A 68026-nucleotide genomic window follows, 5' to 3' on the forward strand; every position below is an offset into this window, starting at 1 on the left:
TCTGTATGCACAAATAAATAAATCTTTAAAAAAAAAAAAAAAAAGAAATGGCCCTAATAATATAGCTCTGAAAAATGGTATGAATATGAGCACTGAACCTAAGCCAATTTGAGATACTTATGGCGTCCATGTCTCTAGTCCAAAGCCTTCTTGGGTAGAGATGCCAGGGAATCCCTTGGCCTGGCTTCCAGCCAGCACTGTCATTCAGTCTCACAAGCTGATTTTGCCAACCTCTTCCCCTTTGCTTTCAGTTGAAGTATATGCTTATATCGCTGTAATGTGTATTCCCACAATGTATGTGTGTGTGTGTGTGTGTGTGTATATAATCATACCATGATTACATCTATTTGGCTTGAATTTGAGGCAGAATATTCCCATTCTGCTGGAAGTTTAGTTTAGCACTTTATATATCTAAATCTGAAATAACAAGTGTATATTATAATCAATGTTCTGTGAGAATTTACTTAGCATTACTATTATCTTATGGATTATTAATAGCTCATTTTCCAACCAGTGGAATCTCAGATTGAATATAGTGTGACATTTAGATAGAGCTTCTCTTGATGTGTCTTGTTTTTAAAACTTAATTTTTCATAGATTTTCTCCCTAGAGTACTCATGTTCACCTTTTTTTTTCTTTTTCTCCAGACTTTTCTATGTCTTTGAAACTTTGTCCATATTGATTTTGTATGTTCATAAATTCAAAGTTTTCTGTTCTTTTGGTAGTGATCTACTCTTAGATTGTATAGCATCGGTTTCTTCTGAGTTCTTTTATTTATTTATTTTGTATTTCTATCTATTTTGATTTTTTTTTCCATTGGAGAACTTTACCTTGGCTATAAATTTATATTTATGTTGACTGGAATTTCTATGAAAGGAAGTTTCTCCTGTAGGATATGGTGGTGGTGAGTTCCTTTAGGACATCCTTTCCCTTAACAGTGAGCTGCCTTTATATCTTTCCCCTTTCATTATTTTCCCCAGATAATTATACCTCCTTTCCTCCCCACTGTGGTTTAAAAGCAGAGAAGCTGACAACTGAATTAGCAATGTAAACATCTATTCTATTTCACTAATCACATGTATTACTAAAATTCCTGTTTATGGCAAAATCTCTCATTTTTACCATCAGCTGTATTCAGTATTCCTATGTGCAATGGTGTTATCTTTCTAGCTTTTCAATTAATAAGCCCACAGTTACTGTGAGAGTTAGTGTGAAGGCATGCATCTGTGGGGTACCAAAGGCTTCTGAGTCAGCAAATGTTTTGTTTTCAGGATTTTTAATACCATAAATTGAATTAAAAACAAACATGATACTTTAACTTGTTAAGAATTTCTGGTAAATTTCAGCAGGATTGCTTTTTTACAAGGGGCCTTCCTTCTTGAAATCAAATTTCATTGCTCTAGCTTCAGAGCAGTCAGTTTACCATTTACTTACTCACTTTCTACCACAATCATGAGTGTTTACTTATGTGCTGGACTTAATATCTCAGTATTTCAGACTTCACTTCATATGAGCCTTTAAATTATTCTTAAAATGATTATTTTTGTTTGCAGAAAAAAATCTGAATGCAATGTGAAATGCGTTATTATGAAAGAATAAATTGAAGTAGATACAAATTACTTCTTATACATAGAAAGAAGGCCAGCTTCATTGCCACTCCATCAAGCACACCATTATTTGCCTCAATAGCAAACAAGTTTGTAAATTATCCCTTGGGAAAATGCTGAGCTTCTCAAACTAGTGTGTATGTGTGTATGTGTGTGTGTACATATGCCTATGAGGTTCAAGAAAATACTAGTATTAAGTTTAATGTTTATTTGTTTTGATTTATTTATTTATGCATACAGAACTGGGGTATAGGCCAGAGGTGCAGGGGTGGTGAGAGGATTCACCAGAGACAGAGTGGGGATCAGAACAGGCAGATTACGAAGCACACTGCTGAGGGGAGCAGTGGGTGGATAAGGAGAGGTCTGCCGCCATGTGATCACCTCCCGGGGCAGGGACCGATCTCATGCTGACGTCGCTTTAGTTTCTTAGTGCTGTGCTTTAGCCCACTGCGCCAGCAGGGAGGGCCGTAGTATTAAATTTAAAAGTATTTTGGAAACACTAACAAAATTGTTTATGTTCCATTTAAAGTGTTTATTTTCAAAAAAATACTTTGAAAACATAGGTAATATTTTATTTATTTATTTATTTTATTTTTTGGGAAAGTTCACTCAGTCTAAGGAGTCTAGGATGAAAACTGTTTAAGAGCACTGACAATCAAAATCCGTACCATTAGTCCTCTGTAATATGAATGCTGCGGTAATGGTTTAGAAAAGACTAAAATATACCGATGTAAAAAAGAAAATGTTAATAACAGGGAACATAATTTCAGAGCTCTATTGGTATGACTTGCAAATTATTCTCTGCAAAGAAATACCAGGTCGGGAGCAATTTAACAAAGTGTTTGAAAAGAAAATTAATAGTAACAGTGGAAAGTGTAGGGGGAAAAAAAAAGACATATCCTAAGAATGTTAATTATTAATAGAAATACAACTAACTTTTAGTTTTAATTTCCATTTTTTTGGATGGAGAAGTATTTGTTCAAAAGATATAGTATGTTTCTCCATAGTCTGTGGAGAGAAGTAGAAACATCATATTTGAGTATTAAGTGGAAATAAGAACACTCCTTTTAATTATAGACAGATGTGGGTATGGCTGCATCTTTTGTAGATATATATGAAATACATGTTAAACTTTATTAACTACCAAAAGGCTACTCCATAAGTGAGTTTTATCTTTGAATAATATCTTTTATATATATATATATGTATTATATACATATACGTATACGTGTATACTTTTATATATATATATATATATAAAAGTATACACGTATACGTATATGTATATAATACATATATATTTAAAGAATGCACATATAAATATATTTTATTAATATATATATAAATGTGTGCATTCACATTAATGATATATCACACATGCACATATATATAAACACATTATTCAATCTCCTTAACATTTCAACAAATATACTATGCCATCCCATTTTAATAACATCTCATTCAATTTGTGTGTGTGTGTGTGTAGAGTGGTTATACATGTGTGCAGATATATGTATACACATGCATATACATACACCCATGCATGCATAAATGTGTATCCAAGGAGAGAGAGAGAGTAGTAACACAGTAACATGCATCTTAATTGTTTTTAATCTTGCCTTTTGTTTATGATCATTGTTCATATTGTTTTTAAGTGTATTGGATTTGCAGGAAGATTCTCTGTGTTTGAATTCTTGGCTTATTAACTAAGATTTTGAGTAATTTGATTAAATTCTTTGTGGTTCAGCATTTATTTATAAAACAATAGAGTAAAGTAGGCCTACCTACCTCATGGTTTATGTGGGAAATAAGAAGATGAATAAGAGAAGCATTTACAATAAGACCTACCACAACATGTACTCCATAAATCATCCAACAAATCCTAAAATCTTGTCAGCTGAGTATAATGTGCACAACACAATGGAATATACTTTCAAAAACTTTACATTTCTATTTTTGACATTCTAATATTTTTTACATTTAATTGCCTCGCCATTTCACCTACCTTTCCTTCCTAGTAAGAGTATTACAATGTAAAAACTACCAAAACTAAAAGCTTCACATCCTACACATTTTAAAGGCTATAGAAAAGCTAAATTTTATGAGGTTTCTGTGAGATAATGAGAAAGTAATGGCATTATTAAGGATGAAGAGTGACAAGAACTTGTATTCACCACTACTAGAAAGAGAACTATAAAGCCTTTTAGAAAATTTCATTATTCTCTTTAAAGTTGAACATATGCAAATCCTCTGACCCAGTAATTTTATTTCTAGGTATGTTCCCTATGGAAATGCATTCATTTGTTTACTGAAAGTTACAGAGTAAAATACAGCAGTACTACATGAGGAGACTCAAAGGAAATAAGTGACCAATATTATAAGAGACAAATAAACTAGTTACACCACAGCCAATCACATGTGACGCAGTGAGGCCCACCAGCATGCAAAAGATAAGCATGTAAGTACATAAGCAGGTCACACACATTTATGTCATTAAATGACAGGCTTGAAGGTGTGGATGTCGAAGAGGCACAAAAAGAGAGCAGATGCTTTTTTTTTTTTTTTTTTTTTTTTTTTTGTGATGTGGGTGTTGTTTTATCGGCCTGACTATAACTTGTCTAAAGTTAGTGTTTTCTTTCATAGTGCCTCTGTCAATAATTTCATTTTTCTAAATAGTGTATCAGTGGAAATGAAGTGCCTCTTTATAAAATTTTAGGGGGTGATTTAGTCTCATTAATTCTCACAACAGGGAGTTAATAGAAAATGCTATTTAATAATGAAGCCACTGAGATTTAGTGAAATCCCCATAACATGACTTGGTAGCATGAATAGCAAAGAATCATCTAGCTTCTGAGTACCGGTCTATGCATCAGTAAAATGCTGCTTATTACCAGTGTTTCCAGCCATTACAGACACCAGTTACCCTCACTGTCAATTTAATCTCAATATAATATCAACTTATATTTGTGAACTCAATTCCTTCCAAATATAGAATTTCACAAGAAGAACAATCTATTGTGATTGGAATAAGATTGAAACTACCTATTATATGAAAGCTATTACAGGAAACATCTTTGACTCTCACCAATCAAAATTATTCCTGACAGTTCCCTTGGTTTGATATGTTGAGAGTATAAACTGATTGCTGTGATATGTTTCTCATATCTTTTGAGGCAAAATATGTAGGTGACAAAGTCAATTCCTTTTCAAAATTATTTTTTTTTATTTTCAATATTAAGTAAGTCTGACAAGTAAAATATTTAATATTATAAAACTTAGCAAAAAATAAGAAGATCTGAATATTAAAATAAATATAACTAAAATTAAAGTAGATTCTGAAAATAAATTGAATTCATGCCAGTCCTTATTAAAGCAGATTTAAGGGAAAGTGCACATAATATTGATATCAGATTACCCCTGATGGGCATTTCTACAGGAAGGTACAAGACAGTTGAAGATGCTCTTAGAATCATAGTGACTTGTCGGGGTGCCTGGGACCCCAGCCCCATGATTCAGTAGCCAAAATGGTCCCTGGCCTTTAGCCAGTGAAAAACAAAATACGCCAACACCCGCCTGTATAAGGAAGTTAAATCTTATTGGATATGCTTCCGTGTGATCAATGTATGCTCGTTGTGTGTCCTGCCCAAATATGGTTGTTGTACACGTGAGCCGTGCTCTAATTGGCCAATGTACACGTGAGCAGTGCTCTGATTGGTCAATACATGCTATTTAAGCAATGCGCTTCCCTAGAGGGGAAGCAAGGAAGACCGAGAGGAGAGCCAGAGCAAGTGAGGAGGAGCACGCGCTCGCACGCGCATGCGAAGGAGAAGCAATAAAGGATCCAGAAGAAGATATATCCTGGCGTCTTTCTGCTGGCAGAGAGTGTGTCACAGTGATTATTTCTGAATGATTTAAACATTACTTTCACAAATATCTAAGTAATGTGCACAAAAAGACACAACTGAAATATGCTATAATCATAAACTCTAACATTCCTTGGCTTTTGTACTGTATGGGATCCTTTTTTCAAGCAGTTTTTGCAATGGGAGTGGTTTAGACCACAAGCAAGAGAAAGATGATTTAGGGATAGAGGAAATATTAATTATCTTATAGATTACAGATTTATTATCCAGCCAAGAGTCCTGTTACCTTAGCAGCATGAAAGAGTGTTCATGGACAGGGTTGGGTATCACGAGGCCAAAGAACTCTAAATACTAAAAAGTCAAAAGAACAACTGCCAATTGATGAACTGCCAATATTAACACAAATATTTGTGTGAAATCATGTAATTCTGAGTGATTATTGCAGAGTGAAGCATGACAACTTCTCTTACAACAAATCAAGATGGAACTGGAAAATACTTCCAACCCTAGCATTTTATAAATTCTAAACTTTACTCAGTGAAAAACAACACATAATAACAGTTTGTATAAAGAAACAAACACAGGCTAAAAGAAAAGAATTCCCATCAGCTTTTTAATCTGAGAAAAGGGACCTATTGCCTTAGCACATCACACAGAACTGCATTTCCAGAGGGAAAAGTAAAGTGTTCTATTTACTTGAGTGTTTGAAGGTAACATTGTCAAAAGGAAACAAATGTAGACTTGACAATTTTGTGATTTCCCTATGAGACTAGAAAATCCATTTAGATGGATTGTTAGCATCTGGTAAATCGAAGACATTCTCTAGAAGATTGTAGCCACGAATATGATTACCACATCTAGTAACTGGAAGCCAGTGATTATTTTTAAGTCCTGTGGACATACAAGTTAGGCACCGTTAATGTAAAAAAAAAAAAAAAAAAAAAGGATATTCAATTTCTGGTTCTGGTATCATTTAATCAAACCAGTCATAATAAAGCAAAAAGGTTAAAACTCAAAACAAGCAAACAATTCATAAATTTGCTATCATCACACCTATATCTGAAAACAAGAAATGTATTATAGGACATCTATTCAATATGTTCCATAAAGCAGTATGTATCAGGGGAGAAAAGCTAGTGCTATTCAAGGTAAAAATACTAAGAATAATATTTATAATGTGAATATATTTATAAGGTGAATAATATTTATAATATGGATATATTCCTTTATTTTTCTTTGCTGCATTATCACATAGTAATTCCCTTCTCCATTAATATTTTTCAAGTAATGCTAAGAATAAGATTATGCATATAGTTCATGATTCTGTCTTTGTAAAAAGTGATTGTTAATATTTCTTAAATCAATGCAGTTATCAATAAATATTAAATATTACTGAGTAAGCAATATTCATAAAATACAATTTCATACATGGGATTAACATTCAGGTTGATTTGTTTACCCTAAAAGAACTTTTGGTTATGATGGTGACCTCGGCATAAGAACTTGTAGATTTTCTGCTCTAATCAACACTTTCATGGTTATATCACCAAAAAAGGTAAGACAGACAACACTGAGGGTGGACGTGGTGTGTGACAGGGATCTAAGGAAGTGACTGCTGCTTCCTAAATCATACACAGTGCTGTCAACCACTGCTAGCTCAATAAAAGATAGGTTTAATAAAAATTTTTAAGAAATGGACTACTGGTGGAAATGTGGAAAATCTAAGGAATTTGAAACCATGCATTTGAGGGAGGAGAGGTCACATAGAGAAATTTGTTTAATGAAGTGAGGGAGAACTCAGTTGGAAGAAAATTATGTTCTCACTGGGAAAGTTGGGAAAGATCACTGGTTCTACCACTTCAAGAAATGGCTGCCCACCCCCAACACCCCTGCCTGAGAGGCAGCTTCCCTGATCTCTTTCTGTGACCACAAACACCTCCTGATAAAGCAGACTCACAAAAATATACCCTGGAATAAGATTACATTTTGCAGCCATTTTGACAGGTAGGAGAGGATTGGCTCCATCCCTGCCTATCCTTTGTGACACTAAGACCAAGTTAGTGGTTGTCAGAGGGATGGAGAGGTGAGGGGGTATAAATCAGGTGAAAGGGGTGAATTGTATGGTATAGACTTAGGGCTTCCCTAGACATGTATGGGGTTAAGTCTGAGCTCTATCACTGCAATGGCCAGACCTTAATCCTGCCCATGGAGATGACCAAATTACATTCCCAGCAATAGTAGGTAAGAATTCCTTTTTGTCCAGACCCTGACCAACATTTGTTTCCAGGGTTTTTAATATGGATGAGTCTCAAAGGAATGAGGTGATATCTCCTTTGGTTTTGATTTGATTTCCCATACTATTAGTGATATTCAATACATTTTCATGTGCCTTTTAAGGTCTTTAAGAAACAGATTTATGTATGTACACAAAAAGTGGGGTATAGGCCAGAGGTGTGGGAAAGGATTCACCAGAGGCAGAGTGGGGAGCAGAATGGGCAGATTTACTAAACTACACTGCTGAAGGGAGCAGCACAGGTCTGGAGAGGTCTGCTGTGCGATGTGGGTCACCTCCCTGGCCAGGGATCAAAATCAGATCGCAGTGGCTGCTTGTAGCTTGATAGCACTGTGTATTTTAACCCCTGCACCACCAGGAAGGCATGTGTGACTTCTTTATATATTTTGGAAATTAGCCCCAAACAAAACAAATAAAAGAGATTTGTAATTAAACATACTGAGAATCCCCCAAAACAAAAACTTTTCTTGAATAAACATAATAACTACAATGAATTTAGAATTACCTGTGAGTATAAGATGGTTATAAAAAATGAAATAAAATCAACTGCTTAAACAAAAGACAAAAACACAAAGCAGTAAGACTATAGCAATAAAAATAAGAGTAAGGGAAGACAGGTATATTTTGAATATAAAAGTAAATCTAGAGTGTTTTTTTAATGAAAGTTATTTTTAGTGAAATGGTAATTAACAAGTCATTAAATGGTTTAATTTTTTTTAAAGATTTATTTATTTGTTCATACAGAACTGGGGTACAGGTCAGAGGCTCAGGGGCGGTGAGAGGCTTCACCAGAGACAGAGTGGGGAGCAGAACAGGCAGATGGACTGAAATACACTGCTGAGGGGAGCAGCGCCGGGTCAGGAGAGGTCTGCCCACACCATGTGGTCACTCCCTGGCAGGCGGGAATCGAACTCATGCGGAAGTGGCTTTAGCTTCTCAGTGCTGTGCTTTAACCCGCTGCGCCACCAGGGAGGGCCAAAACTTTAAATTTTAACTAACCTTCTAGTCTAAGTGTCACCTAGAAAGGGTTAACTTATTCCATCCAGGTATTCATGTTCTTTTACAAGGACATTGAAGAAGCTCACTATATATTATCGACTTTCCAAATTTGATTGGACTAGCTTTCTTATTTACTTTGACCAATAAGATATAGGCAAACACGATAAAAAGAGGACTTTTTGTTAATTATAATTTGTAATGAAGCACCACCTATTGTTATTATTTTAATATCACAGGGACGCATTCTCACCCTCTTTCTTCTCTCCCCTCCACCAGATACCTAAGATCTATGGTCACTTTCAATAATCATATATATACTCTATACTCTTGTCTCTTAGCTGCAAGTTAAACATAAATTCACAGAATTCACTGCTCTTTGTCTTGCTTACTCTCACTTTATGGAGCTATGATGCAATGTTGCTGAGTTTGTTTCTTTGTGTGTGTGTATGTGTGTGTGTGTTTCTTAGTATGAGCCTAAGTTGCTTTAACTTATTAACAACAAAGAAAGCAGACTTTCAGCAGACATCAAATCAGCTCCCACTTTAATCTTGAGTTGCACACTCTCTAATACAATGATTAAGGAATGTTTGTTGTTTAAGCCAGTCTATGAAACTTGTGTTGTAGCAGCCCAGAAGACCTAAGACACTAGTTTCAGAGAACATCTCTGGGGAACATAGTGTTGGTACTTGATAAGCTCCCCAAATTCTCACATGTGTATAGATTTTGCCTCTGAAAATTCCTTCCTCTGTGACAACACAAAACTGAATATTAATATTCTCCTGAAAATGTTCATGGTTTCTTACTAACATATTATCATTAATATAGAACTCAATTTTATCATATAACCTACTAGCTAATTAGTGTTTAATAGAAATGATTTCTTCCATTTCCTTTGCTTTGTTATATACTATGTACATCAGGCATTAAGTTAGATTATTAGCATATTTAGTTCATTTAGGAATTGCATCTTGGTGATCAATCATTGTACAAATACATCAGGCAAGTCTGATGAAAGATTCAGCTGTCCCAAACTCTCAGAGCACTGACTTACAATGATATTTGAAAAGCCAACATTGTAATCAATCATTTCATTTCATAACTTTTATGTGGCATTCCTTCTAAATTTTAGAGAAGAACAATAAACAGGGAGAAATTGAAGACATACATTAATTTGCTTAACTATTTTGCCTAGAGCTGGACCTACATATAACAGTGTATATTTTTCATTAAATAGAATAACATAAAATCAAATGCAATTAACTGAACTAATATGAGGGGACAAGATAAATGCTATATCCTAATAGAATTCCAATGCTAACAACTTCAAGCCATAGCTGTCTTATTTGTGGACTAGAGCAAATAACATTAAGCTAAAGAACCAACTAATGGATGATTAATGTTCCTTATTAAATTAGATGAAGGAAAATAACAATGTTAGTTGTTAGCAAGTCACCAGAGTAGAGGGAAAAAAAGACACTTTGACAAGGATAATTTTTCTGAAGTTTTATTTTATAAAGATGGTGAATATAATTACCCAGAGAAATGGAATTTTGTTCTATTATTGACTGTAAATTTTCTTTGTTATTTTAAATGAAAATATAGTTTATGATTTATGGTTACTTTGCAAGTGGTTAGAAGACGGTACCTAGGTTATAAACTTGTGTGTACAAAATGCACATTACCTTTAAGATATCTTTTTCATGATCTCATAAAAAAGTCTTCCTAGGTAACTGATTAAAAGAAGATTTGTGGAACAGGCTTATCTAAAGAAATGTTCCCCCTTTATTTAATATTATTTTTATATCATTTTTATATAACTCTCTTTCCAAAATTGGAAAATCAAATCTCCCTTAAGATTGCATCAGAGAATTTACTTGTTGCATATATGATCAAGCTAGAGAATTAAGAGAGTAGACCAGAAAGAGGTGAAAATATCCTGGTTTTGGAACAGCCTATAGTGTTACAACAGCCCTTATAATCTACATATTTTAAAAAATGAAAGTAAGCACTTACTGTCAGTAGACTCTTCAACGTAGTTCTTTCCCACCAACCCTATAAATCATTTGATGGTTGTACCATGTTACATGGAAAAGGAAATTACCTCTTTTTATGTACCATGTTTACTAACTATAACTCTTATATCACATATGTATATGTTAATGTTCAATAGATCCAATGCTTAAACATGGTTATGTTTAAAAACACTTTAAAGATATGTGCTTATCTTTAGCTAGATATATTAATGCATGGGTAGAGGTGTGTTACATACTTATTACACACACACTTATGAACAGACATAGACATATAACTTCCAAAACTTCACTTATTCCATTTGTTCTCCCTACAGATCCAAGTTTCTGATGTCATAAAAGCCTTTTTCCTGCATAACTAAAATATCATTTTGGAGAGGTCTGCTGGTAATGAATTCCCATAAGATTTGCTTGCCTAAAAAGAGCTTTATTTCTTTACCATTCAAAGATATTTTACCTGGATATAAATATCTAGGTTGAGATAACTTTTTGGCTTGTGCATTATACTGATTTGTCTTTGAGACTTCTGACAAGAAGTTTGGAATAAATCTCATTTGTATTCATTTGTAGGTAAGGATCCCTAGCCACATCCCAGTTACCTGGAAATTTTCTTTTGTTTTAGTTTCTGCAGTTTTAGTGTAACATGACTAAATGTGATTTGTTGCTGCTGTTGATATTGTATTGTGATATTTAATTCTGTGTGGTGTTATGTGACAGTCTTGGGTCTACGATTTGGTGTCTATCGTTAATTTTGCATAATCTTCAGTCATTTTTTGTTAATATTTATGCTCCCATTGTCTTTTTTATTTTCCTGGGATTCCAACTGCATACATATTATAACATTTTATACTGTCCCATAGTTTTTAAATTATTTTTTTCTTAGTTTTACTAATTTGTCCCATTGATATAACATTTCATTTATTAACATTATAATATGAATATGTATTAACTTCTCTTCAAGTTGACTAAAACTTTTTTTTTTACCTTTTTCAAATATATTTACATTTCTTATATTATGTTCCTATAACCACCATTTCCATTTATTCTTTCTTATAGTTTCCATTTCTTTGGTGAAATAATTTAGTTGATCTCACATCATTCCTACCTTTTATAATTAGCATCTTTCCCATATTAAAAATAGTATTTCCAACTCCCAATATTTTAATTCCAACATTTCTATAATAACTGAGCCTGGAAATAATTGTTTTATCTTTTTTATACTTTATTTCTTGTCTTTTAGCATGCCTTACAACTTGTTGAAAGCAAGACTTCTTGCATAAGACAATGTGTAGTGAGATAAAGAATGTTTCAGTCTGAGATAAAGGATAAAATGAGAAAACAAAGAACACAGTGATATGTATAAAAATCCTATGGCAATTGACAGTTAACAAGTACAAATATGGGCCCTCCCTGGTGGCAGAACATGCTAAAACTTAACACCAAGAAGCTAGCTTCTTATGCTTCTGCACAGGTTTGATCCCCAGCCAGGAGGGGTGAACCACATGGCGTGGCAGACCTCTTCTGTTTCACCCGCTGCTCCCCTCAGCACTATACTTAGTCAAATGCCTGTTCTGCTCCCAACTCTGTCTCTGATGAGCCCTCTAACCCCGCCCCCCCTGCACCTCTGACCTGCACCCCATGTCTTGTATGCATAAGTAAATCTTAAAAAAAAAAAATTACCTACTAAATTACTCTTATAGACACAAAAGTAGTGTTCCAAGAAGTTGATATTTTGAGAAGGACATGAAAGGCTATGGATTAACTTTAATCAGATATGTTATAGAAGCAAATTATAATTTGCAATTACAATCTCTAGGAGAGCAACAAAGTATAAAAACTTTAGTCTAGTAAGGAAAAAGTAGAAAGAACAAAATATAATTTAATTCCCAAAGAGGCAATACAAAGAGGGTAAAAAACAGAAGATATGCTACAAATTAAAAGCCAAAAGCAAGCTGATATTTAAAAAAGCAAAGAAGGGCCCTCCCTGGTGGCGCAGCGGGTTAAAGCACAGCACTGAGAATCTAAAGCCGCTTCTGTATGAGTTCGAATTCCACCTGCCCCGGAGATGAGCACATGGCGGACCTCTCCTGACCGGCCCGCTGCTCCCCTCAGCAGTGTACTTCATTGATCTGCCTGTTCTGCTCCCCACTCTGTCTCTGGTGAAGCCTCTCGCAGCCCCTGAGCCTCTGGCCTGTACTCCAGTTCTATATGCACAAATAAATAAATCTTTTAAAAGCAAAGAAAATGAAATTTCTAAAAAAGCAATCACAGTAAGTTCACTATACTAAGTCACTGCTAATTACTAAGGACACAGAAAAGTTGAGAGTTAAAATAAAATGTGGTATAAAAAAAGTATGCTGATGAAAGCTTTGACACACCTGCCCTTCCCTGATACAGAGAAAAATGAACTCCGATTGTGAAACAGCATCAAATCTGTTGGGAAGAAAAATAGAAGGGCTACAGCTTTTCCCTGCCTCTACCCCCAGCTAAGGTAGCAGAGGTAGCACATTAAGTATCTCTGACTGCAGATTTCTCATTTAGTCTTTGCCTAGCCAGTGTCTTTGCTCAGCAGGTACGGAATGTCAAAAAACGTAGAGACATTTACAGAGAATTGTTTCTTCCTGCGAAATAAATCATAAAACATTATGCTTCATCATATTTATAAGGCAGTTCTTTTTAGAATCACTGTGTAATTCATAGTCAGCTCAAACATGGTAAAATATTCTAGAAGAAGTAAGAATAGTTGATTTTGCCTCATTATTCATATGAAAAGCCAAGGTCAAAGGATGCAAAAGAACACAACATTTTAAATAGGTAACTTCACATGAGTGATATAGACAATTTATTCTTAAATTAAGATGCCATTTAAAATATATGTTAATCAATATTATGTTATTCAAGAAAGAGTTACTCTTCCAGAGCTTACAGTTATTATCCATGCAATGAAATTCACTCCAATTTTGCTTAAGTGTGTCACCAGGTACAATATGAGTGTTCATTTTTCTATTAAAAAAGAAACATATATTAACGATATTCTTGACTGACAACTTGTCTAAAATTAACATTTACACCAATATAAATCAGTGGAAGCACAAAATGTCATATTGATTTAAGACTAGAGAAAGTTTTCAACCAAATGTATTTTGCTAAGCATATGAATTTAGGATCCTTTGTATCTGTTAGAAAACTGTTTCAATTTAGTGCTTTGAAACTTTTTATTTGAATAGTATGCTTCCATAATTGCAACTCATCCCTATAGTATATATTTATAGCCATATCAAATTAATTTTAATGTTTGCTTTGCAATTGTAGAACATAAAATTTCATCAAATCATCATAAATGAGCAATGAACATATAATGTGATTTTAGTGATAAACAAGTTGTCTCAACACTTAAGCATATTTGATATATGATAAATATAAATTAAACAGAACATCTAAATTCCTGATTAAAAACATATAATGAAAGGAAAGAAATTATTTATAAAAAAATCAGTCTTTAATATTAGGAGCATTTTGCAATTGTAGGAAAATAGCACCTCCTGATAAAAAAGACATTTTATTTATTTTACCAATGTGCCTAAAATTTCATCAAGTTTCTTTTTTTATTATTTCAATATGCTGCTTTAATCTTATCTTCATTTTTTTCTGTGAATGTGTTTTTGCTGCTTATCTATCACAATAGCAATGAACATTTTAATCCCAATTAGTCTGGTTCTCTCTGTTATTTTCCCTAGGATATAACAATGTATCCTCCTGAGAAATATTCTGCAAGTATATCTTTTATCTCTTATTCCCATGGGGACTTTGTGGGAGGCAGTTTAATTCTATCATTCCCATAAAAACACAGAGCTCCCATCCCTTAGGTTAAATATCAAGTAAATCATTAAAAGGATAAAGACAAAGAGCTTATGCTTACTAGAGACAGCACATAAATAAACATGAAAAACTTAAATGAAAAACCCTCAGGTACTGAAATGTTTGCAAGTATTTAAGAGTAAAAACCTGTTAGCAACACAGAAAAGTTCTTTACAGCAGCAGGTAGCCTATGTTAGTCTACACACTGAAACAGTTCTAGATCAGCCAAAGCCAGTCTCTAAAACCTACTCCTGCATCCAATCCAGAACATTATGGAGTAGAGAGGGGGCAGAGGAAGGCTGCAGATAAATATTTTGCAAGTCATGGCTTGAAACTGGGCTCTTCTTTAACATGCACATGCCCACATACATATTCTCTCTCGTAATTATTTTATTGAGGTAACATTGGTATGCAACACCGTATATGATTCAGAGGCACTGGTTCATACCTCTTCAGTTGTTTATCACCTCAAATGCCAGCAGCATCTATGCAATGTGTGTAGTGATAGTAGACCCAAATATAATAATAGGGAAAATTTTATATGTCATAGACAAGACCAGCTTGCCCTGTTTGCAGAGCTCTAATTCAATAGGCACAAGTTAGGGCAGAGTTAGCACGTCTGAAGTAAGTTGTAGGTCATTTAGTAATTACCGCAATACAATGAGGTAGAGATTATTTGTATTTCACTCATTTGAGAGATGAGAAAACTACAGTATGAATACTACTTCTTGGGTCACACCATGAGAAGACAAGACAATAACTTTACTTTTGACAATATACTGGGTCAAAATTCAGATTTCCCTTATACTCAAAACAAGTCAATTCCAGATGAGTTGCATTTTACAGCATTTATACATTGACAGAGATGCCACAGTGCCAGATTTTAGATCATAATGCAGTAAGGAAAAATTAAATGAATTTAACAAGTCACTTTAAAATCCTGTAAAATCTACCATGAATACCAATGATCTTAACAAATTGAGAACCAGGAACCAATAATAGTGTAAAATAAAGGAATGCTTAGCACAGAGTTTCCTTGAAGAGAAAGGCTAACATAAAACAAAGATCATCGGAGTACTTTTTACATTATATTTTTAGCAATAGAATACCTAGAAGAGAGTTCATAAATCATAGCAAAAAGGAAATTTAAAGGTGTAAAAAAGATGTATTAGGCAAATAGTATTCAAATAAAGCTTGGGGAACTATTTTATGCAAAATGTATAATCTATAAATTAGAAAAATAGTGTTAGAAATAAGATTACTAAATTATAACATTCATAGGAAAAATTTAATTCTTAACTAGTTTGCTTCTAGTAGGATTGCCTCTGAATGTGTTAAGCCAAATTGCTTGAACTAAAGGAATAAATGAATAATATGTCAGGATAACAAGATATTTCAACATAGTTTCAAACCATCGCTGTCATTTGCAAAAGAAAGTATAAATCAGTATTCAAAAACTGGAGAATTTATATCCTTAATGGCATAGAGATGATAGAGAGGCATAAAGTTTCTTTTCAAATATCAGGTATCTGTTCTGTCAAAGACTAGATTCTTAAGCCACTATGCAATCACAGAAAATAAATAAAAATAAATTAATCCACCACCATCTTAGAGTTATACATATAATGTTAAAGAATCATTATGAAGATTAAAAAATAAATCACAAGATTGACAATCCATATCTGCTACAGTAAAGGCAGGAGAGTATTATGTCTTAAATGTTTATACCAAAAGAGGAAACAAGATAGTAATTAATAAATAAGCATCAAAATTATGGTGTTAGAAAATAAGTAGGTCTCTTATGACATTGCCCCCACAAAAAAAAAAAAAAAAGAGATAAAGAAGTGATAACTACAGACATCAAATGAAAGGTACCATAAATAAAACAAGGTCAAATGCTCTTTTGCTCTTCAAAATGAATAATAAATTAAACATTGGCTATGAATAAAAGAAAGAAGGGTCAAAAAATAAGTTGATCATTTTTTGAGTGCTCTGGTTTCTTTCTTCTTTGATTTAATCCCTCCATACAATTTCTGCCACTTGATTGTTATACTCAGAAATGCTGTTCAATTGTTTTACACTATAGAAGAAAACATCACAACAATCACCAGGATATACATACATACAAACAGACATAAACAAATGTATGTATATGTACAAACATAAGACACATGGATTTAAAGAAAAGTTTCCTTAAAAACACACCTTAATGGGCCCCTCCCTGGTGGTGCAATGGATTAAAGCACTATGAAGCTAGTCACAGCTGCTGAAGCATGTGTTTGATCCCAGGCCAGGGAGGTGACCCACATGTCACAGCAGACCTCTTCTGTCTCACCCACTGCTCCCCTCAGCAGTGTACTTTATCAGTCTGCCTGTTCTGCTCCCCGCTCTTTCTGGTGAACCATACCTCTGGCCTCTACCCCAGCTCTTATATGCATAAATAAATAAATCTTTTTAAAAAATAACAACACACCTCAACAATACGTTACCCCCATCTTCCCCATCACATCCCACCTATTCTACCCTAGACTATACTTCCAGCCATGAACAAAGAAATGGATCTTAAACATATGATTTGACTCTTATATGCAACTCTTCTACAACTGAGATGCCAGTGTGCCACTCCACAACTCACTCCACAAGCTCACTCCCTTTCTATCTACCACTCCAATATTTATTTGAACGATTTCCAAGTATATCACAAGGATTTTATCACCTGCACATATTGCCTACCAATTTAATTTCTAAATAACCCTCTATGGCAACATTTGAAACCACAGTTTAACATCCTAATTATACCTACACATATACAATTGACTCTTTAATGCCCTCTTATATAGAAGTCCAAATTTTGGGAGGTAAAATTCCCTGTTCTGTCCAGGCATCCATGCATTATCTTTAGTGGGATAGAAACACATCATTACATGTTTGGATCTCTGTTAAAGTCAAAGCCACTAACTTCAAATATTACTTCACTATTATACCATGAAATTATGATTTTATTCTAATTAATCAAGAAACAGAAATCCAGGCAAAAAGAATTCTAATACTAACACCACCAATCTACCTACTTAATTTTACACATACTCATGGTCCCTGTCTTTTCTCCTAATAAGGTATAAATATTGTATTACTTATCTAAAATGCCAAATCTATCTATCTTCTCTCAGTCAATCAAGTGAAGGTGCCAAAAAGATCCCCTTCATCAAAGAAAAGTTTCTGACGTTGATTACTTTCACAATAAATATTCTAAAATAAATTAATCCAATTTTATTATCAATAATGTAGAGTTCATAAAACAGGACAGAGATATTTACTGCTATACTTTCAAGGTAATACTGTGAAAACTATAAAACTGAAGTTTTAAAATATCACTTTGATCTGAATAAATAGGCTAAAATAGAATATATATGAATAAAGTATATATTCTAATTTAAGAAATGATGAGTTGACACAGGGGAATGCCCATTTTATTTGATCATTATTCCCCCTGGAGCTGACTATTGGTGCATTTTAATAATGTCTTAGTAGGCAATCAATGTGTTGTCTCCATGTTAATGGACAAAAACCATGTCCCACATCCAGAATATTCACATAAAGCTTTATGATCTAGGATTTATTGAGAAAATCACAGTGAAAGTATTGATGTTCCCATCAGTTTTGGTCTAAAGCTATAATTAATAGCTTGTTTCCTTTCATTTCAATGGAGACAATCAAGTTCTAAGCTAATTAGCTAGAGATAACCCATAAATTACTGTTCACATAAAAGAGAAAATCTGGCTTTGAAACAAAAGACATTCAGACATTTAGAAAAAGAACATGCATTTACAATACTTGATTTGACATTTAGAGATGTTTCTCTTAAAGATATGAAATACATCGCTCATTATCTAAAACTAATAGGATAGTCTACAAACCACAATTTATCTTCAGTCAAAACAGCATTTTCTAGATAATCAGATGCATTCTCTAGATAATCAGAAACAGTAATTTTGATGACCTTTTTTTTTTTCAGAATCCATAATTATGTGCTTTCATAATGGGCTGGGTTTGTGGCTGAAAAAAACCTGCTGTTGGTTATAAGCCATGCCTGTCTACATATAATGGTCCCCAAGATAAGATCTTAAAGATTTCATTATTATAGAATTTCTACACTTTATAAACAACTCAAATTTAATAAAAATAATTAATTTTAATTATTAAAAATATTTACTTTTTATGGCCCTCCATGGTGGTGCAGTAGGTTAAAGTACAGCACTGAGAAGCTAAAGCCACTTCTGCATGAGTTCGATTCCCGCTTGCCCCGGAGGTGACCACATGGCACGCAGTCCTCTCCTGATCCCCCCACTGCTCCCCTCAGCAGTGCACCTCTTCATTGCTCCTGTTCTTCTCCCCACTCTGTCTCTGGTGAATCTTCTCACTGCCCCTGCACCTCTGGCCTGTACCTTGGCTCTGTATGCATAAATAAATAAATCTTAAAAAAAATACTACTTAAATATTTGGCATTAGTCTAGTTTTCAAGTACTCCAAATCTCAATTTGTCAATGTTGATACAGTTTCTTATTTTCTTTTTTTTTTCCCAGTGATTATACTACCCCAAATCAGATGATGAAATAAAAGTAGTTTGGTTATGATAACCCACTCAAAAGAAAAAATTCAAAATACTTAAGACTGAGTCTACCAAGTGCTTCCTTAATTTTTACCTCCCACAATGTGCCTATGAAACCTACGGTCCTAACTTTCACCAGACAAGACACATTGCATTAAAGAATGATAAAATAAAAATTAGAAACTTGCACATTTCTTACAGAAGCAATAATTCCAGGAACATTTTGCTTTACAAGTTAACAATTTTCATGATGCTAAAGTTATTCTTTTTTTGTTTTCATTGTATACATTTTATTACGATAACACTGGTTTAAACCACTGCACACGAGTTAGACACACAGGTTCATATCACTTCGATAGAGGTTACCATACATACCGACCACAAAATCCACACAGAATCCTATATTTTGGTAGCTACCCTGGCTGTTCTCTAGGTTTTGAAAAGAAAATTCGTTTAGGTTATACAGATGCTTGCCGAAATCTGAGTTCAAGTACAGGTTATTATTATTTTTTTTTCTGAGTCATTGCTCCTTTCCAGTACATAAACTCAGTTGAGCCGTTGAGCCTTCCTTATAGAGCCCACACTATTTTCCCTATATGGCTTTTATTTTCTCCCACAGGACTATTTAAGTTTCTTCTGAATGTTAGATTTCCCTGAAATAATATTAAGTTTGGCAGAAAAAAAAAATACCTGCAAAGTTTGCATTCCTCTTTCTCTCTTATGGGATTATAGACCTCAATGTTATTTAAGAATTAAAATGCACATAATGGCATTAAAACATGGTTTTGTTTATCACATCGGGCTATTCTAGTTTCTAAATTTGTCTTTAACAAGAAAAAAATCAGGTATAAAAGCACTTGCCTTGAATCTGCTCAATGAACATCCCTGTGCTTAATTAAATACATACACCTCTAGGTATACATACACATCACACATACACATCTTGTGATGCTTCCTACCTAACAGATACTGCTATAATAATATTGTGCTTGGCTCAGCGGGTTAATGCTCAATACTGCAAATCTGGCTGAGGCCACTTCAGTAAGTTTGATCCCCAGCCCTGGAGGTGACCCACACAGCATGGCAGACCTCTCCTGGCCCACCTGCTGCTCCCCTCAGCAGTGTACTTCGTTGATCTGCCTGTTCTGCTCCCCACTCTGACTCTGGTGAAGCCTCTCACTGCCCCTGCAACTCTGGCTTGCACCCAGTTCTGTACGCATAAATAAATAAAACTTAAAATAAAAGCATCAGAAACTTTAAAATAATAATGATATTGTGCTAGTAACATGAGAAATAATGCACTTTCTGATCCTCTGGATAATATCATATCACCACAAATACGAATACAGGCACAAATGCAAATACACATGCACTGGTGATATTCTGGTTTGCACTTGTTTGATCATCATTGAAATAATCCTATTTGCCAGTGAGAGGTGAAATAATACAATTAGGAATTTGAATTTGGATTTTACTTGGGATAAAATGGCCCTTAATGGTATGCATAAAACATCCACAAAATTGGATGCTAGATGTGATCTGGCTCTAAGCTTGTTTCAACATTGATTTAATTGATTTCTTGACCTAGTAGGTATCCTTTGCCTTCCTAAGGTCACAGCAAGTTACCTTTTTGTTTTGAAGTAGCATAACCTTCTAACGTGGTGTCAGGTTCAGCTGTACATCACTGAGAATCAAGCTGTGAAAATATTGCATGGAAAGCCCAACTTTCCAGGCCCTCCCTGGTGGTGCAGCGGGCTAAAACACAGCACTAAGCAGCTTAAGCCACTTCTGCATGAGTTCCATCCCCGCCTGCCCCGTAGGTGACCACGTGGCGTGGCAGAAATAAATAAATAAATCTTTAAAAAAGAAAGAAAGAAAAGCCCAACTTTCCATAGTGAATTAAGTTTTCAAGAGAAATGGGCCACCAATGGCTTTCTCAATGTTGGCTTAAATTTTTCACTTTCTTCTTTTTTTTTTTTTTTTAAAGATTTATTTATTTGTGCACACAGAACTGGGGTACAGGCCAGAGGCTCAGGGGTGGTGAGAGGCTTCACCAGAGACAGAGTGAGGAGCAGAACAGGCAGATCGATGAAGTACACTGCTGAGGGGAGCAGCGGGCGGGTCAGGAGAGGTCTGCCACGCCATGTGGTCTCCTACGGGGCAGGCAGGAATCGAACTCATGCGGAAGTGATTTCAGTTTCTTAGTGCTGTGCTTAACCCGCTCCGCCACCAGGGAGGACCTCACTTTATTCTTTTTAAAGATTTATTTATTTATTTATACAAAACTGGTATAAAGGCCACAGGTGCAGGGGCGGTCAGAATCTTCACCAGAGAGCAGAACAGGCAGATCTACGAGGTACACTGCTGAGGGGAGCAGCAGCGGGTCCGAGAGGTCTGCCACGCCATGTGGGTAACCTCGGGGCCAGGGGATCCAACTTGTGCTGAAGCAGCTGCAGCTAGCCCCGTAGTGCTGTGTTTTAACCTGCTGTGCACCAGGGAGAGCCCTCAAAATTTTTATTTTTGATGAGAAAGAGAAAGGTAGGGATAGAAAGATTGAGGGAGACTGAGAATATCAAGAAGAAACAGAAAGCATTCACACGTCCCCACTGACCACTGACATGGCCTAACACTCAGTTTCATCAGACTGCCGCCTGAGGAGGGTCTTTGTGTGCCTGCATTTCCTCCCTTCTATTGCACGTGCTCATGCCTTTACTTTGTACTTTTCATTAGGTAATTTGATTTGTTATATGAGCTTCATGGTATGAGCTGAGCACTTTTCAATTTCCATTAGTTTTATTTTGTTTGTTCAGCTATGCCTGGCTTTTTTTCTTCCTTTTTTTTTTTTTTTTTTCCTGGAAATTGTTCTCCTCATTGTACAATGTTGTTCTCATTTCCCCTTTAGGGAAATCTACTTTCTGGAGAAACTACAAAAGATTTATGATTGAAAACTTATATAAAGATAGGCTCCTTCTTCCAGGGCACAAATTATAAATTATTACTTTTATGCAAAGGAACCAGAATGCACATGTCCCTGTGCATCAGTCTATCACTTTCAGCGTGTCCTCCTGACGGCTCTTTGGATAAGTTGCAGTATATCGAAAATAACAATACAACATACACTTACACAATTTAATATACCGCATAATATATTATTGGGAATAGTTATTTCTGGAGTTAGAATTCAGGTGACTGAATACCATCATCAACTATTATGACAGTCATTTGAAGTATTTTCTGTTTAAAAATGGCTGGTTATGGGCCCTCCCTGGTGGCACAGGGGGTTAAAGCACAGCACTAAGAAGCTTAAACCACTTCCGCATGAGTTCAATCCCTGCCCTGGAGGTGACCACATGGCGTGGCAGACCTCTCCTGACCCGCCCGCTGCTCCCCTCAGCAGTGTGCTTCGTCAGTTAGCCTGTTCTGCTCCCCACTCTGTCCCTGGTGAATGCTCTCACCCTCTGCATCTCTGGCCTATACCCCAGTTCTGTATGAATAAATAAATCTTTATTTTTTTTAATAAAAAAAAATGGTTGGTTACAAATTGTTTTAATTTATTCACCACAGAAATAGAGTTTTTATTATGCACCTATCACTTCTGTTAGTTATTGTGAAAAACATGATATAAAGGCATACTACTTGATCCCTTCGTTTACCTTATATTTTAATAGAAATAAAAGAAAATAAATTAAGATAGAAATAAGCAGTGTGTCGCATATGGATAATTGTCAATATGAAACATAAATTGGGATTAAGAAATTGAAGGTAAAGCTAATTATTATGTTTCTGATGTGGATTAAGGCAGGTTCTTTCTAAGGGGAAATATGACAGAAGGCAGAAGTGAAGAGTAAACAGTATGTGCATTCGCAGTGGTACCAGATCCAGTCAGTAACAATGGAAATGACGTGTATTAGGAATAAGCGAGCCAAGACTGCTGACAGCCAAGGCATGTGGCTCAGGGCACTAAACCAGGGAGCAGGGAGATGAGGAAGCCAGATTACATGGCACACTCTTGGTATTGGTGGGGGGGCAATTGACTTTGGGGTTCTTCCACCCTACATATTGCTGCATAGTTAGCATCTCAAATCCTCTGCAACGAGAGGATTTTTTTTTTCTGTTACCAGAAAAACTCAGACAAGAATAAAATTTCCCAGGGCCTCCCTGGTAGCCTAGGGTACCAGGCCACCATCACTATCACAAGTAATATCACCAGCAAGGCTGAATTCAATGACTGCCCAGGGAGCTGACCCTCATGGCTCAGCAGACCTTCCCTATCTCGCCTGCTGCTTTCCTCAGCAGTGGATTTCACTCAATCAACTTGTTCTGCTCCCCACTCTGTGTCTCTCCAGTGAATCTTCTCATTGCCTATACCTCTGTCTACAGCCTGTTCTAAAATGCTAAAAAAAAAAAATCAAATTTCCCCATATATTTACAAATTGTTGAGTATCAGTGTTATGTCCTTATGAGATTTTTGACATATAAATTAAATGTTTGAATTAAACATTTTTGAAGTTACCACAATGTGTTTGGACTCAGAGCTACATATCATAGAGACCATCCATGAATTCTACAAGATTAATATAGTGATACACATTTATATTTTTTTTCTTTTAATAAATGACTCATATAGTTTACATTAAAGAAAAATAAGCCAGCTTTATCCAAAGAGAATAAGCCATAAATAAACAAAATCAAAAAGAGAAGACCAGTTAAGACTCACTGTCATGGTACAGTTAAGAGTCTTGTGAATAGAAGTGGCATTGCTTAGTAGTGGTAAGAAAAACTCCACTGGATATCTAGAAAAAAAGGCAGCAGAATTAAATTGCTGGGCTCACTTTCTCCACATATTTAAAGTTAAATTACACTGTTCAATGAGCCCAATAAGAAAATGGGCAGAAGAACTTATGGATACTTTTACAAAAAAGCCATAGAGATGACCAACAGGCACATACAAATATGCTGGCCATCCCTTATCATTAGGAAAATGCAAATCAAAACTACAGGATACCATACAGCATTGAGGATGATTAATATTAGAAAGTGGGGAAACAAAAATGCTGGCAGAATGTAGAAAGAAAGGAACCTTCTTACAATGTTGCTGGGAAGCCGTACTGGGCCAGTCTTTATGCAAAACAGTGTGGCAGTTTCTCAATATACCATATGATCTAGAAAAGAGGAACATCAAACAGATCAATATCCCCAATGGACATATACATAAAAAACTCAACAAAATTGTAGCAGAATATGCAATGCAGTAATAGAATCATAAATAATGACCAAGCAGGGTTTATTCCAGTGATGCAAAGAAAGATGGTTCAACATCAATGTAATTTACCATGTTAACAAAAGGACAGATAAAAATCATAGGCTCATATCAATATATGCACAGAAGGCATTTGAGAAGATTCAACAAGCATTTATGATACACTGTTAGTAAAACAGGAGTAGAAGGAACAGAACTGAACACCAAAAAGAGCATCTATGACAAACATAAAAAAAAAAAAAGCCCAACTTAAAATAATAGACAAATAAACTAAATGCACATGTTACCCACAAAGACATATAATGGCCAGCAGGCACATGAAAAGATGTTTCTCGTCATTTAGCATTAGGAAAATAAATGCTAAAACCACTGTGAGGCATCATTTCCTACTGGTGGGAGTAGTGTATATCAACAAGATTAGAGACAAGTATTGATAAGAATATGGAGTTATGTAACAAAAATTTAAACTATTGGCAGTATCCAGTGCTTATGAAAAATAAAGAAAATAACACTTTATTTTGTTAAAACTGAGATAACATGGGTTCACTATTGTTGGGAATTAAACTGAGCTAGGCACTATGGACAACAGCAAGACAATGCCTCAAAAAATAAGACTAGGACTAACATATGATCCAGCTATCACCATATATCTTTGGTTATTTAAACAAATAGTACAAAATCTCTAAATCAAAAGATGCACAAAACTCTATGTTTATTGCAGGATTATTTCTAATTGTGCAGATATGGAAATAACCAGAAAGTCCACTGAGAATGAGTGGGTAAAGATTTGATATGCTTCACTGCGGAGTATTCAATTATTAAAAAGAAAGAAATCTTGCCATCTGTGATAACATGGACGGACCCTGAGGGTGTGATAAAAACCATATCATCAATTGCATGTGGAAGATAAATAAATCTAACAAAAAAACAAAAAAAAAAGAACCCAGATCCTGAAAAGATAGGGGATTTAGGGAGTCATAAAAAAGGGTCGATTATACAGTGGTGAATGAATTTGGTAGTTATCATAATACACTATATACCGGCAATGAAGAATAAATTATACAAGTGAAACTTATGCAATAGTATAACTCAGTGTTACTAAGTTTTAATCAAATACTATTTTCCTTATATTTTCATAACACTGGAGACTGTCAATAGTTTAAACTTGCCTATAGAGGTTATATTCAGTTTTATCAACATTTTCAGTGTACCGGTGAGTGAATCTCATTATTAAAAGACGTTTGTTAATTTTTATTTCTAAAATTAATTTTTATACCCTTTGCTTATGTTCCAAATTTTTTTTTATATTTGCAGTTTCTCAGTTGAAACAAGCTGGAAATCAAGATTTATTTTTTATTCATTTTTAGAATCTGGGATGCAAATACTTGAAGGGCATCAGTGGCACTTAATTAATTTCACCTTAATTACAGATTATAGCTTTCTGAAATATTAATGACAAATTTCTTAAGTTGAAAATGTCAATAGACTTAATTCATTGCATGACTATGTTCTACTGGTATAAACTTTTGTCAGGAAATGATGTTCAACAAGCAATTTTGTGTTTCTACATGTTCAGGGCTTTCTGAGCAAAGAAAACAGACACCTGAGGAATGATTAAATAGTAACGTGCCTAGGAAGTCTGAGGGAGTAAATTTCCCCAGAGCTTTTTGCTCCTATTCATATAGTATTAAAACTTAAAGACAACTTCTCTGCCTCCTCACTGACCTCAGTTACACACTGGGGTAGAGACCTCCTTTCTCCCCAGTTTGCTGTATATTTATATACAGAGGAAAGAATCAACTTATATGCAACTGGTTCTGTATAGCTCCACATTTCATAATTCCAGACTCTCTATTCCCCAGTGCAAACTCCTTTCTGTGTGCAATTCATGATTCATCAGCTCACACTGTGAGGATTTGTAGTTGGAGCACTGACTCAGATCTCTCTGAGGAAAAGAACTTTTTAGTCATATAGAAAATATGCGTATATGTGCGTGTAAGAGAGAGAGAGAAAGAATGAGACTTGTTTTGATTTTAAGTAGGGTTTTATCTTATAACCTGCAGTTTCAGTACAAATAATCTATTTTTTTAAACAAAATGGTTATAAGTACACCACCTTAATCCAGTGAAGAACAAGATTAACTCTTAAACTCCCATTCTAGACTTACACTAAATTAAAGCCATCATCTCTTATGTTATAGCCCCATATGTTCATAATTCTAAGGATTTTATATGTACATTTATCTAATATTGCATAAAAGAAAAAATCAAAGAAATAAGATAACTTGATAATAGCAGATTTTAACCTAGAGAGGACAATATAAATCTGGAAAAATGAGTATAAAAATGAGAGCATGGGGATTCTCAGGACTTTGGGCTTTAATAAAATTTTAATTTTATTCTGCTCACTTTTTTGTGAAGTGGCTTGCATACTTACAAGAGGTTTATATTACCTCCTACATACCAAATGAACAAAACCATTCAGGTAATTCTCTTCTTGTGCTCCCCAAAACATTCCTTTGACATCCAGTTAGTAACTGACTTGCACTGTAGTTGAATCTACACCAGTAAGACCTGTATAAATGCATAACGCATGGTTTTCAAACATATGAGATAATTATATCTCTACTGAAAAAAAAAAGTCAAGAAAAAAATGAGACTTGTTATCCAAATTAGACCCTATTCCATTCTTTTGTTAAAAATGAGATATTCTTAAACATCTATGTGGTGTTAAAGTGAAGTCAAAAGAGGTTCACAAAATCAGGTGAATGCCTAATATCTTCTTGGAGAGTCTTTTTTTTATACAAGTCTTCTTTTAATATACATAATTAGCACAAGTGAATGTTTCTGCTGCCAATTATTCTAGGTGAGTTTATGTTGTAAATGTTCAGAATTCCAGCATAAGCAACCAAAAACAGAATTATTTTTCAAACTCAGAGTCTAACAGGAAAATAGTGATTTGAGTTGCAAAGAGAGGACATTACTGTCAATCAAACTTTTGAAATCCTTGGGCAAAGCAAACTGCTCCACCCTTCGTTTCATCCTCAGACTTCTGGTATGAGTTAAATACTCCCAACTAGGCCAATATTGCCTTGTGCCATGCATTTCCAATGTGTTATGGCTACAGAGGGTCCACAAAACATCCCATAAATCTTATCTGATAAGGATCAAATTCTAGCTTCATAATGTTAAAGAGCACAATAACTCTGCAACCAGATGTAATGACTCCATTCTATTCTACATTTACACCTCTATGTTTTCATGGAAGGTTGTGTAAAAGATGAGTGAACAGAGAGATTGATGGAGGGATGGAATGATTGATGACTAGACAAAAGGACAGGTAAATGGTGTTTAGAAGCTGGTGGGTTTAAGCCAAATGCCTGAAATGCCCAGCATTTCCATTGAAAAGTCAGTGATAACTATAAGGGGCGTCCCCTCTTTGTCTTCCAGTTCCTTTAGAACTTCCCGAACATTCAAATGTCAAAATACAGTTAGATAGGTTGAAGATAATAACATAGCATGAGTTTCTGCATATGAGAAGAGTGGAAATCAAGTATATATTAATAGTTCCTTTCTTCTCCTGAGGAAGGGATAGTTTTCAAATGGATGAACATTTCATCTGCATAAGGAAACCTTGGATACAAGATGAAACTATTTCCTGTAAAGTTCCTTTTCCCTGGCTATTGAGTTTTTAGGATTATATCACTGTGTTATGTCATCATTTTCAGATGCAACATTATCTATTAGCTATAGTAGAGGTTTTAAAGTTCAAGACAAAAAAATCATGAAAAAAAATCATGAAATGATACAATACACAATATTGTATATTTGCCATGTTCCAGACACTGTGTTATATAGATTATTATACTGCATTTTTGCCTCATTAATATGTGCCCTTCTTTTTTCTAGGTGAGGGAAAAATGATACTTAGAATATTCTTTATCCAAGGAAACATTAGTAAGACATATTCAAAATGGAAACAAACATTGGAATCGTGACTCCAAGAACTCTTTTCTCTCAGCCTTTCTTAAATAATCGATATGAATTTAGTTTATGATTCTTTCCAGTTATAAATGTATAGAGTATTTAAAATGCTATATCCTGAAATGCTGATATTAGCAGACTGAAATATCTAGATATTCTGGATATTTCATTCAATATGGAATAGAGAGACTCTTTAGAAAAGTCGCAAGATTTTTTCATAAATTTAGCTAAAGTAAAAATAATATGATTTGACTGTTATGACATGTTGGGTTGCACCTAGCCTATATTTGGTAGAATGACAAGTGAAACAATTGAGCACAACAGCTAATAAATGGTGGGAGTCATAGCGTTAGTTAATTCACAAAAAGTCAAAATACTACTGTGCTTCTTCTGTACAGTGGAGACCCTCAGACAGGGTGTTACAGTCTTTTAGGCCGCACACAAACACTGAGCCCTGTTTTCATCCTCCCCTGTGAGAAACACTGAGGCCAACTTTTCCACCTGGGAACAGTTACCCCAATCCACCTTATCTGGGTCTACCAATCCTTAAGACAATAAAATTACCTGAAAGCATATATGCAGGTTTGTTTCTTAAAAACAATGAAAAATAGGCCCTTCCTGGTGGCGCAGTAGGTTAAAGCACAGCACTGCAGGGTAGCTGCAGAACAATGAAAAAGAAAATACTCTTATACAGATCTGTAAAGGCCCATTATTGGAAAGAGAGTTCTTAAAACTAAAACACAATTTTAGGCATTAATCCATTTGGTTACCTGATTGCCACTTTTTGATATTCATTAAAAAATGCTGTTTATTTGCCGAGTAAAACATATGTGGAACACTTATCTTGACCTCAGGGCCCTTAATTATTTTATTTTTTTAATATGATATTCAAAAGACATCTTAGCTGGTGTGAACTATAAGACTTATTGTATGGCTTGGGTTGGTATCCTGGTTTTAGAAAGTGCTTAAGGTATCCTGTCTGCTGATAACAATGTGATTAGTAAGGGATAGGGAGCAATAGAAGACATAGTATTTAATAAAATCTGGATGGATGATATCTAACTACCTTGATATTATATTATCACCTATGTAATAAATCATATACCAAAAATACTATGAAATGTTAGAACATTATAAAAATTTACTTGTTGTTAATAAAGTCTGTGATACCTGATTTAGAAGATAAATAATTGCTTTCATGGTATCTGAGTTAGGTGCTAAAAATATTTAGTAGATAATAGGGCTCCTGTCAAAACTCATCAGATATTCTTTGAACCTATGAATTTCCAATTCATAACACCTCCTCGCGGGCTGATTAACTGAAAACCATTGAGCTGAAATATTGTTGCTCTTCGTCTCTGCACCACTGTCTTATATACATGATTTGATCTGCATAACAGGAAAAAAGCCACCAAGGTACTATTTCAATAGTGAAGCATGCTGATAAGTCATATATTGAAGACCTAATTAATCAACTCAACAACACTATGATTGCAAAGATGAAAGAGGATCTTTTGGTTTTCTACCTAAACTATTTTCAAGATTTATATTTATGCATTGTCATATCTAAGAGTTCATAGATTGCATAGAACTCTTGCAAATCAATACAACAATTTATAGATCCATCACAGTATATGAAAGGAAATTCACTTAACCTACTCAAGTACTTTATAGGAAGTACTTTCAAGTTTAATAATATATGCCTATCAAAAGGAAGGTTGTCGAATGCATTTTTAAAACATTTAATGACTATTTACTATGAGCTATGACAAAAAAGTTAGAAAGTGTATTTTAAGTAAAAATGATATTCACAGTAAATTATTTCAGGTTTAATTAATGTTGCATATGTGTACTTTTATAGATATATTTTATTCATTTTGTTACATCATTCTTCATTTTGTGCATTTCTTCATCTCAGTTGTAATCCTCATGGGCTTCCCACCACCAATTCACCATACAGTGGGTGAACACTGCTATCTAGGGGTTATCATTCCACTTTCAATTATCATTTTGTTGCTCCTTTTTAGCACTTCTGTCAATTTAAATAGAATGTGAGCTGGTCATCTTGAGAATGGAAAATGCACTTGAACATAAAAATGACATATACTATAGCTCCCCAAAAGGAATTCAAAATCAAGTGTGGAGAATTTTCAAAAAAAAAGGAGGATTTCTATGTCTATTAAGTGTGGTTGAGTAAAAACAAAAACAAGGAAGATACCAGGAAATGAGCAAAAAAGATAAAATGAGAACACAAGGAAGAAATCTAAGGGAATACCTTAGTTAACAGAGATTTATTATTTATTACTTTGTCAAATATATAAAGTAATCAACACCTCCTCTGTGTTCCATGCCCTCTTAAAAAAAAAAGTCCACAATTACTCTTTTTCAAAATTAAAAAGTGGTAAATTAATAAATTCCATGGTGAAGCATTTTAGAATACAATGATTTATTTTAAAATATAAAATAGTTGCAATCTGAATTCATTTTTTCCTATCCAAAATTCCAACGAGTCATTAATGGAGAATAAATAAAAAGTTAAAGAAAGGGAAGGGAAGGGATAGAAAAGGGATGAAGAACAGAAACAAAGAGGAGAGAGGGAAGAGGAGGAGCAGAAGAATGAAAGGAAGGGGGGGAGGGAGGGAGGAAAGAATCATGAAAATGATGGAGACAATCACCCACTAACAACATGTGAGGCAATTACAGAAACATCGGTGAGGTTGGTAACTGATGGAAAAGAACACAAGAAACTCTACACAAGGTATGAGGTGACCACAGTGGAAAGGACTTCATAGTGTCTTCAAAGTGCCTGGGGTATAGGACACCCACACACCCAGCAGAGGGCTGTAGGGAGATACAGTTTCTTAGGATAGGTTGTTACCCCCAACAGCCTATGTGGTAGAGAGGCTACAAGAACTTTGTTAGATTATGAGGACAGGCATATGCCCAGATACAGGTGAAGATGTACCCCTGAAATTAATCTAGTTTTATAAAATGATGAAAAAAATAAAAATGTCATTGAAAGACAAATGAAAGTATAAACTGAACTTCATCGAACCTTCACATCAACCATTCAGACACACATTACCAATTAAAGTATTGAAGAGATGAAGAGAAAGAGAAAGAGGAAGATAATGTAAGGTGCTTTTCAACACTGCAATAGTCATTAGATTTAGAAAGTGACTGTCAAGTACACAGGGGAAAATGTTAAAATTACTTACACAGCAGCGATATTATGAAAGTTAAAAGTTTTGAAATGTTTAGATGTCTCTAAAAGTTTCATAAATAAGATCATTAGCCTTGCACAACCAAAATTTCATTAGAGCGCTAACCAATAAAACCAGGCTACTGAACAATGCCTCTACACTTATACAGAAAGTAATTTTTATCTAATATCCTATATCAAATCAATCAAACTATTAAGATGACTTTATAATGAGAAAATAGAGGACTGAAACAACAGCTAACATGAAACTCCAGGAGAAATCATCACAAAATAAAATGTTTCTTAGAGTATTTGGCTGCATACACAATCTATAAATTAAGAAAATAACAGACACAAACACACACACAAAGCATTCTTGACATGAGGAAATGTAAGCTTTGGCTGTGAGCAGTATTTACATATGGTCTTGGAACCAGTTTATTCAGTTCCACAATTTATAGTTGTGTTATAGATGAGTAATTTTTTAACCCATAGCAACTAAATTAGCATAGAATTTCTGGTATCATTCTCAAGGCCTGAGCCTGTTTGTAAAAGTGTTCCATATCTGCCTCCTCCAGGAACGTTCAAAAATGCAGCAAGAAGAGAAAACACAGATATCAGTCTTAGGATTTCAGAAGAGAATATTAACTTGATGAATTTTTAAATGATAAAAAGGAAAAATGCAGATAGAGAGGTTAGAGTTCAAACTTGGGGGTGTCAAAGGGAAATGTAAAAGAGGGTGAACCCAGTATAACATGGTTCATGGCCTATAACTGTCCTGAGTGATCAAAGATCAGAATCCATCTTAAATAGGCCCCATCAACAATTCCATTAAATTTGTTAAATATGGTCATTACTGTTAAACACATATCAATGTATTCTCCCAATGAAATAAGGAATATATTTTATTTAAATTTAGCAAAGCTAAAATATTATGAAAACTGAAAACATTATAAGTATTAAAAATAGAAAAGGTACTACTAAAGGACTTGGAAAGAGTAACTTACTAAGGTCAAAAAAACAAACACTGAGGGTCCTCCCTGGTGGCAACAGGTTCAAGCACAGTACTGTAAAGCTATGGAAGGCCACCATACAAGTTCCATCCCTGGCCAGGGAGGTGACCCACATGGCACAGCAGGCCTCTTCTGAACTGCCTGCTGCTCCCCTCAGCAGTGTACTTTGTCGATATGCCAATTGTGCTCCCCACTCTGTAACTGGTGAATCCTCTCACTGTTCTGCCTAAACAGCAGGAGCTCTCAGGATTTACAGCAATGTAAAATGTGGCCATGGCAGAGAGCAATTGGAAGGAAAATGCCAAGGGGCTTTCCCGGTAAGCTAAGGGTTAAATCTCAGCACTATCACCGCTGAGGTCTGAGTTCTAACCCCAGCCACAGAGCTGACTGACAACATGCAGCAGACCTCTTCTATCTCCCTGCTGTTTTACTCAGCAGCATATCTCAGTAAATCTGCCTGTTCTGCTCCCCTCTCGCTCTCAGGTGAATCTTCTCACCACCACCACACCTCTGGCCTGCACCTCAGATCTGTAAGCATAAATAAACCTTTTTTAAAAACAGACACTGATGCTGTTAAATAAGTATGCCTTTACTGTTGATTTAATTTTAAAATTAACTAAGTTTTAAAAATAATTTATATCAAAGAGGACTGATGTTGCAAAGTAGACTGTTACCTTACATTAAAAATCTACTCAAAATTTTAATGATATGTTAACCAGAAAAATAAACAAAACATTGTATAAATAATGCTATGCTAAACTCAGTCACAGATCACAAATGAGAAGGTATTTTGAAATTGAATTTTTTTTTAATTTTTGTTAAAGATTTACTTATTTATGCATACAGAACTGGGGTACAGGCCAAAGGTGTAGGGACAGTGAAAGGATTCACCAGAGACTGAGTAGGGAGCAGAACAGTGGTGAGACAGAAGAGATCTGCCTGCCATGCCATGTGGGTCTTCTCCCTGGCCAGCGATCCATGTGCTAAAGCGGCTGTGGTAGTGCACACGGCTGCAGCTGCCTCTGTGTGGCTGGCTCTGCAGTGCTGAGCTTTAACCTGTTGTGCCATCAAGGAGGACGTTGAATTATGTTTTTTTTTCTTTCTATAATATGGAATCTGAATGCAAAATTCAGGCAGAAATGTTGTAGCAGATGTGGCCAGAAACAGCTAGAAGCACTTCTGATCCAGTTAGCATATACAAGAACTGATCATCTTCCCCTCATGCACTGCCATTTTTTGTGAATGATTTCTCTGCATGGCTATTACTAAAGCATAATAAAATATGCTTTCTCTGCTGGGAGAGTTCAACTCCAAGAATTACAAAAGGTTTATGGTTTCTTTGTGATATTGGAACCCTTCAGAGTCCTGGTTCTTTTACCAAGGAGAAATATTTCATGAAAAGCAAAAGATCTCTTCTACAGGACTATGGAAAATTCTCTAGATTTTCTCTCATTTGTGATTCCCATTAAACTAGAGATGAACATGAGTGAATTGTTTGTTTTTCTGTGAAGGTTTGCTTTGGTGCAGACATTTCTAATTTTTATTACCTGAAAAAGGGATTATAATTTTCTAGCTAGCATGCTTGCTTTTGTTTAACAGATTGGGATGTAGAGGAAAGAGGAACAGACTACAGGAATCACAAGATTTGGAAAGTGGGCTTGATGATGGAAATAGACCCAAATCGTGTAAACCAGGGATTTTCTGGAAATATATTGTAGGTCCTTAGAGAATAAATGAAGAAAAAAAATAATTATATTGAGGGGGAAAACAATGGATATCAATAACTGAAGGAATACTAAAGGGGTTCTGAGTTTCCTCTTCTCCAGCCCTGCTAAGGAAAGCTTAGCTCAACTGATTTCCTTTGTCCATCCTTAGGCTAACTTGCTCACCCCAGTTTTTCTTTTAAGTGCTAACTGTAACCCAGATCTTTTGTATCACACTGTGCATTCTCCCTGATTACTGAATCCACAAAGAAAACTCCCATTTTGCCTCTGGGTATTACTGACACTAAAATCAATTTCCTAGTCATACCTCAAAATTTTTAGGCTCTTGTACCCTTTTATTTCCATTTTATAGATATGCCAATTTTATTGTTTGAAAATTACTTTAAGTTCTGCACACAACAAAAACCAAACTTTTCTTACTTTCACCCACTGTATGTTTGCCATACCCTGCTCAGCATCATAACCTTTCACCTGGACCAATGCCAAAACTTTCACTGTCCATTCTGAATTCAGTCTTTGATCTTATCTGCCTAAAATTCCACAGTCACAGTGCAAATAAGGTTTTATACAAGTACACAATCTGAAGTATTACATATGAATTTTTTTTTTTTTTTTCTCATCTAGAAATGGCCTAGACCATACTGCTGAGCTCCTGGATCCAACCATACCTGAAGATAGTCACCTCCACATCTCTCACTGCAGTGTGAGGATAAATTATTTTGTTTGGGCCCTCCCTGGTGGCGCAGCAGGTTAAAACACAGCACTAAGAAGCTAAAGCCACTGCAGCATGAGTTCGATCCCCGCCTGCCCCAGAGGTGACCACATGGCGTGGCAGACCTCTCCTGACCCGCCCGCTGCTCCCCTCAGCAGTGTACTTCGTAAATCTGCCTGTTCTGCTCCCCACTCTGTCTCTGGTGAATCATCCCCCACCCCTGTACCTCTGGCCTGTACCCCAGTTCTTTGTGCATAATTTTTTTTTTTTAAAATCACTATCTTTAAAAAAATAAATACATAACCTTTTCTACTCTTTTTTTTTTTTTTTGGTAGCACATTAGGGGACACAATTCATCTTCTTTAGGAATGGGTAGGAATTAAAGATGTGGAGCTGATTCTGAATTTAATGATAACAAGACATAGAACAACAAAGCCAGTAAGTGGCTACACATCATACTTTCTCCCCCTGAAAGCAATGGCAGTTTCCTTGATTAGTGTCCTGCAGCTACTACATGGTGGGCATGTCAATCCTTGATGCCCACCCACAGGCAGCTCTAGATTGGCTCTGCTTAATGATGGTTCTATTTGCATGTCTTTTGCCGAAAACCAGCAATCAGAATTTGATAGGAATCTCATTTTTTAAAATATAAAAATTGCTATTTCTAATGGAAAGAGCTTACATTAAAACCTTGATTGTTGGAACAGCAGTCCTGGGCTTGGCATGTGAGCCACTTCACTAAATGAGCCTTTAATTGTATGCCTCACTGGCCAAGTCAGCTTCAAACGGTGTTTGTTTCCCAACATCTACATCAGGCCATTGAAAAAAATTCTACTAAGTATATGTTATACCGTTTTTTTTTTTTTCCACAAAATTCTATAAGAAGGTATATTAGGTAAACTGTGGATGTCTTTCAAGTGGCATTTTATATTCATGTTTATCTTTGTGGCGAATTCAATCCAATTATTCAATCCCTTTATTATAGCAAAATGGAATATATCGTTAAATTCTGTAATATTGATATTTCCAATTTCCAACTAGTCAATAATTCTAAGGAAAGCCAATTTGCTAAAATTATTGAGCAATGTGTTGTGGGCAAAGTAAAAATATTTTCATAATGTATTCCTTATGAAACTGCATTTCTCTATGAAATTGCACATCAATTTCAATAAATAACCTCATTTATTTGCTATGTCTTAATGTCTGAGGCCACGTATATCAAATTATATCCTATTACCTAACTCACTAAGTGGTCCATTTTTCTCTATTTTTTTGTGATTTTATAACTTGTTGATGATCCTTCCGAATCTTTGTGAATACTCTCAGAATTTCCTACAGGCAGACTTATTGAACATCCATATTAAAAAGAGAAAATTCAGGCCCTCCCTGGTGGCACAGCAGGTTAAAGCACAGCACTGAGAAGCTAAAGCTACTTCCACATGAGTTCGATTCTCGCCTGCCCCAGAGGTGAGCACATGGCGCAGCAGACCTCTCCTGACCTGCCTGCTGCTCCCCTCAGCAGTGTACTTCGTCGATCTGCCTGTTCTGCTCCCCACTCTGTCTCTGGTGAAGCCTTTAGCTGCCCCAAAGCCTCTGGCCTGTACCCCAGTTTTGTATGCATAACTAAATAAATCTTAAAAAAAAAAAAAAAGAGAAAATTCAGGTAACCCAGACTTAGGGGATTCCCACACAGCTCTCTCCTATTCCCTTTATGTGTTGAATCACTGGGTCCAGAACTATTCCAGGTGCTTCATGTTGTAATATTTCCTCCTCAACCCCCAAGTAGGAGTGCCTTCATTCGGGGATGCCAAATGCATCATTTTCTACTTGTGAGAGGCACTCTTAACCCAGGTATCAAAACAAAGCATAAGAAAACCATTTACCCATGTTCTCATCTTTCACAACCCCCACCCCCCAGGGAAACCATTTACCCATGTTCTCATCTTTCACAACCCCCACCCTCCAGGGAAAGTACTTCATGAAAACCAAGATGGGAGAAACTGTCAAATGCTGCTGAGCTCAGGAACTGAAACACTAAATTTTGATTGTTGATATTGGCAAATTTTAGCCAGAGTAGGCAATGATAAATGAAACAGACAGAAAATAATAATAAAAATAAAAATACCATGGAAGTAGGTTTGGTTTTGCCCTGGTGCTCCACTGGAATGAGAAGATAGAAAATATAAAAATAAAAAAAAATCATGTTTAAAGACATAGATGTCTTAACAAAGCTCTCAACTAATTTTTGAGTGTTTTGGAAGGTAATTAATGAAAATTAATTTAGTGACTTTAAGAAACTGTCTTCCCTCTGTCCCTTTCCCTTTCCTATTCCCCGATATTTTCAAACACATTTCAAGAAATAACCCAAGCTGCTAACACCTATATTGTCCTCAAAGAAAAGATAGATGCAGATACTGAAAAAAATATTATTTTCTTTTCTATTTGAAATAAATTCCTTGACAGGAATTAACTGAAAGGAGAACAGTCAAGTTAACAACTTGACAGAACATCTATCACCCTCGTTCTCCTCTCCTCTGAAACTAGCAACAAAAGACCTGTATCCGCTGAACATACAATGAGACAGTGTGTTACCTTATGGGATCAAGAGCTCTTCATGCTTCTAGTCTGGCAGCAAGGCATATTGTATTATACATGCACAACATCAGAAATCCTGCCTCTGCTTCTAGTTCAGCCACCTGGGACCCCCTCCTCCCTTAACACCTTAAGAAGGATCTACAGAGATATTGTTGTTTTGAACTAGAGAAGGACTGTTCTTAATTATTCTATTTTTATTGTTCATTTTTTTATTTCATTAATATTTATTTACTTTGCTGTTGGTATTTTGGAAGTATGGTTCTCCGCTTCAGGAGTAGTTATTGTAGCATACACATCACCACAGTCCACTGGCAGAATGAGGGCCATTTCATTTATCTACTATGGAGTTTTCTTTCCTCTAAGAAAAAATGATTATCATAATATTTTTGTCATAAAAATAACTAAGTAGTCTCTGTCATTTTATGTATTAATGCTTTCTCCCCTGTGTTTTTATTTATAGTTCTTTTATCTTCAGCTATGCATTTTGAAAGTGTCTTTTTCAACACTTTGCTTACTTCTAAAAAATACCAATATTTTCAGCAATGTGTTTTTTTAAATAATATGTTTATTTTTACATAATTTTGTGACTTTTCCCATTTCAGTTGTCATCCCCATGGGCTTTCAATCACCAAAACACCCATGTGCTATTACCATAGTCCAATGCACTTCCCACGGCCCCCGTTTTTGATCCCATTCCTCACTCCACCCCCGTAAAATGTTTCTGGTATATATTTTTTCATTATTAATCCCCCCCACTGCTGTTATGAATGAAACCATCTGGTATTTTTCTTTTTTCTTTCTGGCTTATTTCACTAAGCATGATCCCTTTCAGCTCCATCCATGTTGCTGCAAAAGGCATGGTTTATCTTTTTTGACTTCTGAGTAATATTTCGTTGTGCATATGTACCACATCTTTTTAATCTAGTCATCTACTTTTGTTTTTAATCAGTCTTTATGTATCTTTTGTGTAGATACTTTGGAGTGGGATTTAGTGATGTATTTTATAGAACGATAATATAAATTAACCCAGCTTTGTTTCCTTTCTTAACTAAAATTTCTAATCAATGAAGTTTAAAAATAACAAATATTTGGCCCTTCCTGGTGGCACAGAGGGTTAAAGCACAGCACTAAGAAGCTAAAGCCACTTCCTCATGAGTACGATTCCCACCTGTCCCGGAGGTGACCACATGGCGCGGCAGACCTCTCCTGACCGCCCGCTGCTCCCCTCAGCAGTGTACTTCGATGATCTGCCTGTTCTGCTCCCCACTCTGTCTCTGGTGAAGAGTCTCACAACCCCTAAGCCTCTGGCCTGTATCCCAGTTCTGTATGCACAAATAAATAAATCCTTAAAAAAATATATTTGTGATATTTTGTAAGGAATTTCTTTAAATTTCTCTATTTTTTTTTTATTTTTACCACCTAAAATATTTTTAAATATCTTGCTATTCTCCCACATTTCTCCTAGCTTTGCCCTACTGTGCAACTATCTTAAAGTGAGCACATGTATGTCCTCTGTGAACTGTTCCTTTAACAGCAAGTGTATGTGAGATACTGATACTCTTGACATCAGATTGTTTAAATCCACACCCTGCTAAAGTTGATAATTAGTAACTAATTATCAATATGCTGGGCATGTTACTGTACCATAAGTATCAGTTTTAAAATATTTAAAATTGTGATTCTAATATTAACTGCTGTAAAAGATTTGGGGATTACATTTGACAATTCACATAACTTGCTTAACTCCTGGTAAATTGTCAGTGCATCTTTTCTGTGTTCTCCAATTTTTTTACTATCCTTCCCAGGACTCCATTTTATCACTTAGTGCTTTGTGTTGAAAGACTCCGTCCATGTTACTGGATTATAATCCCCTGGAGGGCAGGGACCTGGTTACATTTATTTCTGTACTTTGAGCAAAGAATAGGCTAATGTTTTTGATGAATTATGCTTTTACTTTCTGTGGTATATATCCCAGAAGGAAAATCCAACTAGTATTTAGTTGGATTTTCTAAAAATGAATGAATGTCACAAATGAAGACCTTTTTCTAAGTAATTAAATCTTATAAATCATGTCTTCTACCATAGGTGCTTTATGTCCACTTAAAAAAATGACAACATTGAAGAATTAGTGTAAAATTCATACTCACCTGATATTTTCTATAAATGTAACTGCAAATAATACAAGTTCAGTGCTTTGAAATAGAATGCATTTTTGCTAGTTTTCTGCTTAAACATTTTGAAAAACTTTAAAAGAGCATCCTTATGTCATTGGTAACCCTAACCCTTGTCATAGAAATTCCAACAAATTTACACCCATGAATAATAGATAGTTATGAAAAATAATTTCTATAAGGTGGTTTAGCCCCATGCTTTTAAAGATCTACTTCCCACGGTAAACAGTTTTCTATAACAGTGATAATTTATGTGATTAGATGTTTTCTTATACCGGTCATGAAATTAATTTTCATCTTAATTAGTGCCCACAGCAATGATTATAACAATAATCCATTTTGCTAATTGCATTTTGCTAAGTTAGTTGTGCTGCATTCTGGGTATTGCTAATATATCAAGGTCAGTACGTCTCCTTTCCAGTATCCAGAGACTGATGTAAGGTAACAGTAAACGACAAAGCTTATATTTGCCAATTCTACATTACTTACAGATTCAGATGTCCTCTGGTGGCATACAACACTGTCTTCAGTGTCTTAGGTCAACCACTCAGTTTTAAGTCTGTACACACGTGTGTGTGTGTGTGTGTGTATACACATATTTTCTTTCATGACTGAAGGGTTTATTATATCTCACCAACCTGACATATTCTAACCGCATCACAGGACACTATATGTTTTTCTCATTAAACTTTGTCTTAATGGGCCTCAAAATTCTGTGACAGTTTTTTGGTCAATTGTTTCTATTAAAAACTACCAGTTTTAAAAATGAATAACTTAAAACCGCTACAAATAGGAAAGCAAATGGTCCACAAAAGCATTCTCCTGCCCCGCTGAAGGTTTTATGATGCACTGTTATCATTAACCAGATTTTACTATTAAACTTAAAAGGCAAATTGAGATAAACACTTCTGAGACTGTACTTCCATCACGGATTAAGCCTGGGGTGTCAGGTATTGGGAATACATTCACTAGGCCTCCTGAGCTTCTGGGCAGAGTTGGTGACTTTGCCAGCTCCTGCTGCCTTCTTGTCCACTGCTTTGATGACGCCGGCAGCAACCAGCTGTCTCATATCATGGACAGCAAAACCGCCCAGAGGAGGGTAGTCAGAGGAAGTCTCAACACACATGGGCTTGCAGTAGGCACATCAACTATGCAGCACCACCAGATTTCAAGAATTCGGGGCCATCTTCAACCTTTTTCTCAGAACAAAGATAGATCTTCTCCTTCAGGTCAGCAATCTTGCAGGCAATGTGCATATCCAGCACTGATTTCACCAGGATGGTTCAGAATAATCACCTGAGTGGTGAGACCAGAAGCTTCCATTGTGGGTCATTTTTGCTGTTCCCAGCCACATTCCCATGACAAACATCTTTGACATACATGTTCTTGACATCAATGCCCACATCATCCCCAGGCAAAGCTTTACTCAGCTTCGTGGTGCATTTCAACAGACTTTACTTCTACTCTGATATTGACTGGAGCAAAAGGGTCAATTTATTACATTTATTACAGAAAGGGTCAATTCATTTCATTTACGGTGGAAATCACAACTACATGGATATTATGTTTCCTGATCCCATTGATATATGCCTTTTCCATTAAAAAAATCTATTGAGGAGGTTAAGTCAAGCTCTTGGAACTGTTTTTGTTTTTGTTTTGTTTTTAAGATTTATTTATTTATGCATACAGAAATGGTGTACAGGCCTGAGGTGCAGGGTTGGTGAGAGGATTCACCAGAGACAGAACGGGGAGCAGAACAGGCAGGTAAGCAAAGTATACTGCTGAGGGGAGGAGTAAGCAAGACAGGCAAGGTCTGCCGAGCCATGTGGGTCACCTCCCTGGCCAAGCACTGAACTCATGCTGCAGTGGCTGCAGCTGTCATAGTGCTGTGCTTTAATCTGTTGAGACACCAGGAAGGGCCCGCTTGTGAAACTGTTTTAAATAACATGAATTAAAAAATAATATGATGAGACAGAATTAACCAAAGTTTACAAAATCATAATTCTTCAAGTTACTTAATGAACATAGTGGGCCCTCCCTAGTGAAGCAACAGCTTAGGATGCAGCACTGAAAGCTAGCTGCAGCCACTTCAGTACAAGTTCGATCTTCCAACCCTGGAGGTGACCCATATGACACAGCAGACCTCTCTTACATCACCTGCTGCTCCCCTCAGCAGTGCACTTCACGAATCCGCCTGTTCTGTTCCCTGCTCTGTTTCTGGTGAAGCCTCTCTTGCCCCTGCATCTATGGCCTGTACCACAGTTCTGTATGCATAAATAGATCTTTATAAAAATAAATTAATGTATCAAATTTATAGTGCACAAAATATTAAAAGACAATAACTGTTAATCTCATAAAGATTTTAGGAATCAAAACAATATACTTTTGGGGGGAGGTCTTAAATCAAAACAAAATTTTATTTTTCATTGAGTTAACATTGGCTTGCATTTTTGTTTTTAATTGGGAAGTACAGAACTAGCCACCTTCTCTTGGTTACCAGAGTGTTCTCACCACCCAAGCATGCAAAGTCCTTTCTTGCCCCTTCCCCTCAATCTCACAGGTCCTAGAGTTAGCTTTCAAGGGCTCGTTTTTGAGTTTGGCTTTATCTATCCCTTTGGTTTCTCCATATTCCACATATAAACAACATCACTGGGTATTTTTCTTTTTCCTTTTAATTTATTTCACTTAGCATAATTCCTTCAAGATTCACCCATGTTACTGTAAATGGCATGAGTTTATCTCCTTTGATCACTGAGTAGAAGTTGATTGTTATAAACATCACATCTCCATGATCCACTTGTCTGCTTTTGAGCATTGAGGTTGTTTGTACTGTGTGGCTTTAGTAATGCCATGAGCACAGGAGTGCAACTTTCCCCTCGTCTTAGCATATCCATGTTCTTCAGGTACACACCTGTGAGTGGAATCTCTGGGTCCTATGGCATATCCATTTTTAATATTTTGAAAACTTCATACTGTTTTCCATAGGAGTAGGACCCATCTACATTTCCACAAACTGTATAAAAATGTTCCTTTTCCCTCTACATTCTGGTCTTTCAGATGGGGCATTCTCACAGGAGCTAGGAAAATACCAAACCTGGCTGTAGTATCTTGGTTTGTGGTATGGTAACCTCATGTTCAAGATATAAATGTTATGTTCCGAATGAAATAATGGAATCCTTTTCATCTTTTCTACATATACTGCTCTTGGCTTAATCATTTCAGCCAATTCCATTCAAAATTTAATATTTTCTTTCAACTCATTTTGGGCACAGTGGCTACTGAGTCAAACTCAGCACAGTGAGTCCTACCTGAAATGTCTATAGAGATGTTCCAGAATTGAGGACTCCCCTGTTCTCACATGAGGAGGATTGTTCAATTGGTCTTCAATGATCATAGTTGGCAACTTTTATCCTTCATCTTTGTTGTAGGGATGGGGGAAATATGGCTAATTCAGAAGAGTGGAAGCAAAGGAAGTTTATTTTAAAATGTGTAAGGAGTATTAGTAGAAATAATAGAGAGATAATAATCTTCAAAGAAAATTAAAAAAAAACAGTTTTATAGAAGTTATATTTATTTTTCCTTTAGTTCTTTCACCTAAAGAATGCATATTACACATCAAATTTATTGGGGATCAAGAAAAATATTTTGAGGTCTTCACTACTCTGAGTCAATGTGTCATTGTCCTCAGCTGTCAACAAGTCTGCCCTTTGCTATAAAAAAAAAAAAAAAAAGAAAAGAAAAATCCTTGAAAATATAGCTTGAAACAAAGGCCACTGAGCCCTCTGTCTACAAAATGTAGAAATTCAAGAGACCTGTGGAGAACTCTCTCCTGGGAGTGTGCCATATGGCAAAGGATATGTGTTTAAATGGGGAAGAACTGCTCATCTGAGGAGCAGGTTTATATTGAGCTCAGTCAGCCTGCTCTTTTAACAAGATGTACTTTTTACCTCAGATCTCCTAACTTAGCAATTGCTGACAGATCTAAGCCGGAATTTGGAATGTTCCCTAAATACCTCTTAGCATGACGACAATCCTAGTGTTAGCCTTCCTCATGTTACCTTTTGGATATCTGAACTTAAACGATACTACTACAGAATTCAGAATGTTATTTGCAACACATATGTACAATACCCACTGACAGGGTTCCTTTAGCTTTTCTAGTCTAAAACCATAAAGAATAAAATCCATGATTTCATAGATATGCCCTCAGACTGTATCTCTAGTGAGCTACCACCCCTGGCCAGGTGACAGGTCAAGTCCTGTTATACTTTGGAGGTTGTTTCTCAGTTTTCCTATTCTCAATGTCATTCCAGCAAAAATGATATAAACATTTTCTATAGGGAAGCTCCTATTAGCCTAGTTTTTTTAACCAACAATCCCTCTTGATAGGACAGAATTTTCTCAACATATCACTGTCATTCTATAAGAAACAGGAAAGAGAAAGTTCAGAAATCTGGTTGCTCCATAACAGAGGCTGACTCAACTGACCCTAACTGACACTAAGAGTGGGGCTCTCGGGGTTCACAGCTGGAGCTGCTTCTGTGTAACCCCTTCATGCAAAAGGGCAAGGAAAAGGGGAAACATAACATGAGTAAAAAAAGAACAGAGAAGAAAGACAAAGTTTTAAAGGGCTCCAAAAACCCAGCAACACCCAGCTTCCATGCCCTTATATTTAAACTGTATATATTGCATGTGTTTGCATATTTCCTGAGGCTTTCTGAATTGTACTGAAGTTTCATCTCAGTAAGAACATAGGAAATCATTTAACCTGACACTGTATTTTCAGATGTGGCTTTCTACGGGCCTTGATTATTGGCCACATGACTGGTGGATGGACAGTGTGCCGGAAGGGAACTTCTAGGGATTCATATGAGGTGGTGTGAACCAGTGAGGAGATGATTTGAACTGCAATAAGTGGGTCCCAGGCCCACATTAAAATTTGCTTGAATTACTGAATACATTTGTACTATTCAGCTTAGGATCTGTTTGACTGACACAGATTATTGACATTTAAAATATTTCACTCTGTTTACACTCCTGGGCTAAATTGAGAGTAATTTGGAAATTAAAATGAGTGTTAGAATACATGAATTGAAAAAAAAAATGAGGCTAATTGTGTATCTCAAAATTCTACAAAAGGATACCTACAAAGAATGGCAATAACTCTAGGGAAAATGTGCAAACATTAAAGGAACAAAGTGAAAAGGCCTGAGATCAACAGATATGAAAAAGCATGAAATCTACTTGCAGGAGACCTAAGACAAGAAGGGAAAACCAGACAATGATTGGGAAAGATTTAAAGAGGAAACAGCAGCGGGTTTCCAGGACAGTGAGAAGATTCTGCCTGATGTTGTGACTACAGATGACACCTGTCACAAATGTATCCAAATCCAAACACCATTAACTGAACCTTAATGTAAACTATGGATTTGAGTGATAATGACATACAGATGCAGATTCCTTACTTGTAATATATATGCCACTCTGGAGGGGGTGTGGGTAATGGGGGGAGGCTTGTATGCAAGAAGGTAAGGGGAATGTTTGTATCTTCACAATTGTGCTGTGAATCTTCTCTAAAACATAATTAATGACTAGGGTTTTAATGAAATTAGTGAATATGGTTTTAGAGTTCTAAAACCATGTATTCTTCTGGTGGGACAGCCTATTTCATATGCACACAACACATTGTCTACTGGAATATGGAAACTGACAGAGGATTATTTCCCACTCATTGAAATGATCAAGTGGTCATATACCCCAGCTTCAGGGAATCAGACACAGATAGCACATCTCAATGTCAAGGATGATAAAGAATTTGTGACTATATTAAAACTGCCACAGCTATAGTTCTATTTTTTTTCTATTAGATAATCATCTACATCATATTTTAGAAGCCAGATAAAGATACTAGGTGAAAGAAGATTCAGTTAAAAAGCAAGAACCAATTATGAATTCACATTACAGCAGCAACAGTGACAATGGATGGACAGTGACAATCCCTGAACTTGAATGAGATGGTTCTACAGAATCAAGAGACCCACTGTGCAGTGAGAGTGCAGGGCACTGAGAAACTAAATCTGGGTGAAGTGGGGTGAATCTGTGGGGAAAGGAGAAGACAAGATGTATGTGTAATGGATATTTGTGTGTATATATATATATATATATATATATATATATATATATAAGATTATTTATTCATACAGAACTGGGGTACAGGTCATAGGTGCAGGGGCAGTCAAAGGATTCAAAGGATTCATCAGAGGCAGAGCAGGGAACTTAACAGGCAGATTGACGAAGTACACTGCTGAGGGTAGCAACGGGTGAGACAGAAGAGGTCAGTTGCGCCATCTGGGTCACCTCCCTGGTCTGGGATCGAACTTGCACTGAAGCATCTGTAGCCAGCTTCATGGTGCTATGCTTTAACCAGTTGCACCACCAGGGAGGGCCATATCAGAGCTTTCTTATCCCCAGGTCTTGAGTCATTTTGGTTATATTGATCCGCTTGATAAGCAGGCATTCCTTTTCCATCCCCATGTGTTATGATCCACGTCTGCAAATAACACCTGTAGTTATCACTGTGCATGTCCCTTACTTCCTGGCTAGGTTAACTCCTAGATACTGAGTTCTTTTTGCTATGATTGTGAATGGAATTATTTTCTTATTTTTTTCTCATTCAGTGTATCAGAAAACGCAACAGATTTTGAAATTATTTTGTAATCATTCATTTTGTTGTTTACCTGTATTGTTTCTAACAGATTTTGGGGAAGTCTTTAGGATTTTCTGTATAAATATTGTCTCATCTGAAAATACTGATAGATACATTTCTTTTTTTCTGTTCTAGATAGATTTCTTTTTCTATTGCTGTTAGACTGTTTTAGCTAAAACTTCTAACACTAAGTTACATAAGAGTGGTGACAATAGGCATCCTTAACATATTCCTCATCTTAAAGAGAAAATGTTTAGTTTTTCACCATTTATAATTCTATTGGCTACAGATTTGTAATACATGGATTTATTAACTTGCATCGTGTCCTTCTATTCCCACTGTGTTAAGAGTTTTACCATGATGTTCAATCTTATCAAATGCTTTCTTTTTATCTATTGATATTACAGTATGATTTTATTTTTTTCTTTCTGTTACAGTCTATTACATGACTAATTTATGTATATTAAGCCATATTTGTAATGCTGGGATGTCCAATTGATCATAGTATATAAACCCGGATGAGCAAGCAATATATAATGTATTGTTGAAGTTGATTTGCCAGTAATATTTTGTTGAAGATTTTTATATGAATATTCATCAGGGTTATTGGTCTCACATTTTCTTGTGCTGCTGTTATCTGCCTTCAATTTTAGGGCATTATAAATTTAGGAACAATGCTTTTCATGGATTATTTGAAATAATTTGAGATGGATGGAATAGTTCTTTAAAGGACTGACAGATTTCACTTGTAAAGCTACGTGGGTTAGGGCTGTAGTTTTTGTAAAGTTTTTTATTGCTATTTCAATGCCCATAATTGTGCTCAGTTTATTTAATTCTTTTCTTTCATCCTGCTTATTCTTGACAAAATATATTGCTCTAGAAATGTCCAATATGATCATAGTTATCAAAATCCTTGCCATATAACTATTCACAGTAATTACATCTTAGTTATTGTATTCCCATCCTATCCATTAGATTTTCTCCCCTTCCATTACTAATTATGCTTATTTATGTTTTTGATCTTCTTTTCCTTTCTAGCCTAGCTGGAGGTTGATTGATTTGTTCTCATCTTGAAGAAACAACATTTGCATTCATTGATCTTTTGTCCAGTCTTTTTGATCTCTCTTTAATTCACTTCTGTTCTTATATTTATTTTATCCATTCCACCAGACATTTGGTTCTTGTTTTCCTCTTTCAAGTTGCTTTCAGATATAATATTAGTTGGTTATTTTGGATTTGTCTTGATTCTTAATGTAGACCTGTATTATAATGATCTTCCCTCTTAAGGCTAATATTGTTGCATCCCATAAAATCTGATAGTTTGTATCCTTGTTTTCATTAGTCTCAAGGTATTATTTGATTTCTGCTTTTTTAATTTCCTCTTTAATCCAATAGCTACTAAGCAGTGTGTTATTTAGTCTCCATATATTTATAGCTTTGTATGTGTGTGTGTGTGTGTTTTATGTTATGGTTGATTTCTATCTTATGGCACTATGGTCAGAAATAATACCTGGAATGCTTTCAGTTCTCATAGTTTTATATACAGTTGGTTTGTAACACAACATATAATCTACTCCTCGAAATATTCCACGTGCATTTGAAAATGTCTACACATGTTTGTCGGTACAGTTTTACCCATATCAGTTGAGACTGGTTGTTCTAGCTCCTTATTTAAGGTTACTGTTTCCTTAATGATTCAATATCTTGATCAGTGCATAGCTATAACTTGAGTAATAAGATCCTCTAGTATTGTACTGTTGTTTGTATCTCTCTTTAGTTATACTGAAATTGCTAGTGGAACTTAGTACTTCATCACTTGGTGTGTGGTCATTCATTTCCTGGAAACATCAAGTTTGCCGTTGTTTTATAATCCACCAGTAACTGTCTACTTTTTAATTGGAAAATTCAAGCCTTTTATACCTAATTATTTTTAAAAATGTTTATTTTATTATTTGCAAAGATTTATTTATTTATGCATACAGAACTGGGGTATAGGCCAGAGATGTGGAGGATGAGAGGATTCACCAGAGACAGAGCAGGGAGCAAAACAGGCAGATCGAGAAGTACACTGCTGAGGGGAGCAGCGGGCGGGTCAAGAGAGGTCTGCCTCACTATGTGGATCTCCTCCAGGGCAGGCGGGAATCGAACTCATGCAGAAGTGGCTTTAGCTTCTTAGTGCTGTGCTTTAACCCTCTGCGCCACCAGGGAGGGCCAAAAATTGTTTATTGTTTTTTTATAATTATTTTTAGGACATGCTCCCTTTATGTTTTTTTTTTTTATGTTCCTTTTCATGTTCTTCATGTGTTACTTCTACTGATGTTTATTTGAAGATTCTGCTGAGGTTAGTATATGACGGACTATTTTTGTGGATTATTTGATGAATTGGTTTCAAACTTTGTTCTGATGGGCTATATTTTTAATCTCCTCCTCCTCTACTTTTATAATTTATATTGAATTGCTATATCTAACTTTTTAAATTGCCTTATAATAACCTTCTAGCATGCCTACCTTGAGCTGATACATTATTTTAATGTTTGCTTTTCACTGAAGTTCCTTCCCCACCCTCTGTCATGAATGATAGTCTTGCAGGGTAAAGAATTCTAAGTCAGAAATATTTTCCTTTAAGTCCTTTAAACATACCCTATCATTCCCTTCTTGCCTATAAAGTTTCATTTATGTATTACTCTTTCTTCTCATGATTCTTTTATTATTTGTGTTGTGGTAATTGGTTTTCAATCATAATTATAAACACAACATGTCTTGGAGTGTGTCAGTTTGATATTACATTTTTGGGAACTCTTTGGACTTTCTGAGTAAGGAGGTCTAGTTAGTTTCCAGAACAGAGATGGCTCTCAGCAGTTACTTCTTCATATAATTTTTCCTGATTTTCCTTTTTCTCTTCTGTTATTGTATCCCCAATGTATGATTATTATTTCTCCTTAGGATGTCCACATAGTTTTCATGTTATTTCTTTTTTCTTTTTCTTATCATTCTGTTTTTGTTTTCCACCACTGCTCTTTAAAGCTCTATAATTCTCTTCATTACTTCTTCTGTCTAATGCTGAGGCTATTATATTTTGTATTCACTTATAGTGTGTCTTATGTCCCTTATTTAAAAGCATATCGGTCTCACATTTTCTCATTGTTTAAAATGCTTCTGTTTTTGATCCGTCACTGTTTATTTTAAGTTAGCTCTCATGACATATCCATTACCTTAAACTCCTCATCAGGCATATTCCACATTTCTACTGGATTGAGACTTCTTTGGGTTATAATTCCCCCCTAAGCTTTCATGCTCTGTTATTTTGTCTCTTCAGTTTTTGTGGGTAAAAAAAGGAAATTTCCTTTCCTTATCCTTCAAAGTTGTCTTTATACCTCATCCTACTACAAGCTGAATATAATTCTAGTTGGGTTATTATTTTCTTTTTTTTTAACCAGGAACTTTCACATACTTCCACCTTTGTACTTATTTGGGTGGCCAGGGAACTGATTCCAGAAAGAGTTTATAGGCAGAAAGGAACCAAGGGATTTGGGAAGTGCTGAAAAGTTGCCTCCATAATCATTAAGGATTCATGCTTGCTGTAACACTACAGGTAAGTGAGTTGTGTAACAGGCATCCATCACAATTTCCTCTGCTAAGCCAACTCCTCAGTCAAGGTATCTCATATGGTGTCATGCCCAGTTCAGCCTAAAGGTTGTAGCTGAATTGTATGATACAGATGCAATGCTGGGTGGGGACTGCCACAGGCCCACAAGCTCAGAACTGTTCCCTGTGCTGACTGAGTACACCCCGACCTGTTGGCTCCTGTTGCGAAGGTCCAGGTTTCAAACTTTGGCCAATGAAAGCATGTGGTCATCTCAGTTTGACCCTATATGGGGTAAGCTAGACATTACTTACAACATAGTCAAAGACTGACAAGAATAGCCTTTTGTAAGAGGAGACACTTGATCTGCTCTGGCTCTCCTCACCAACAGAATTTGGGCTCCAACTGTTTTGGCTTGGGAGTGACATGTACAAGATAGCCATTGCCATGCTGCACCCTGACTCCCAGAGTTCTCTGTGGTACACACTGCGCCCTGTACTGTGTATCTCCGCAACCCCTTCTGGTTTAGCACCCAGTTTTGAAAGTCCCTGTGGTGAGTTAACAACTGCAAAGATGCTCTGTGCAGCAGTCTCTATCTCTCTCATGGGTAGCACTGCCCTAGTTTTGTTTTATGCACAGTTTAATTCCAGCTTTCTTGCCTCTCTCCATAGTACCATTACTCCTGATGTTCATACTAGCCACCCACTTATCTTTCACTTGTTTTTTTCTTTGTATGTTTGAATTTATTTGTGCACATGTGAGTGATGTGAGCTTACATCTTCACTCTATCATTCTTTTGCTAGGCTCTCAGTGCTTAAGTTATATGCATTCATGTAAGTGAATAGGAACTCTCTTGATGATATAACCTGGAGAGAAAGGAAACTGAGATTGTGGATTGAAAGCACTGTTCTTGGAAAGAAAAGAAGAAGAATCCACTGATGGAGAATGAGAAGATACAAAGCAAAACAAGAGAGAGTTCTAACTTGCTAGCACAGTAGATGTTTAGAAGAGGCAACTAGCTCTGTATATTGAATATATCATTTCAGAAAGGGTAAGGTATATCGATTAGCCCCCTGAAGATTTTCAAACTAATAGCCCCTAAAACTTGAAAAGGCAGAGTGATTTTCAACAAGGAGTTTAAGTAATAACCCTTATTGTTCCTACTTCATTCTCTAAAGATTCATTTTCTTCTGCCACTATTTACACTAGATTTAAAGAACATTTCCCCACTCCCAAGTGATCTGCTCTTATCCTGAAAATGATAGTGTGAATGCATCCCAACAGAGTTGAGATTTTATGAAATTTATCAAGTAGTGTGTATTAGGAGCGGTGATAGTGACAGCCAACAATGAACAATTTTGCTGTGTGGCCCACAGCTTAGTGACCTCCTTGCCTAAAGTGCTACTGCTTCTGCATAGCAGAAAATATTATGCCCAAGAGTAGATAAATGATCAACTACATTCTTCTCCTTGAAGCTTCAGCTGTCTCCAACTCCTGCCCAAAGCCCATCTTCTGAGGCCAGATTCTATAAATGAGGATCCACTTAATGACTGATGAGGCAATTGTCACTTTGGCCTAATCTAGAAACAAGCCTACTGCAGCAGCCTTGTCTAAACCTAGAGCCATAGCATTCAGCCTCAAGAGAATTTCCTGTAATATTCAGACTTGTATAAAAACTCTCTGTGTACTCAGAGGATCAAGTTAAAGATGTTATTGCTTACATTTTGAAATACCTAAAAATTAACATAACTATATAACGAGTATATATAAAATGAAAATTAGTCTACAATAACATGATGTGCATTCAGTAAATAAATATCAAGTATAGATTCATTAAAAAGCATAAAAAATAGCCAGTTGTTTATACCTGTATGGAATTACCATGAATGTGACTACTGCTAATACAGATTGATTCAAAGGTAACAAAATACGGAGACAGTACATGACTGGATAAAGGATATGTGAGATAAGCATGCACACACACACACACACGAACATTATGTACAGGCACACACATAGACACAAGTGCATATATGGTTATTATACACACCTATATAGAGACATGTGCACATATGGATGTTTTAAATACATGTATGTGTACATAAATGTGTGTACACACATGTATGTATATATGTATAAAACACGTGCACACATGGACACTATATAGTCACATGTAGGCATGTACATGTATACATCATACACGTATGTGGGTGTACATGTATGTATCTGTGTTCTGGACCCATATGTAGGCACACATGGGTATTGTGCACACTGATATACAGACACACACATGCACGGTTATTGTATGCACATGTGTGAACATATACAGATATAATGCACACATGTGTAGACACACACAATGGCGTCACACTCAAACATGAGGAAGAAGGAAATTCTACCATTTATACCAAGCATGGATGCTCCTTGAAGATATTATTCTATGTGGGTAAATCAGACAGAGAAAGACAAATGCTGTATTTATAATGAACAATCTGAAAAAGACAAACTCATGATAACAGTGAGGGAAATTCTGGTTATTTGGGACTGGGTGTGGGAGAATGGAGAATGGGGAAATGCAATTTAAGAGTACAAACTTGTAATCTTAGACAAAGTCTGAGAGATCTTATGCATGGTATAATAGTGTAGATAGCAATATGTATTATAATCATCAAAATGACTAATAAGATACATCTTCATTGTTCCAACCACAAAGAAGAAATGCTAATTGTGTGACTATTGCAACATGACAAGCACATTACAGTATATAAGTGAATCCAATCAATATGTTATAAATGTGCATTTACATGTCAAATGCATTTCAAATTAAAAAAAAAAGAAAAACAAATATGTTGTAAGTATAGCTTATGTATAGTACCATCTGTGGTACTCTCATTGATAAAATTTTGTGAAAAGATGAGTAACTACTGCAAGTTATGAACAAAGCCAAATAAATGATATACTTCAATAAACATAATTATTATATTCTTTAGGAATTAAACATTTTGAAAACACAAATAATAACATATTTATATAAAAAAGAGCTACTTTCTAGGTTGATAATTTAAAGGGGTTCCTAAATTTACATACATATATGTATACAAGGTATTTAAACTTAGTTTGTAATAACTTTATCATCTGAAGAATTCAAATTATTGTGTGCCATATAAAGCTCTCAAGCTCCCTCCCAGTCTCTGCCTATAGACCTCTACTCATTGTAATGTCAGTAATATCTTCTAGTTTTCAAAAGATATTTAGATATTTGTAAAATCATGGAAAACCATGCCTCAGGGTTTCAGCCTGTCAGAAAAGACAATAATGGTGATATTATTAGAAACTTGACCTAAATTCAGAACCTCTTTATGATAGCTGTGTCATAATCAGTCAAATGAACCTAATGTTCCATCAAGAAATAAACAAGTGATGTGTCTTTAAATATTTTATTGAAATGTATGTCATGCCGTGTCTTTTTCTATATTTTCTTCTATATAATTTATAGTTTCAGGTCTTATGTCTTAATTTTTTTAAAGATGTTTATTTATTATGCATACAAGAACCAGGGTACAGGCCAGAGGTTGGTGTGTGTGTGTGGGGGGAGGTGATATGATTCACCAGAAACAGAGTGGGGAGCAGAACAGGGAGATTGACTGAAATATAATGCTGCGGGGAGCAGCAGGAGGGTCAGGAGAGGTCTGTTATACCATGTGGGTCACCTCCCCAGCTGGGAATTAAACTGTGCTGCAGTGGTTGTGGATTGCTTCATAGTATTGTGCTCTAACCCACTGTGCCACCAGGAAGAGCCCTTAAGTCTTTAATCCATTCTGAGTTGGATTTTGTGCAATATCAGGAGAGCTAAAATGACACTTCCAAAGAAAAATACAAATGTCCAAAAGGCATATAAAAAAAAAAAAAACAGCATGTGTAATCAGAGAAATGCAAATCAAAACAACACTGAAATACTACCTTACACCAGTGAAAATGGCACATATCAAAACAACTAGCCACAACAAATTCTGGCAAGGATGTGGGGGAAAAGGAACTCTCCTACACTGCTAGTGGAAATGCAAATCTTTCCAACCACTTTGGAAAGCTGTGTAGAAGTTCCTCAGCTATTTAAAATGGAGCCTCCACATGATCCAGCAATTTCACTCCTAGACATTTATCCAAAGGACACAAAAACACTGATTCAAAATGACACTGGCACTCCTATGTTTACTGCAGCACTATTTGCAATTGGTAAGGTAAGGAAAGAGTCCAAATGCCCAAAAATAGATGACTGCAAGAAAAGATGTTATATGTGATGGAATATTACTCAGCAATCAAAATAAGAATAAACTCATGTTATTCACAGCAACTTGGATGGAGCTGGATGGGTTTATGCTCAGTAAAATAAGCCAGAAAAATAAAAATATGGGATGGTTTCATTTAAAGGAGGAATAGAGAGGAACCAACTAATGGGTCAGGAAAAAAGTGAATATAGTAAAGTAAAAGTCAGCATCCACAGGCAACCATAGATCACATTCTGCAGGGGAGAAGGAAAAAGAAAGATCAGGACAGGGGTGGGAAGAACACAAGGGACTATGATGATGGTGCAGGGGATGAAACAGTAGTGGGAATTTCACAGGGAAATCACACACTGTGCAACAATGAAGGGCAATGTAATAAATTTGTATATATACATGTATATATATATATATATATATATATATATATATATATATATATATATATATATATTATATGTTTATGTTTATGTATACTATGATTTAGGTATATCATCATCCCCAAAAGATTTGAACCAAAACTCAAACTCAGTCTACTTAAACTCTAATCCAATTTAATTCAAAGTGTGGCTTTTTCAGGTATCAGTAAAGTTTTAGAATCTAGAAATAAAAAAGTAAGGTAAATGATAAAAGATTTATTTTCATGGATGGTATTAGCAAGTAAGATTTCAGCAGGCAAAGCCATTTTAAAAAAGTGTTTAAATGCAATTATCACTAAATGTTAAGAATTGTCTCAAAAATTCAAAAGATCTCACAATTATATAAACTAACATGGGTGCACCCAGCTCATGTATGTTGTTTAGTGTTAATAAAAAATCATAAAAATTTCAGATGAACTAGGTGAAGACAATATTAAATAAGCAAATTTAAAATAATGATGTAAACATTCCTGGAAAATGTGTTTTCAACACAAATGCAGATTTAATTTAAGAAATGTTTCATTTTCCATTAAAAAATGTTGCTCCCTCACATTTTGTCGATTTGGCTTTAATTATTCTGTACTTTTGTCTAGCTGAGATTCCCTCCATGTTTATTTTGATTCCTGGCCCTAAAAAGAAATACTAACTCATGTATGTATTATTTATTCAAGCTTTAGGAAATAAAATACTCATTTACAATTTGTCACATTCATTTAAAATTGCACTTCTGACTTTCAGGTCATTAACATGCTTGTCTAATTTAGTATCATCTGCAAACCTGATGAGCAGATTTTCAACTGCATTGTTCAGGTTATTAATAAGCACAGACCTCCAAGAATAGATTAATCCTCAGGGTTTATTCTTCTGTAAGTTGACCATCTATGGATAAATCATTGATCACTCTCATGGGGCCACTTTCAATTCAGTTTCCATCACCATAAGTTGAAGGAGATAAAAATAAAGTTTCTTACTTACTTAAAATGTAATTATCACTTTTGTCTCAAAAGCTCAAAAGATCTCACAATTATTCATTGATACTTTTGTATTATAGACAGTGCCCATATTTACCTTGATTATCTCACTTATTATCTATAATTATACTATGATTTAGGTATATCATCATCCCCAAAAGATTTGAACCAAAACTCAAACTCAGTCTACTTAAACTCTAATCCAATTTAATTCAGTGTGGCTTTTTCAGTTATCAGTAAAGTTTTAGAATCTTCAAATCACTATTTTGCTTTTAACTGTATTAAAATATAAAACAAAAAAGAGGACAAAATAATTAAAATGTTCTAGATATTTTAAATACTGTTCATTTTTAATTATAATCATTCCTTTCAAATGCAATGGCTATTTCATGCCCAGTGTGTGCTTAAACAGGCTTTTCATAATGCCTTGATGTTTAATGTTTAATGAAATGCTTAAAAACTAGTTTTTATAATTTATTGTTAGGAATGTTATGACAGAATAAGCTCAACATAATATGGAAACATAGAATAGAAGACCTTCCTTGACCTAAGTGCCAGGAAAGACATCCAGCATACAGGAGGAAACTGTTTAGACACTGCTTGATGGATGGGCTTTGAGTAGGCTGGCTCTGAGTAAATCAAGGGGTAGACTATCATGCCAGTTGGCTAAGCCCTTTCTGTTTGTTACCCAGTGTGCACCTCCAGGATCATGTAAAAAACTTTCCAGGCTACCTGCAGTTAGTGTTGCCCACAAGACCCCATTCTGATCAATGACATGTCAAATCAAGTTGACCTCAGTTTTCTAAGCAGGACAGTTGAATTTAGAAAATCTTTCTTTTTCCCTCCTTCCAGTTAACAGACAAACATCATAATAAAAATACTTTCCAGATCTCACCAATACTTTTCTTTGTCTCTCTCCTTTTGGGAAAGTCCTATGAAAGTGTTGTCATTCACCTTTTTGCCCTGGGCATGTAAATGATTCTGTAAAGTGATAGAGAGTAATACAATTTGCCCACAAAGGAAATTGGAAATTAAGAGAATGAGAATGACTTTCCTAATCATATTCTCCATTCAATTAATTGTATATTATACAATTGATAGGAGTATGACAGAGTTACGTGCTGAGGCATCTGTGTCTCTCTCTGCAAAGTCAAGAACAATAAGAGATGGGTGTCTATTTATTGTAAATTTCTCCTATGAAAACAGTAACTCTTAGCAACCGTATATTATAATTTCAAAGGAACATTATTTTAGTATTAAATAAAGTAACTCTCAAGTAACATGCCACAATAATCAGAAGAGAAAAGCAGATAAATTAAATTCATTAGATAAATGGGAACAGCAGGAAGTATCTTGTTCTTCAGTGGAGATGGGATAAAGAATAAACAAAGGATAGCGTTTGCAAGTTGTGTAAAGCATATCTGTTTGTTTACATCCCAACATTACTTACACATTCATATATCTGAAGATGTGAATTATTCAAAGAATTTAATAATGCTACTTTCAGTAACATATACATGTTCACATAAATATTTAACCACCGTGTAGATTTTGTACAATAGCTCTCACATTTGATTTAAGATTAGAGAATAAGCTGCAAAATGCTATCCCAGTATTGTGTATTTTATGAGAACTGAAATTTGCTTAGACATAAAAGAATCTTTGAATGAAATGTAATATAGATATATTTTCAAAGCTTATACAGCTTTCTAAACTCAATATTATAGTAAACATCACACAACACTTGAAATTGTTAATACAGCTCTAGAATCTACCTAGATGAATGTATTTTGAACCTGACACAATGAGTCTCGACATAAATGAAGTGTGAATAATATATCATAACTGACCCTTTTTTTTTTAATTTGGAAACTGTTTTGTAAGCATAGATATACTTTAGCAAACTGCATAAATTTTGGTATCTAGTAGTAAAAAAAGTATAATTTAAAATCTAGTTTATCATTTAACATGTAATTGTTATTCATGGCTCAATGATTCATTTAGTCAGTCAGAAGAGTTGAAAATTGAGCAAATGGAATATTTTAAGATATACTTGTAACTGACTTACGTTAAATGTGAACACTCATCTGAGGAAGAATCTATTAACCTCATTGACCTTTTTCAATCTATACATATGCTAAATTATCAAACTGTATATCTTAAAATTATGTAGATTAGGCCCCCCTAGTGGTTCAGGGGTTAAATCTCAGCACTATCTAACTATCCCACTTTGTTGTGAGTTCAGTCCCCAGTCAGGAAGCTGACCCACATGGCACAGCAGATCTCCCCTCGCTCACTCACTGCTCCCCTCAGCAGTGTATTTCAGACAATTAGATTGTACAGTTCCCCATTGTATCCAATGAGTTCTCTTATCTCTGGCCTATAACCCAGTTATTGTATGCATAAATAAATATTTTTAAAAACATAAAGCAGAAAAAGAAACTAAAACTGTTTTTCAAAAGTAATCCCAACTGTAAAATATTAAATTCCCATGGCTATGTCTATGCACAATATAATTTAGTAATTTATAACAATACTACTAAACTCCTAATGCCTATTTAAGAAAATGATCCAGAGTCTTATAATACTACAAAATACAATAGTTTCAAACATTCTTTTAATATAGCCCGTATGGCTATAAAATCTAACTATAAAATCAATCTACCTATTTTCTTAGAACTCAAACCAAGTATTGCAAATGATTTGATAAAAAGGTTGTCTTTCTTAGAAAATTTCATTGCTAGTTACTTAATAGAAAATTGTCAAAAGGAAACAGAAAAGAAGAATCAAAATCTTCAGCAAGAAAATATGAGAAATATTCAGATATATTTTTAAATAGTTGAATTTTTACATAATTAAATATTTGCTTCTACTTATATATAATACCCTAGAGAATAGGGTAGGGTGATATTTAGTAGGCTAATATTCAAAATTAACGTGGGAGCTATCTAAATAAGAAATACCCAGCAATTCCCTCAGATATATGAGTTATGTTTCTAGGATTTATTCACATAGGAAAAAGAGAAAATATTAAATGGCAGATTATAAGAGACTGTCGCCCCTTTTTAGTAAAAACATTTTCATAATAGAAAAATTATCCTAGTAACTACTAAAAATATAAGTAACTAAACTTACTATTCAGACATATTTTTACTTACTCATCATTTTGTCTCCAGGGTTTTATCAAGGCTTTTATTTATAAAAGGCTGTTCTTTTTGTCTTCGTTTTTTTTTTGTTGTTGTTGTTGTTGTTGTTGTTTGTTTGTATTGTGTAACATTGGTTGACAGTACTGTATGTGTGTAAGTGATGCAGAGGCACAGGATCACTCCCCTCAGATGTGTGTCCTCACACCACACCACCACCAAGGCACCTATTCCAGAGTCCACTGTGCACCTCCCCCTCACCTCCATCCCTGCTACCACTGGTAGCCTCAATCTATTGTCAATTTCCTAAGACTTTTTATCGGCTTGTTTTATTGAAATTTTTGTTGTCTCTCCCTATATTTTTCATGTAAGTGACATCTGGTATTTTTCTCTCCTTCTGATTTATTTTGCTTAACACAATCCCCTTCAGTACCATCTACATTGTCATAAACAGCAAGAGCTTATCTTCTTTATAGTTGCACCCTATTCCATCGTGTGGATAGGGGCACACATTTTTTCGATTGCTTTCCTCTGTCCTTAGATGTTAGGTTGTTTCCATAGCTTGGCAATTGTAAATAGCTCTGCCATATACATAGAAGTCCATGTTTCCTTCAAATGGGAGTTTCTGTGTTTTTCAGGTAGATATCTAGGAGTTGAATTGCTGCATCATTTGGTAAATATAATTTTTAAATTTTTAGAAACTTCCACACCACTCTCTACAGAGTCTGAACAGTCTAGACTGCCACCAACAATGTATGAGAGTTCTGTTTTCTCCACATTTTCATCAGCATATGTTGCTTCTGACATTTTGATATGGATTATTCTCACAGGTGTGAGATGTCTACCAAAATTTTCAAGAAAAGCAGTAAGTTCCAGTCATATTTTCATCAAAATCCATGGATAACTGCTTTTCTAGCTTCAAATGTAAATACAAGACTTATCTTGGGCTAGTTGTTTGTACTTACCATGACCTGGGCTAACGTTAAAATCAGGTTATGCACTTTGTCACAATTTATAATTGTGAATAGGATACATGGTACCCCCCTGAGATTAAGAGTCTCCATGCAGACATAGAGATAGATTTTTATTAAAGTAATTTGGACTATATTAAAGCACACATATAGTGGCATACAGTTTGCAAAATTCTATTTTACACAAGGAAACCACAAAATTGTTTTATTAAACTGTCCAATTTAATCAAAGAAAAACCAAATTATCTTACAACAAAATAGGGAGCAGGCTATACTAAAATTGTCCTATAGCTACACATAGTAGATAGCTCGGCATCACATTTTTTTTTTCATGGAAATTTAGGTTCACAGACTGAAAAAAAAATAATAGGGACTCCCCAAGAAACAAATATGAATGTTGCTAATAGTGCTCTGTGCAACTGTGGCAGGTTGTATATAGCCAGGATGCCATGTAGAGGGTGAGTTTCTCCTTTAACTCATGACAAAAGAGCACCAGGAACTAAGAAGGTGGGTGATGATTAGAAATACAATAAAAGCGCTGCCAATAAAAGTACAACTCACCCCAACATTTTTATTAAGACATGCTAGTATTTGTCTAGATCTATAACAATATTAAAATGTATGATTGTTTCACCAGCTGAAATGCATGTTTATGACATGTCTAAAAGTCCTTAAGAATTAGTGCTGTGCTTTTCAGTGGAAGCTAGCTGGTCCATAGAGGACAGGCAAAGGTTTCCATTTCTTATCTCTCTAAACATATGTTTTTAAGCTTTTTATTCACGCACATTCTATTCATTCATCAACAATTTTGTAAATAGACATAAAGGATATCTATGTTAAAGCACACTGAGTTGAGAAATGCTCTTTAGAGATGAGACAACCAATTATACATTCTGTAACTACTGGTGTATTTAGCTAGATAGCGTATTCTATACATTAATGTTTATAACTCCAATTCACAGAACTCTAGTAAAACCATACTTTCTTTGACACTGTCAATTCACTTACAAATACACAGCAAACCTGCATTTTTCATAAAACTCCATTTCAATTCACTAACAGTCCAGAATTACTACATATGTATGCTAACTCAGAACTGAATTTTCAAGTAATAAAATTCAGAACACTAAGAGTAACCTTAGGTTCTAACAATATAATTAACTGATATTATGTATATTATCACCAGCTGCTCAATACATGAATGTCTCCTTCACTAAGTGACATAATTTTACAAAGAGTTTAACATTAGTTATACAGAACCTTTTCATTATAATGGAATTTTACTCTTTTTAAAAAATCTAATTTCTATCACTTATATCTCTACCTTGTTTGAGGCCATAGTTAATTATTGTAGTACAAGTGAGATAAAACTAGCTTAAAGGTCACAAGGCAATGTTTTTATAGGGACCTTTGACTGTACTCTGCAAATCTATTTAGGGAAAACTAATGAGGTTGTAGAAAGAAGTAGCTCATAGAGAATTAGGACCATGTAACTGATTTCCTGCAAAAGAAAATACTTGCATGAAAGAGATTCATGACAAGATTTCAGATGACAAATGTTTATGCATAACATTCTAAATGGCTGAAGTCAACTGTGCTATAAACCATCTGGCAAATTTAAGTCCTAACTGAAATGCATATGAATTATTGCCATTTAATGGACTATTTAATGGACCTATGAAAAAATTATTTGGCAAAACAACAGGTTTTCAGTAAAAAGAATCAATCTTCTTGAGGAGCAAATTTAGAGAATATTTTCTCATCCAAATATGAATAATATATAGGATCAGAGAACATATTCTTTGAATTCCAGAAAATAAAAGCTAATGTATAAATAAAAGATACGCATGCTGGTGTCAAAGATAACATTTCGCAAGTGACAGAGTAGCATCCAAATCGATATTCATATATCACTAAGAAAAATAATGTATCCCAGAAGAAAAGTAAGATTTTGCTGCATTAGATTTTGGAAATAAGAATAATGATTTTGAAGCATGGACTTTCTGCACATAGGTTAACTTCATAAATTTCATTAAATCAATAATATTACTCAATAATATTAGATTAACATTTATTCAGGTACTAACATTGGAATATATTGTAATTCATAATCGACCAAAAAAAAAAAAGGTACTCTTAGACTTTCAATGACTATGATTGCTATACAATTTTCACATAAAGAAACAGAAGATGGTAGTTATGTTGTTAAAATTTTGTTTTCCCACAGTCATTAATAAAGCACTGTTGTTTAGTTAGCTTTAATAATATTCTAAATTATTTCACAGTGTTCTGTAACATTATTTGGCTTGACTTTTTTTTAAAAAAAGATTTATTTATTCATGTAGAACTGGGGTACAGGCCAGAGATGCGGAGGGTGAGAGGATTCACCAGAGACAGAGTGGGGAACAGAACAGGAAGTTCAATGAAGTACACTGCTGCAGCAGGCGGGTCAGGAGAGGCCTGCCATGCCATGTGGACTCCTCCCAGGGCAGGCGGGAATTGAACTCATGCGGAAGTGAATTAAGCTTCTCAGTGCAGTGCTTTAACCCGCTGCGCCACCAGGGAGGGCCTGGCTTGACTTTTTTTAACATGATGATAGGTAGCAGGAGACAAAGATATTAATACATAATAGTTATTTATGTGAAAATATATATAGGCTAAAGATATGACAGTGATGAGCTTTTATAAATGTTCCTACTTAAGTGGTTATTTTAGGATCATAACCTATATATTACTTTTAATAATTTTAAGCTGTAATAACTAGAACATAATAGATAGAAAAAAAAATGTAGGTAGGGTAAGATCGCATGCAAAAGAAAGAGGAGAGAAAAAGGTTATTTAAGTTCCACATGGAATTGATTATCTCACTTGTAATCAATGGTGGATTTATGAAGTTAGTATATCCCTGGGCCCTCCCTGGTGGTAAAAGGGGTTGCAAAGATGTTACCACAAATGAAATTAATAGATTACTTGGCACAATTAAGGATTGTCTTCTTGGGATATACTTTTTAGTGACCAGTCTGTATTCTGAAATAAAACTTAAGCCATATTACTGAAGAATGAGCGATCATGTGGTAAGAGAAGGTAAAGATAAAAGAATATTGCACATATTTTACTTCTAGATTAGCTCACAGTTCACGAAATCACAGGCGTTACCTGCCTTGTTAAGCCCACTCATCTCACAGGACCCTAACAAGTCATAAATTATTGTTTAAGCCATTACATGCTCTGCAAAACAAGAAATAGTAAAATTTATTCAAAATTCTTACTAATGGATATGTGATTTCATTAGAAACCACCCCACACACACATCCAAACACACTTTTATGTATCTTTTGAAATTTAGGTAGAAAATGAATATTCTTAGAACTCGCTGAATTTCCCACCCTACAGAAATTGTCCCAGCTATAGACAATGAAAGATCTTCTGAAACATGTCTTTTCTTTTAGACTAAACTCAAACAAATAATGTTGCAGTGATACAAACAAGAGCAAGGAAGCAAGGAATTTTGGAATTTCTTATATTTTCACTAGAAATTTCTGTTTTTTTTCCCTAGGAAGCAATTATTTTTCTTGACAATTTTCTATCCTCGCTAAAACACCTCTATTTCTTTCTAAAACACCTCTCTTCTCTATTCAGTAACAATATTTCTTACAATTCTGGATAATTTTCATTTGCCCTTCTACTGTAGTTTAGATGCAAATTTTCATCTGCACAGTTCTAGGAGATTAGTGTACACAGAAGCACCAAGAGTCTCTTTGCTCTCCGCCGAAAGGAGAACAACAGAATAGAAAATTGTGGTAAAGGAATAGAATTAAGACTAGTGGTTTGTATGCATACATATAATTTCCTCTTTCAAGTTTCCATACAGGTGTAAGTAACCAGGTTGCAATTTTCTATTATGTGTTCCTGCCTCTTCTTCCTCATCAGTAACGCTGATGGTGTCTCACCATTTATAATCCCAGAGTACTCACAATATCCTGGGTTTCACTAGAGTCTGTCCATAGCTTAGTAAATAACTAGCTTTGCAAATGCCTTTAAACTTTCCAAAATTCAATATGCCAATTATTAAATCCCTGGACTCTTCTTCACTTCTTCTGCATATTTTTCTGAAAATTATTCAAATGTCCCAATCCACTTACAAGCTAGTGATTTCTAAATGGATATGACAGTTAAGATTGAAGTAATGCTCAGACATTAACCCATAATTATGCTCTTCCTTGAGTTGACCTGACACTATACCAAGTATAATACCCTAGTAGCACCTTAACTGCTATATAGACCATAAATTCATGTTCACTCAAGAAATGAGAATAGGAATGCCACTGAAGTGATTAAAAGTATACCAAAAGAAACTTAAAAACACAGCTGTCTTTCATTGCTCTTCCCATCTTCCTGTTTTATTGCATTTTCTTATCCCTCTCTTTTCCCTTTTCTGTTTAGAAGCAAAGGAGGGTTGAGTCACATGTCTCAGAAATCATTTTTATGTCCGTGGGAGATTTTTTTTTTTAGAATGTTTTCTAAACCTGCCAGAATGGCTTAAATGAACAATGTTTTATACAGTTATAGCTACTGCTTATTTGACAAGTTTCTTCCCTTTGACTGTTTGCCTTTGAAAGAATTTATCAGATGAAGTTTATATCCCTTCTCATTTTTTAAAAAAAATATTGTGTTGTGTGGAATGAGAATTTTGTAATGAATATGTAACTTATCTGTATTTTAGCAAGGGCATGTGATGAGGAGGGCAAACGCATGGCTTCAGAATATTTAGAGGGACTACAAAGAGGCTTGAATGGTTGTTAATGAGGTCCCTCAAATCTCTTATATGCTCATCATGTCAAAACTGCTAGTGGAAAAAAAGCATCTGAGAATAGGTCATTAAGCCTAATAGATAACTTGTGACTTTATTTTCTAGAGATCTAGTTATTCAGATATTATCTATTGACAAGGTAATTGGAAATAAATAGTAGTATTAATAGTAATACTTAATAAACTCTGTAAGTTTAGGAAGTCATCATCAACTAGGTTCCTATAATAGTAATGAAAACAAAAGTAAATTTAGCATTTCCATGAGATTTTAATCACCACATATATTATGTATATATAAATGGTCAAAATATAAGCTCAAAAGATTAACTATTGAAAGAGGACTATACTGCAGAGTTTTCATGTGAGTTTAACTAACTCATAACTGGCATCTTAAAAAAAAAAAACAAAACTTCAAATTGAACCTTGCATTTCCTGCAGCTCCATGCAGACACACACAAACACACATGTATATATGTCTGTTTTTATTCTCTAGAACATTATTTACTAAAATTGTTGAGTAATGATCTTGTCTGTGCTTCTTCCATTACAAAAGCCAAAGATAACCAAAAGGAAAGAACATCCTCTTCTTGTTTATTTATATAATCCATTAATATTGGATGAAATTTAAAGAATACTAATTGCATTGTATTCTAGGGTAAATGCCCTTGATGTTGATGTTTATTCAACCATTAATTTCTACAAGAAAAAAAAAGTCTAACCTATGTCAAGAGACTGAACTGCCCACTGCCCTCCTTGGTAACAGCAGTAAAACTGTAGAATTCTAATTGCTAGAGCTTTTACAAATCAGCATTAAGGGGAAGCTTTGGACAAATACTCCCAGGGCGGCTGTTAAGATGCATCAGTAAGGCTATTTCTTTTTAACACTGTTTGTATAGCTTCTGAAACTTTCTTTATGTAGCTACATTAATAGCATTTGATCCTCTGTAACCAGGTTTGTTCTTAACATGAATTTTAAGATTCTGTTTGCCTTTTTGTTGACAAAGAGATATAAGGAGGCATACATGGGATGGACATTTCATACGAAATCATTTCAAGACACTGTTCTGGTGTGTGCTCTGTGTTTGCCTGTTCCTCTTACCACACAACTGCCTCCCTGCTTCCCTCATAGTGCTGACAGCTGATTCTACTTCCACAGGCTGACACCCATCACTTGGAACCAGGGTGCTTTAGGCGAGACCTAATCAACATTATCATTAATTATCACCCATTTACAATCCTGTTCAAAAATTTACTAATCACATAACTTCACTTCATCAACTTTGTAGTTTTACCATATATCTGTTCGGCGACTGCTGTTGCGCTTTAGAAAATTACAAACCATTGTAGTATCTAAGTTATTTCTATTCCACTAACATCAACTATGACTCCCCTGGAGCAATACTTCCCCATGGACAATGCATGCATTAACCCCAAAAGACAGGTTCTGCTCTCTGCTACTGAATGGTCTTCTCCATATTTTATGATATAGAGAAAACAACTCTTCTTAGGGAACGAGGAACATTATACTTCTCATATCAAATATGCTCTATATCAAGCATATTTTGTTTGCAGAATATATCATATTTTATTTGCAGAAAAAAAAATCAAATCACCTCATAACTCACCTATCTAGCATAAGAAAAAGCAGTACTTGAGAAGAACATAAACTGACACAGTTACCACAGAAAAGGATATGAAGATTTTCTCAAAAACTAAGACTAAAGCCGCAAAAAAAAATCCATTATTCAATTTCTGGGTATCTATCCAAGGAACATAAAAACACTAATTCAAAACTGTATACTCTTAAGATAACTGCAGTATTTTAACTGCCAAGACATGGAAGCAAAGTAAGTGCTCCTCAATAGAGAGGTAGCTAGTAAACACCTTTATATTTATTTACATACACACAGAGGAATACCACTCCACTACTACTACCTAAAAATAAAATATTGTCCGACATTTCAACAGGAATGAAACTGGAAGGGAATATGCTAACTGAAATAAATAAAGAAAAAAGAAAAAAAAAAGGCAAATACCGTAGGATTACATTTAACAGAAAAATAGAAGTCACCAAAGGGGTAGGCAAACAGAGGGTAGATAAAGCATACTGGGGGCTGTTTAATGGAGATGCAATACAGTCCACACAGATACCAGAGTAAGAAGCCTTGCAGTGAAACTCAGCCTATGCTATGAACCCAAGCTATTTCAACTAACTAAACAAACAAATAAAAGATACAAGGTCTTCTCCATATTTTATGATATAGAGCAAACAACTCTTCTTAGGGAACGAGAAACATTATACTTCTCATTTCTTGGGCAAACTTTCCATGTCTTGAATATCTGAGGCCTCCTTAGGGGGTAATTCCAGAAAGATGAAAAGAGCTTTAAAAGAATGAAATTAGACAGATGGGTAAGTAGGTAAGAAGATAGAAAGATAGATTAGATAGATCGATCGATCGACAGACAGACAGATAAAGTCATGTCACCCCAATCTTTTAAATTAGAAGCTTCTTTAAAAATCTTTTAAAATTAAAAGTTTTTAAAAAGTTACCTATTTTTAAACACAAAATTAAAAAGAAAAAAACTTTTCTATTTTTAAGAAACAGTTCTACAGGTGACATTTTGTATAGTTCATTATCACCGGTGGCACATGTATTAATCAGCCTGCCAGATGTTGGCTCAACAGCGGTGGGTTTGTCCAACTCCCTGCAGTTCCCGCCTTCCCCTCAGTCAGTGTTCAGGGCGGAGCGTGAGCCTCAGTGCTCCGAGTGAGCACAAACTGCAGAGTCTGCATATATTCCCCAAACTTCTTGGCAACAACACCTAGTTATTTACCTGTGAGGTTCTTTCAGATAATCCCCTCTCGTTTCCATTGTGGCAGGTTTATATGACCTTTTTAGCATTAACCTTTATTTTTTTACTAAAGAATAAAACTAAATGGGAAAAAAAATCCAATAACTGGATAACTAGGATAACTGGGCATATCTAGGATGAATAGTAAATTCCACATTTACTTCTCATCCCCAGTTGCACTTCCTAGCTATACTTTTTGGCCAATTTTATTCTGATGATTTTAGTATTTTAGAAGATACACTTACATCTACAATCCCTGGTTTATCAACTTGATTAATTAAATATCAATTTATAGATTCATTTCTGGAATAATTTAGAAAGTGGTGTTTTTAAAGTAGGCATGGCAAATAATTTCGTTAACTTTTTTTTTTT

General features: G+C 35.1%; 1 pseudogene; it reads right to left on the reverse strand.

Moving 5' to 3' along the window:
• Positions 1-40865: 40865 nt before the first annotated feature.
• LOC101631593 lies at positions 40866-49867 on the reverse strand (annotated as a pseudogene).
• Positions 49868-68026: the final 18159 nt, after the last annotated feature.

The sequence above is a fragment of the Condylura cristata genome, unplaced genomic scaffold, assembly GCF_000260355.1.
Source record: "Condylura cristata isolate star-nosed mole 26May11 unplaced genomic scaffold, ConCri1.0 scaffold00018, whole genome shotgun sequence".
Lineage (NCBI taxonomy): Eukaryota > Metazoa > Chordata > Mammalia > Eulipotyphla > Talpidae > Condylura > Condylura cristata.